The sequence below is a fragment of the Arachis stenosperma genome, chromosome 8 (assembly GCF_014773155.1).
Source record: "Arachis stenosperma cultivar V10309 chromosome 8, arast.V10309.gnm1.PFL2, whole genome shotgun sequence".
In the NCBI taxonomy this organism is placed as follows: Eukaryota; Viridiplantae; Streptophyta; class Magnoliopsida; order Fabales; family Fabaceae; genus Arachis; species Arachis stenosperma.
In genome coordinates, this window is record NC_080384.1 from 5,928,947 (window position 1) to 6,001,035 (window position 72,089).

Consider the following 72,089-nt stretch of genomic DNA (forward strand, 5'->3'; position numbering starts at 1 on the left):
TAAGAAAAAAGGGTAAGAGCCAGAGTGTAAAAAAGTTATGTCCATGTCTAAAATCTGTGTCTTAGCTCAAAGGAGGGACACTGAAGATATGCATTTTGTGTGCACTTGTGTGCCACTGTGCCATCGAATGTGTGTCTTATCAAACAAATGGGTGTCGTCCATGTCTCTAGTGGACATGGACACTAACCATTGCCTTAGCTAATGTATCACACGAACTCTACTACTATACTATACTATACACCACTGAATTTCGGTAAGGTAATTGACAACCTAAGGTTCTGGAAGAAATACCTCTTAAATTTTGATTTAAAGATATATGCTTTTGAAACACAAATCTTTTCCTTCTTCGGCAAACCAGAATTTAAATTTAAATCAAAAGAGAACCAGTTCTGAAAGCCAGTTAACAGATGTAATTGCTCTTAGCATGCCATCCCTTTTCACATTTTGTGTTTCAATAATTTTTTATTTTATTTTATTTTATTTTGCTTCTATTGTTTGCAGGTAGAGAATGCGGGATCAAACCCTATCTCCGAGATCTTGTTGTCCTTTCCTGAAAATCAGGCAAAGCACCTGGCATACTTGACAGCAACACTTAATGAAGGAAAGGGGAAAGGGAAAGCATCTTCTGGTGCTGGTTTACCCACTGAAGTTGTTATCCCTAAAGATGTGCCTGATTCCTTGACATTTTATTCCGTATCTTTACCCAAGGGGCTTGGGAAGGGAGAGAGTTTGCTGTTGGATGTCTTGGCTGTTTTTACCCATGCGTTGGAACCATTTCCTGAGAAAATTAGTCAAGCTGATATCCAGCTTTTACTGTTTCAAGATACTGCACACTTTCTTTCTCCTTATAAAGTAATGGTCCAGTCAGTCGCTGTTAAATTGCCCGAAGCAAGAGTCGAGTCCTACACAAAACTTGAGGGCACAAAACTGTCTGGATCTGAGTTGAAATATGGCCCGTTCCATAATATTCCACCATTTTCATACTTGCCAATAATTATTCACTTTGAGAATAATCAACCCTTTGCAGTTGCTGAAGAGTTAGTGCGAGAGATCGAGATTTCCCATTGGGGAAATGTACAGGTCACAGAGCATTACAATCTCTTTCATGGTGGTGCCAAGAGTAAAGGAGAATTTTCTAGGTTACCTTGTTGCTGCGATTATGAATTCCTCTGTCGTTATTTTGTTAGAGTGACATGTAATAGTAGCTTGTTTCCATTGCAGACTTGACTATCAGGCCAGGCCATATGTAAGAGGTGCATCAGCCTTTAGGCGTCTTGTTGCAAGGCTGCCGCCACGAGCTCATTCAGTTTACTACAGGGATGAAATTGGAAACATTTCCACTTCTAGTTTATGGGGTGACTCAAAGAAGGTGGATGTCCTCCAATTGTCCTATTTTTGCTCTGAAATACTTTTGCTAATATTTGCTAAGAATTATACTTCTCTGGAAAGCAGACAGAACTGGAGATTGAACCTAGGTACCCTTTGTTTGGTGGATGGAGAACTGCTTTTACGATTGGATATGGTTTGCCATTGCGGGACTTCCTATTCGAATCGGATGGAAAACGTTTCCTTAATTTTTCTTTTGGTTCCCCTATAAATGAGCTAGTGATTGACACTCTCATTGTGAAGGTTAGCTCAATTATTTTATCTTGATAATGAAGATATGAATGTGATTTTTAACTAATTGGTACCTGAGTGGTTAACAACTTCAGTAGTTGTTCTTAAACTGGAAATACTTTACTAGTAATTCATCTTTTGTGATCCTCCCTACATTTCGTTATGTTCGGTTATTTTCCTCATCATATTGTGCTTACAACTACATCTGCCTGTTGCTTGCAATTGCAGGTTGTTCTACCAGAAGGGTCCAAAGATATTTCTGCATCTGTTCCATTTCCGGTGAAACAATGGCAGGAGGTATTGCCTAGATAGTTTAGATTTACCTTTTCTGCCAAACCATCACTATTTTCTTTACCATCAGTTTTAGCTCCCTTATCTGGGTTTTATAGCCATTCCATGTAATTGTTGCAGACAAAGTTTTCCCACTTGGATCTTGTTGGTAGACCTGTTGTTGTGCTGGAAAAGAACAATGTTGTGCCTGAGCATAATGAGCATTTTCAGGTATTACCCTTCTATCTTTTGACGAAGCTTATGTAAAGATTGTATCAAGCAGGCCACCAAGAATAAATTAGTGTGCTAATGTTTTAACAATCTTGCCCACAAGGATAATTGTTACCAATAGTGTGATATTTAGCACAATAGTGTGCTAGTGTTTTTAACAATCTTGGTGAAAGGTTCTGAGCATCTATTTGTTTGAAAGGAAAATCAATAAAAAAAAAAGTGTGAGAATTAAGACTAGGATCCCAAATCTCATAGACCATTTTGAATTTGGAGATGTATTTATGTGTTAAGTTTTTTGCTACCTTTTACACTTGGTTGTTGCAACTTGTAAGTCTAGGCTGCCAGAAATTGAAACAGAATAGATTGCTAGGATACAAGAAAAACAGATTATGAATTGGATTGGTTGATATATATTCTTTTGGTATATAGCAATGACGTAGAAGTACATCTTACTAATTGTCATTGCTGATGTTGCAGGTCTATTATAAATTTAACAGTCTCTCCATGCTCAGGGAGCCTCTGATGTTGATCTTTGGGTTTTTCTTTCTCTTTGTTGCCTGCATTGTCTACATGCATGCGGATTTGTCAATCTCCAAATCATCTGCATCTTATTTGGCCAAGGTCCAGTGGGAAGAGGTAATCAACGCATGTTTTGTATAGAATCTAACATTTACAATTGATTAGTACTTAGACTATTGACTCGTGTGTCACCACCACTCAGGTGCAAGCAACTGTTCAGCAGATCCATAATATCATTAGCCATTGCTTAACAGCACATGACAAGCTAGAAGCATCATTGCGTGATCTTTCTAGGACAGGAGATGTTCAAGCTTGTAAAGCAACTAGAAAATCAGTTGATAGCTTGTTGAAAGGGGTTTCTAAAGACTTGAAGCCTCTGGTGACATTCTTGCAATCTTCTCCACAAGCAGCTCATATACTGCCCAAGGTTATGCAAGAATTAAATACTTTCTTCTGGTCTATATTCTTTTCCTCTTGATTTTATACTGTATTTCTATAACATATGCTGTTGTTTTCAGGTGGAAGAACTGATTGCTAAGGAGAGAGATTTGCAGGAGAGACTCATGGCAAAACACACAACAGTTGTAGACTGCTACGAGAAGAAGTTAGGAGGAAGGGAAATTGAGAATCGGATTGCTTCAAATCAGCAGAAAATTACCTCTTTGAGGCAGGAGGTTGATGACCTCATGGATTTTATCGATGAGATATGATGATTGTTGAATATGCTGCTCCGGACGACATGAAATGAGACCATTTTGACATTGTTTTACTTGTTTGGTTCGAATTTTGCGGTGGTCTAATCGTTGCCAAGAGAGGATTTTGCTAGTTTTGTATTGACTTTATTTATATATTGTAGCAGCAGTTAAGGTTTATGGTCCTGTACACTTTTATATCCCTGTTATCTTACCAATACCTACTGGATGGTGGATACTACTAGTACTTAACTCTTTTTCATCGAGCCCGTATTACACGACCAACGGAATTGAAATTATGAAATAGAGGCTTTTCTTAGATACTTGTATAAAATATGGTTTGTTTTTTTTACAAATTGTAACAAAATGATCAAAATTTGATTGGCTACAATTTATATTAAGAGTTCCATAATGTTGATAAAATATTGAAAACATATTATGTGCAATTTGATTATTAAATGTTTTATAGAAAAACACATGAAATAATTCAACCATATATTTTTTCATGGAATTAGAAAATATATCAAACGCCATCTAGCCAAACCCATCTACCATATGCTTATGTTGCCCAAGAGAGTGGACAGCAAATGGGCCCATAGATAAGAACTAGGAAAAGAAAGCCTCATACAGTTACACCAAAAAAAATGAAGCATCATCAACTGAAAAAAAACGTAGCATGTTTTAGGGTTTTATGGAATAAACAATCTAAAGTCCTGCTGAAGATAGTAGGGGATAATCGAGTGAGGGGAAAAAAGAATGGAGACATCTCTGAGATATGGAGGAGATTCGAAAGCTCTAAGAATCCATGCGAAGGAGAAAGTCCCAATCGACTCGAACACTTTCTTCCAGGTAACAGCGTTGTTTTGGCCATCAAATGCTATGCTGTAATTGAAGAAATATTTCTCCTTATAGTTGGGGTTTGTGTACGTGGCATTGTTCTGGCAGGTTCATGGAGAGCTTGATACGAGAGTCGGGCAAGCCAGTTCTCTGAGTGCCCAAATTAGACATTTCTACCCCTCGGTCAGTTCCGTTTTACTCCCAAGCCCTAATCATATTTTCAAATTAAATTCATTAATTCTTGTTATGTGATACTGTAATGTAGTTATCAGCAACACTTGGTGTTGGATTGCGCTATGATAAGCATGAGAAGCTACGCTACACTGTGCGTGCAAAGAAGACATTCCCTGTCACCGTTGATAAGCTCTTTGACTTTAAAATTAAGGGACGATGTGACGTTGACCAGAACTTTAAAGAGGTACCGGAATTAGTTATTGACTCTTTAGTGTTGTTTCCTTTGATTTAATACCGGAAGCTGCTACTTTGGTTTTCGCAGAGGAAGTCTAGTGGAGCTGCTGAATTCTCATGGAACATATTTAATTTTCAGAAGGACCAAGATGTTAGACTTAGACTTGGTTATGAAGTCTTTGAACAGGTTTCTCTTGACTCTTGCACATCACCTAATAGCTAATGCCATATGCATAGTTCCATGTCCTTCAATTTAATAGATTCTATTATATGCATCTCAATTTAGTGGAAGCGTAGAGATAGTTGAGATGTAAGGGGATTGCTAAACACAACTAGTGCAGTTCAAATGCCGAAGTGATGAGTGGAAATTGTTGGATGGAATTGTTGTATCCTTATTTCAAGTTATTTTCATTCTAAAAGAATAAGTAAGATCAGTGTGGATATGTTGTGGTAACCATTCCGAAGCTGTGGAACCAGTAAATTAGCATGAAGTTGCAATTAGTAATTTATTCCCCCCAATACTATTTGCTCGGTCATTTCATACTCTCTACATGTTGTCCTTTTCGTTAATGGTAACACTGTATGTTTGAACCTTGTTTCAGGTTCCTTATGTGCAGCTTAGGGAGAATAATTGGACCTTCAATGCAGACTACAAAGGTAGATGGAGTGTGAGATTTGATTTATGAGATTAGTAGAGAGCTTTTCTGAAGACTTTATTGTTGTATGTGTGATTTTTTCTGAAGAGCTACATAGCTGATACTTCATTGGAAATCAATTGATATCAAATTATCAATCATTTGGAGCTGTAATTGATTCTCACCTCAAACTCATACCCAAGCAACACCCAAAGAATGATATTATAATAAAAAATGGCACAATCCGTAGCTTTTATATCTGCTCAGAATTTTCTAATGAAGAATTATATTTCGGCACTAGTTTATTTTCATCCAACAAAAAGGAATAATTATAAATAGAAATGAGTATTAGATCAAAGTAGTTTCAAAAAAGCAATATTAGTTATTTAATTATGTATTAATTTTAGAGTAATATACCAAATCAGTTTTCAAAAAAATTTTTAGTCAGACAATTTAATTCTAAATAAATTTTAATCATTAAATCAGTTTTTAACTTTTTATTTTGTTAGATATATCAATTCTCATGTTAAATTCTAATAAAAAAATTAATTGAATCAGTCTTGATTTTTTATATTTAATAAAAGTATATCAGTTCTTAAAAAGAATTTAAAATTCTAAAATCGATCTTTTTGTCTAGACAGACAATATTAGTTCGTCTAATGAAATAAAATTATTATTATTATTATTTGTTAGTGTATTCATTTTTTTGTTTTTTGATTGTTAGATAGATTGAAATGGTGTAATAGGATAAATTAGCGCTAGTTTCTCAACACTTGTTCAGCATAGTGTCCGTTTAGCCATCAGTTGTGGCCTTTGTGGGATTCCTGAAGTAACTTTGCTCAACCAAAGATAAAAATGGGAGAATTAGGCTTATTTGGTTATTGGTTAATTATCGTTTTAGGTTGGTCAAAACCGAGTTTAGTGACAGTAATTAGTTTGGACTTTGGACTTTCGAGTAAGACTGATCAAGGACAGGACTAGCCTTTATCGACTTTAAATATTTATTATTATTTGCAATAATGCTCCGCATTCAAGTAATTTTCCTAACCAAGTCTAACTATGTTATTTTTTCTCACACGCCGTGCCACCTTTTTTCTTTCATGTTTTTTTAATAGATTTTAACGTAAATCTCTTCAACGTAAAGCTTCCTCTTCAACTTCCTTCTTCGTTCTTCTTCAATATAAAGTTTCTTCATTCTTTTTTTATTTCTCTTATTTCTCTTTAGATTTTCATTCATTTTTGTTGTGTTTCTTCTCTGATTTCTTCTCTTTCTCTTTAGATTTCGATATGCATTTAAATAGCGTATTATTCTTTTGAATTGAATATTGTATTATCAAAACAATAAATTATTCAAGTTCAAATCAATTGAATGAGAGTGATTTTGATTATTCTTCTGAATCGAATCAAGTGGACAAGGTTTGGATCGGTCTTCATTTTATCTAGTTTCATTCTTCAACAATTTTGAATTGAATGGAATGGAATGCAATTGAATAAAGTAATAAAATCAGTATTCAATTTTCAGTTCATTTTGTATTATATAATGGTTTTATTTTGATAATATTTTTGGTTCATTCTAGAATGCAGGAGTTTCTGAATTTGAATATATATAGTGGACACTTTTCAGTTCATTTGTTATTACACAATAGTCTTATTATGATATCATTTCAGTTCATTCTTCAAAAATTTTGAATTGAATTGAATGGAATCCAATTGAATAAAGTGATAATGAATAATTTTGTCTTTCTTTGCTAAAATATGTGTTGTTCATGAATTTGAATTTAGATAGAATGCATGAGTTTTTGAATTTATAGAATGCATATGTTTCGGTTCATTGGTTATTACACAATGGTATTATAACAATATTTCTGTTCATTTTACAGTCCAGGTGTATTGTCGATGAACAATTCATCCCAGAGGTTGAGATGACTTCCAAGACACTCGAAGAAGTTGGAAAATTCTACAAAGATTATTCCAAATTTGCTGGTTTTTGTATGAAAATAAGGAACACCATTCAGAAGGGAGATGAAATTAAGAATTAACTAATTACATGTAGTAGAGAGAAAAAAAATAGAAATCCAAGATATCTCCAACACTGAAGGCAAACCCTCAGTTGGAATAAACTGTCCAGCCAAGGTTTATGTACATATATTGAAGGATGTTGGTCTTTGGATTATTTCTAAAGTTGTTATAAATCATTCACATCCTTGCTGTCCAGATCGAGTAGAGATACTTAAACAACATAGGGAGCTAAGCATGTTTGTGCGTCGTACCATTGATAATAACGAGGAAGCCAGAATAAGACCGAGTAAAATATATCAATCATTTATAGCAGCAGTAGGTGGTCATAGTGAACTAAGTTTTATTGAAAAAGATGTGAGGAATTACATTACAAAGGAAATACAAAATGTTTCCAAAGCCAAAAAATTTGGAAAGTACTTATTAAGAATGAAAGAGAAGAATCAAAAAAATTTTTTTTGAGCTTAACCTTGAAATTTATCACTCTATCAAAAATGCATTTTGGGCTGATGCAAGAAGCAGGGCTGCGTACGAGTATTTTGAAGATATTGTTTCATTTGATACGACTTACAACACAAATTGGTGTTTGGTTCATTGTGATATAATATTCGGTTCATACGCATAACCAGTTTTGGTTCATAACTTTTGGTGTCCATTTGCAGCTACAATCTGGCTTTTGGTTCTTTTGTGCGTTTGAATCACCACGATCAGTCGACACTTCTCGGATGTGCTTTGATGAAAAATGAGGATACTCAGTTATTTAAATGGTTATTCAAATGTTAGCTTCGTTACATGGGAGGAAAGGCACCAAAGGGGATTCTTATCGATCAATGCACATCGATGCAAAAGGCTATTGAGAGCTGTATCCCAACAACAATTCATCGGTGGTGGATTTGGCATATCATGAAGAAGATCCCAAGTAAATTAAATGGCTACAAGAAACACAAAGAAATCGAACAAGAGATGAGTCATGTTGTTTGGAACTCGTTTACAAAAGATGCATTTGACAGGAATTGGAATGATTTTTTCACAAAGTATGGTGTTTGAGGCAATAAGTGGCTTTCAGGTAACCAAGGTTTCATTCGAATTAATTGATGTTGTTATTTTTCGGTGAAAACGGGTATAACTTTCAGTTCATTTTGTGTCTGATTTCGGTTCATTTGTAGAGCTATTTGAAGATCGTCATTTATGGATTCTAGTTTATCTTAATCACCACTTTTGGACCGGGATGAGAAGCACACAAAGGAGCGAGAGCATGCATACTTTATTTAACATGTTTATTACACGCAATAGCTCCTTGATTCAATTTATAAAGCAATATGATAATTGCCAAGAAAGCAGAGAGCAAAGAGAGAGAGAGAATTTGATACTACATATTTTCATACTGTCATACCGTGTGCAACAAAATCAACAATAGAGGCTCAATTTCAGCATGTGTATACTCATGAGAAGTTCAGAAAAATTCAAGCACAATTTAGAGGAAAGGTGAATTGCATCACAAGATCAACACAGTCAGTTCTAGGTTATACGGCATTTGAAGTTGTAAAACAGGTTTCTAACTTAAGGTTCAACAAGTTTGTTGTTACATACAATGCGATATCATGCGAAGTAAAATGTTAGTGCTTATTGTTTGAGTCAAGGAGTATATTGTGCCGTCATTCTTTGAGTGCCTTAAGCTTTGAGCGAGTATATAAAGTGGCACCGAAATATATATTGGAGCCAAGAAACAATAGACTTGATGATTTGGTGTTTCACTTGTACAATATTTGTGAATTTACGTTAGAATCTGAGGAGTTGACTGAAATTCTGCACCAGGCTTTTGATAATGTCATGGTTGAGATACAAGAATATCAAGCGAAAAGTAAAAGCAAATGTTCGTTATCTCATGAAGACCTACGTTGAATGATGTTAACGACCTTCAAAGCCCCCATGTGTTAGAACAAGCGGACGTCCCAAGAATAGACTAGGATCAAATATGAAAAAAAAAGATCGCAAATGCAACAAAGAAAAAGAAAAAGCCTGCTCTAAATGAGGTAACATTGATTTGTTTTTTATTAGGAAAAAATGCGTTTGTGCATTTTGCTAATATATGATTTATTTCTTTTTGCAGTTGAACCTTTTAGATGGTGGATCAATGATTTAGTCAATCTCTAGCCTTTATCATGCACATGATATATGTTGAGTTAAGAAATTAACTAAATTAATTGATGATGATAAATATTATTTTATTGGACTAATTATCCAATTAGTGTTGACTATTTCTAATTAAGTGTTGCAAGCTAAAACTAATTGTTGCTGCAGCAAATTATGGAACAAATTGAACCTGCTGGTGGGTTGACAAAACAAGGAAGCCCAAAGAAAACAAAGCAAGGAATTCAAATGGGCTGAACTTGAAAAGAACCAACCCAAGTCCAATTTCATCTCTCAAGCAAATCCCTCCAAATTGCTTTCACCAAAAGCAACGTTCACCTTTTTCCTCTTCGGTCAGAACTCAGAGAAAGAGAGAGAAAGCTTAGTTCCTAAGCTGTGCACCAAAGAAGAAAAGAAAGAGAAAGGTTAAGCAAAAGGTTGAGGTCTAATCACCAAAATCAACCCTCTTAGGCTAAGGCAGAGGTCAAAGTAACTTATTTCCTCTTGCATGCATATTGCTTTCTTCTCCTCTTTTCCAACTCTCTGCCACTCCAATTTGGAATAAATGGATAAAGTAATCTCTGTTAAGCTCTGCTGCAAATCTATGGTCAAATTTGTGTCTTGGGGACCAAGTAGTATTTCAATGGATCAGATCTGGTTTACCATTGAAAGACTATTTCCTTTTGCTTCCCTGAGGCTTTCGGTCAAGCAAGAGAAAGTCAGACTCAAACTTCTAATTTGGGGATTAACTGGAAAAAGTGATATGGTAAGTTGGTAGCACACAGCTCGAGAGTTGACCTAGGAGAGAGCAACTCAGCAACATGCAAGGAGATACAAAAGAAGATTTTTTTTATCATTTTGAAGCAAAGGAGAGATAACCAGTGTTTGTGAGGTTCATGTTCTAAGGAGTTCTCTGAAGAAGTTCATCAACTTGGACAATGCTTCCTAGTCAAAGGAGTATTCTGCCAGAATGCGAAACTAAATGAAAGGCAAGTAAATCTGGTTTATCACATAGCAAAGAGGCTATTGAATCATTAATCTCCTTCATGTTTTACAGATTGTAATTTTCTTTTCAATGTTTATCTTTCTGTAATTTCTTGAGGTAAAAGGCTAAATGAGAGAGTCATTGAAAAAGCCTATGAGTGGAAAGTGACAGAGAGAAACACTTGAGTGAAAAGCCTAGAGTGATTTTAGATTTCTTTAGGTTGATTCTGTGTCTTATATCTTGTACCAATGAGGTACCCCTTTCTTAGTTGGGTGAGTACTAAGAGTGAAGAGTTAGGTATTAGCATAACCAAGTCAAATTAGGTTAGAACTTGAGAGTAAAAGAATTGTGTCAATTCTGTTGAATTGATGTATGTAATACTTTAATTATAGTAGAAATTCCACCACTGTTGTGGTGGAGACTGGATGTAGGTTGCATTACACAAGGCAACTGAACCAGAATACATGATGGTGTTAGCTTCTCTCTTCCCTGCTCTGTTCTATTTTCTGATATTCATAAGACAAAAAGAAATTGTCTCATAAATTTTTCGCTGCTGAGTTCAAACAGATTCAGATTGAAAGTTTGTTTTAAAACGGTTATTTCATTAAAGTAAAAGAAGGTCATAGATTCAACCCCTCATTCTCTATACTTTCTACAACCTTCAATATGAATTATAGATAGAAATTTTGGTGTTTATTAAAATGAATTTTGCTAATATAATATTTTTCCTTTGATAAAAATGAGGATTAATTTCTGATTTCTGTTATTTTTTTATTGAATAGTCACATTTTGATTTTTCAAACTAGTTGCTGTAATTTTGTTGTGGTAAATAGTTTTAGGTGTTTATTAGAATACATTTCAATTCATGTATGACTAAATTTCGGTTCATTTGAGTCTTAGTCATATAATGAGAGTTAATTTCTAATTTATGTTATGTTTTATTGAATAGTCACTTTTTAGTTTTTCAAATTAGCTTATGCAATTGTGTTGTGGCAAACAATTTAGGTGTTTCTGCAATTGAATAGTCATATAATGAGGTTCATTTCTTGGTTCATTTTGTGCATAAATTTCGTTTCATTTGTATTTTTTCGCTCTTGAGGTTTGATACATATATTCAACCTATTTAGTGTATTCAGTGTGAATCTAGATTCATTCAAATTAATGTGATTTCAATATAGCCCAGACATTTTCAACAAATAAATCAAAAGAAATTTAAGAAAAAATTTTCAAATATATACATTACCATCTACAACGAGTGAAAGAAGTGTTTGCCTCTTTACAATTCCTTACAAATTAGTGTTAAGTACAGATTGAACCTGTTTATTTTCTATATCCTCATATGAGAATTTACAAAAAGAACTTGAGAGGGCAGCAGATGGCTTTGAGATTCTTATAGCTTCAGATGCCTCAATGACTTTGTCTATCAATTTAATTACCTTGTCCAAGAGAATGATTGGACCATATTTCTGCCTGAAAGCATCTACTTCTTCCTATAATTCAATTGAAAGAAATTGCTTAATTTGAACCCAAATAAAATAAGAAATGAATCGAAATTTATCAATTTAAAAATTACTTACCTATTTTCAGTTTTTACATTTGTATTTTCCATTTTTTATTTTTTCGGGGTCAATTACTTCCATCCATTTCACGATATATATTCCACAATCATAAACTAAGAAAGAAATAAGAAAGTAAAATTTGATTAATAAGAGAGACACAGAAAAACACAGTAAAACATATTAATAATAGTACTATAGTAAAAAAAGATTTATATGATATTCATTGACCGCTGATCGTAATATACGGTGCTTCAACGCCTTCTTGTTGTCCACCAAAGGTTTTGCCCAAGTATAGACCTTCATCTGGGATACTATTAAGCTCTGAAAAGGATACAAAAAGTGCACTTCAATTTAGTAATAATTGAATGAAACCAAGCCCACAAACAATGCTCAATCAAGCACAAGGAGTAATTGATAATGGCTATAAATAAGAGATAACTTACAACAAAAATATGCATTATGTAAATAACTTACAACAAATTTGTTCAAAGCTATTCTTTCCTCAGGTATATCTATTTTCTTGATGGGCTCAAGCACATGGAAGACATTCTTCATCACATCAGCAATCCACAACCACCAATGGCCTCCATGGCAAACTGGTGCAAATAGCTGAAGTTTGAAAAAAGATAGAATATTTAGTCTAAATGATAGCAAACTACAAAATTATTAAAGAAGTCTTAGAAATCACAACTTACAAATAGATGTGATGCCAGTTTTCTTTTGTCAAGAATAGGCAGGTAGTCCTTAAATTCATTGATTCTGTAGGCCGCCTTAGTGTTTGGATCAATGTATTCATGGTTGTACTTCCTGTAACACCTTAACTTTTAGCACCTCATGATCGTACTAAAAGTCCGAGCGCTACTTACCTCTAAACCTTTTTATTATATACTATCTTTATTTAATATTGAGCCTTCGTGAATATGAATTAAAATTTTAATTAAGAAAACGAAAGGAGACTTTATTTTAAATCACTTAATGACAAAAGTATATATATTCACATAGCTTTATATACGTATACTTATTCAAAGATCGTCAAATGCAAGTCCTACCCCTCTAGAAAACAAAACAGTAAACAACGAGGAAAAAATAAAATATAAGAAATTAACTCATAAACTCAATCTTCTATGCTCCTGTAGCTCCGCACTAAACCTTTGCACCTGTAGCTGAAAGGGGGTGGAAATAGAGAGTAAGAATTGAGGAGTTTTTAGTAGGGTCGGGGAGTATAGTTATGTTCATTATTCAAATCTAAAAATCATATTTTCCTTATTTAAAATTTTGCACAAAACAACACTCTGTACATTCCACCGCTTACTAAAAAATCATTTTAATCAAAACTTACCGCTGATCCTACCAATCACGACCTCCGGCCCAACTCAAATCAACTCGGCCTCTGGTCCAAATTAAATCAACATCAAAACTCAGTTACAAAACAGAATCAATCACAAGCACAAACAATGCAAGACAACACAATCAGAGAGCAATTACAGCAAGTACAACAAATAACAATTAGACAAAAATCATCAGATAGGCAAACCAAAATACTTAAGCATACCCAGACAAAGCAAACAAATACAGTATGATGCATGTCTGTCCTACTAGCCATAAGCTCACATGTCGGTTACTTTGCCAGAACTTGACACATCCGGTAGCTAATCCAGATATTGTTCTCTTGAAAACCGGTGAGTAGTACACCACCACAAATTTCATTTGGCGAGCGGTACACCACCACGAACCTACCATTGCGAGCGGTACACCACCACGAATCTCGCAAGATCTTCAATTAGAAAAATAACACACACATGGATGGTAAATATCCACGTTCCCCCACAAAAACATTCACAACCCGTGGGCGGTAAACAACCACGATTCCCACGTCCATTGCGATACTGGACAAACGGTACACTACTACGATCCTTGCCAGGTTATAGCTCAAATTCCAAATCACAATCTTTTTTAAATCTTGACTTGAAACAAGTGGGACTAAACCACAACCCTTGCATACTGTCCAGGTCTTTTCAGATATCAAAATTTCTCTTTAAAAAAAATTCAAATCTATTTCTCTTTCATTAAACTCATTTTCTTGGTAAATCAAATTCAAACATAATACTTTTCTCGATAAAACTCAAAACATAATCATTTCTTTAATAATTCAAAATTAGATAATATAATTTTTAAAGCTTTTAAAAATCTACTTTTACTCCCAAAATAATCAAAAACACCCCAAGTGACTGTTCATACATAACCAAATCAAAATCTCAAGCAAACACCAATAATTCAACATAAACTCATTCAAACTCAAACAATAATTAGTCAAACCAACGTTCCCTTATCAAATTCATATTTAATTATTATAAAATTACCAAAACCTATTTCCATACGAAATCAAAATAATAGAAGCTCCGGAGAAACTTTCTGATTGAGCTGTTGAAGAGGAAAACATCAGAAATCGTCTATGCCTCCTGGAACTCCAATTGGGCAAATTCAAGGGAAAGGGGAGCTACGTCACCATCAGCTTCCACCAAACAAAAGTAACACAAGCATATAGAGGCGGAAGATACGAATATTTTTATCAGATTAAATTTTTTATTGGAATTACGGATCACAAAAAATTGAAGCCGGAAGTTCGAAGATTCCACGGTCTCTCTCTTCCTCACCCACGGTCTCTCTCTCACTCGGTTTCTCTCTTTCTTTCTCAAATTCCATTCGGTTAAATAAATGGACGAAGCCTAAGTAAGTTTTATATATATAAGCCACGTTTTGGCTTTCTTTCTGTTGCTTTCACATTGGCTTCGGCCAAGTAAATGATTCTCTTTTCTATATTCCCTTATCAAACTTATTAATTAATTAATTAATTAATTAATAATAATATTAATAATTCTTTTATTTTTTTCAAAATATCTTATTATATTAAAAATTATTTAAAAATCCTAATAGATTTAAACTTAAAGTATCATAAAATTTAATTTAATTATTTTTTGAAAAATAATTTTCTATAAATAAAATAATAAATCATGAATAAATCATTATTCAATTTTTTAAAAACTGAGGGTGTTATACTTTTCCATCATTAAATTCTGCAAAATGAATTGAAATAAACTAATAAATGAACCAAATTACTTAAGGAATAACAATTTGGTCAATACTTATCAGCAGCATCAAGTGAACCTCAGTTAAATCACAAATGAATCAAAATTAGTTTAGATTTGAACAATTAGTCATAAAGACTCAATCAGCAATAAAAACACATCGAATTATTTCTAAATTCAAATGAACCGAAATTACTTCAGATTTGAACAAGCAGTCATAAAGGCTCAATCATCAACAAGAACACATTGAATTTATTTTTGGATTCAAATGAACCTCAATTAAATTAAGAAATAAACCGAAATTACTTTAGATTTGAACAAGCAGTTATAAAGACTCACTTATCAACAAAAACACATCGAATTCATTTCTGGATTCAAATGAACCTCAATTAAACTAAGAAATGAACCAAGATTACATAAGGAATGAAAAGTTTGGCTTACCATAATATCTCGGCACATAGTATATTTCGTCTTCAAATCTGCGATATTTTATCTTGTTGTGAAGCATACACATTGCGGAGATCACCTATTGGATGAAAATTTATTAGACATGTGGAGACAAAACTTCTTAGAAAAATTATTAATGTTAATGTAATAGCCGAAGATTTTACTATATTTTCTACGTCTTGTTTGGGTTTTAGAGACAAAAAGTGAGATCTACCCCCTCTAAATGAGCTTTGTGTAACACCCTAATTAGCCTAAACTTTACCTCGCATCGTAAAGCAAAGGTTAATCGGAGATTACGATAGTTCTAAGCTTATACATATATATAGATAGAAAGAATAGAATAATCTAGAAGCCCGATGAAGGATATAGCTCAAAAACAGGATTTTAAAGCGCAAAGCGTACTAACGAAGCTACTAGCTTAAGGCACAAGAAACAGATAAGATATAATACAAGATAAGTATATAATATCATAGAAAACTAGTCACGCCTCGCGGAGTTTAAGCCGGCTAGTCACATACAGGTATACAGAACCATACAGTGAAAACAACTTATACAATTTTTGTTCTCTCATATACATGCCTCTAGGCAAAACAAAATACAAAAGTGAAAGATGTATAAACAAAATAAACAAAAGACTCCAAATTAATCCAAGATCCTCCGCTTTTGTGACCATCCAGCAACTCACTGAGGTGGGTTGCGACCTGCATCTGAAAAACACAACAGAAATATGGTATAAGAACCGGAGGTTCTCAGTATGGTAACAGTGCCCAGTGATGTAGGATATAAGACCCCAGGACGCCAAAGGCAATCCTAAGCTCCATATCCCTCACAAGATTCAAGCTTAAAGCATTCTAAAATAGATAGCATAATGTACCAACATTGACTTAAATAAACTAGGTAATCTATCTTAGGGGATTTCTACTCTAACCAAACACCGCTGTCTCAAAGCCTTCACCAACCGATCCTCCATGCGATCCCATCGCCACCGCCTTCCAAACTTCCTCAATCCCAGTAGAAAACACAGGTAATATACAATGCAAGTAAAGCACAAGTAGAAGTATATAAGGCAATTAATTCATATAGCAAGTAAGCATGTTATTCAATTAGGCAAGCCATTACAAGTAAACAAAGCATACAAACAGATAGAAGATGCATATGATGAATGCCTGCCCTACTGGCTGTGACATCACATTGTCGGTTCAACTGCCAATCCGACACATCTCCATGGAGATGTTTCCCTTCAGAATCATGGTATTGGAACCCCCGAGATATAGTACTCGGATCACTATCCAGGGTTTTGCACCTGTATGCTCTATTGATACGAAGGGATGTGAGCGGGATACTATTGCCACCGACCTCACATCTAAGCGCAAGCGGGATTAACCACCGCCCTTACGCTGCCGCCGCTATCTCGACAGGCGGGATTAACCACCATCCCTGCCGGGCGCATAACGTCTCATAATCTCAGTACAAATAAGTAATTTAGTGGTTTTTTCAGAAAACATTTTCAATATACATGGATCCATCATCTCAACCACTGTAATTTCACATCTCAGTTTCGAACTCAATAGTTCCTCAATCCTCATCTCATACATCAACCATTCATCACATAACGTCAAATCATCCTCAGTACGCCAGAAACCTAGGCCTTTGTTTTCTAATAATCAAAACCAAGCCCAAAAGTCTTAAAATGGTGTTATAGAAGCTTACAACCTTATTAGGAAGGTAAAATGGTTGAAAACAAGTAAACTTTGAGAAACAGGACGTGTGCGGCTGCACAGGGGTCTGTGCGTGCGCACGCCCAGGAATTTTAAAATGTGTGCATACGCACAGGGGTGTGTGTACACACAGTTGGCAAAACTTACAAAATCTGTTCACTCGCACAACCTGTGCCAGCGCTCCTAACAGAATGGCCTTTCCAACGTGTGCGTCCACACAGACCTGTGCATTCGCATAGGTTGAAATTTTTCCTTAGATATGTGCACGCACAAGCTGTGCTAGCGCGGCAAACAGAATGCACTTCCCTGGCTGTGCGTGCGCACAGGTCAAAATTTCCGCAGGGTGTGTGCCCGCACAAGGGTGTGCGTCCGCACATATCAGAAATCCTAAAATTCTGCAACTTTGCAGAATTTCAGATTTTTAACACCAACTTTGAATGATCATAACTTCCTCTACAAAATTCCAAATTTTGCAAACTTTATATCGATTTAAAGAGTTTTCAAAGATCTTTATTTCTAAACAAAGTTCAATCAATTTCGAGAACCAAAGCAAAAGTTATAATCAAACAAAGTTCACCAAAAATCCAATTTTACCAAACTTTACCATTTACACAATTTCTTACCATACACATTCCAAATCAGACCAAACCATTTAAAAACCTCATCTTTCATCAAAATTAACCTGTTATGCCATAATACACCAACATCACCACATTTTCCTTTACATTTCATCATCTTCAACATCAACACCAATATATCGCACTCTTACAACCATAATGCTAACTCATCAAATTCAACATCACTTACATCATCATTATTCCTTTTCAAGTTACCCAATTAATCATCATTACCATATTACCATCATCCATCATAATCAAACACAACCATCATTAATTCCTCATAAATCACCACATACCATCATTTAACAACTCAACAACCATTTAAATTCAACCCTATCATATGGGTCACTAGCCTAAGTGTTCATGAATATTATATACTACATAGAAGAAACCGAAACCATACCTTGGCCGATTCCCTATATGAACCAAATCTCCAAATTAGCATAAACAAGCTTCCAACCATAATCCAAGCTTTCAATTCCACTCCAATAAGCACAATTAAGTTCCAATAGCTCCCAAAGCCACAAAAATCAAACTATATACATATAAATCACCTCAAATCAACCTAAGGTTTCAATTAAACATAAATTCACAAGGGTTTAATGGCTCTTACCTTTTTCAATAGATTTGGATGTCAAAACCCAAGGCTAAGCAAGGATTAGAGCAAACCTAAACATCCAAAATCATAAAACTCATTTAACCCAAAGCCCTAGTAAAGCCGAATTTTTGAAGAGAGAAACTGAGAGGGATTCGAGCTTTCCTTACCAATTTCTTATATGGGTTTTGTAGAGCTCTTCACAAGGAACGCGTAGCTGCTGACGACATGCAAATCGGAGCACCGTAGCTCGAGATATCGCAAGTTGAAGTGGAGAGTGAATAATGTTTTCTCTTCTCCTCTCCCTCTTTTCTTTTCTGATGTGTGTGTGTGTGTGTGTCTGTGTGTCTAATGGAGTTGTGGCTGGTTTGGTTCACTTAATGAGCCTTTTATATGTTGGGCTTGGGTTTAACTTGGGTCCAGTCCAACCCGTTAGCGTTTTTAGCCCGTTTGGCCCAACTTCGGGCCAAACCTTTAAAATTAACGCCTGGTTGTCAACTTCTAATATTTTTCTAAGGTTTTTGATGTTTTTCACTTTTCTCATGCGGTACCAGGCAGACTTGAACCAGTTCAACCGGTTCAACTGTCGGTTCGTGGTTTTTCACGATTTTTCGCAGAAAACACATTTTCTGACTCGAAAAGACCCACTGAGTCCAAAAATGATATCTAAAAACCTCAAATTCTCACTCTAAATTTTTGGAATCTAATTTGGGCAATTAATCACTTAATTAACTAGTTGATTAGTTGCGGTTCTTACACTTTGTGGTCCAACTTGAATACGGTTTCAAACTCATTGGTTGTCCCTTCTTTGTTAACCTTTATTTGCATCATCCACTGATAATATTTCTCTCTCAGCTCCTCTGTTATTTATTTTTCTTTCACTGGAGTCTTGTACCCTTTAGGAGTGCTTAAACTTGGCTCGGCACTAGTTTTCTTAGCATATTATAATGCTACTGTCACCCCAGCATCCATCACCACCTTTACCAACTTTTCAAGTTGTGTTACTGTTGGTTGAGAGTTCGGTGGACTTATGCCAAGGCTAAACGAAGGTACATCATCTTTTCAGTGTCGAGGACGGGAGAACTGCAAGATGACGGAGGAAAGTTTTTGAAATAATGAAAAAGCATTATTATATATTATCAAAACTAATAAAAAGGATTTTAAGTAAAACTTACACATTAAGAAGAGTTTCTTACTCCGAATGCCTTGCCAAAGTTTCTTCAGGGGCTTGCTCTTGGGGTTCTGGAGGGCAGCTGAATTTCACAGGAAAGTGTTCAATAATAAACAGAAATTATTATTATATAGCATCAAAACTAATAGAAAAGATTTTAAGTAAAACTTACACATTAAAAGGAGCTTCTTGCTCCGATTGCCTTGCCGAAATTTCTTCGGAGGCTTGTTGTTGGGGTTCCAGAAGACAACCGGATTACAGAGGAATGTGTTTAATAATGAACCAAAATTATTATTATTATATAGCATCAAAACTAACAAATTAGATTTTAACTAAAACTTACACATTAAGAGGAGCTTCTGGCTCTGATTTTCTTTCCAAAGTTTCTACCAGACTTGTTGTTAAGTTTGGGGCTGGTAGCTGGATTACATAGTAATGTGTTTCAAAATGAACCAAAATTATTATTATATAGTATAAAAACTAATAAAAAGTATTTTAATTAGAACTTACTCATTAATAGAAGTTTCTTCTGTTTGATTTTTTGAAGTGATAGAGGTAAATGTTTTTTGTTGTTTTAGCTCTTCCACAAGAGAACTTGGAAGAAATATTGCAATGGGAACACTAATGAAGGTAAACAAGAAAGGAGTTAATGTTGAATGATTAGAATTGAAAAGTAAATTAAAAATATGCATTAAGTGAATTTACACATTGATTAGAATAGGAAAGTAAATTGGAAAACTCACATATTAAGAGGTTGAGATTGACTTTCTTCTCGAACCATAAGAATTTATTCTTGAGGATCAGGTGTCGGGCTACTGGTAATTAAACAAAAATTTTGTGTTAATAATTAAACAAAAATTATTACCTAAATGTAAAATACCAACGTAAGTATTTCAACTTACATAGTTCGAGATTGTAAACTCTTTTTCTTTTTTTTTTCATGCCATTTTTTTTCTTCTAAAAAAATGTAACTGGAGATTTAGGGATGTTTTTTCTAATAAAAAAAATGAAATTAAAATCATCAACCAAGATATTATAATTAAAAGCGAAAGAAGTGAATAAATATTAAGAGGAATTATTTGGTATTGCTCGGTGCGTTTACAAATCGTTTCAAGCTCGTCTGTGTTTGAAATACAGGTTCACTTTTGCTGCCCAAATTTACAGTCGACAGTCTAAGGAAAAAATAAATAAATATTATTCAGTAAAACCAAAGAAATTACATGAGGTTTTAAGAAAATTTAGCAGAGAAAGAAAAAGAACTTTGTATAAGAAACTTAATCTTACGTCTGCGATAAATCATATCGCACGTCCATCGAGTCATGGTTATCCGGAGCAACATTTGTTTTTGCAACACCATCATATTTTCTCTTTATTCTTTTTTCTTTTTGTTTTCTTTTTTTACGAGTCTCCTTTTTTTCTTCACTTCTAACAATTCATACAAAAAAATTTGATTTAAAATCAAGATGAACCTTAATTAAAAAATAAATGAACTAAATTTTTAAATGATTTGAACATACAATCCATGTTCGAAAACAAGCAGAGAAACAAGTAATCAAGTGAAGTTCAGTTAATTCACAATTCGACCAAAATCCTTGCGAAATCTTTGTTCTTATTTTTGTGTGTTTTTTGTTGATGAATTCAAACGTACCACCAGATTCTGCAGTAATTTTCGTAGAGAATTTGAAATTTTTTTTAGAGATTTTGAGAGAGATTTGAAACTCTTTTGTTGCAGTTTTGAGTTTGAAGAAAGAATGGTTTTTCATATTAGAGCGCGAAGAGAAGCGATAAGGGTTGGGGTTTTCGGTGCGTGTAATCACTCTCTTTTATGAGAGTGGATTTTTTTGGTGTTGGATCTGTTTAGTTGGACTTGGATGCAATAAGGTTTGGATGTGTAGCCCAACTATATTATTTGCTAGTTAAATTAATGGAAGAATGGACAAACGTACACATGAATTTTCACATGGTGGATATATATATATACTCTAATTTTTTAATGAGTCATCTTTACACATCAATATTAAGTACCGTTGTCATTTCTATTTTTTCGTCATCTAAATAACTTTTCTAGCGATAGTGACTGTCAGGTGACTCTGTTGCATTGTATGACGTGACTTTTTTGATGACGACACATTGAAAACTAAATGATAAATTATTGAATTTGATAAATTTGAATAAAAAAATTTTACAAGTAATTTAGAATATTCATTCTTTTCCTTCCTTTTCTAAAAAGTGGATGTAGATTAAGGAATGTAATTCAGAAATAGCTATTAGGACTATGTTTCAAGTAAATTTTGAGAAAAAATGGAAGAGAATAAAGATTTTAAATCACTTGCAAAATTTTTTATTATTAATAAATTTAATAATTTATTATTTAATTTTTACTGGATCATCAAAAAAGTTATATCACACTATATATGAGTCATTTGGCAGCTATTATTACTAAAAAAGTTAATCAAACAATAAAAAAATAAAAATAATAACAAAACTTGATATTAATATATACAGATAACGCTTTTTAATTTTTATATGGAGGGCAATGATGTGTTGGACCCGATTATGGAGGAGGAGAGAGCTTTACGTTTGTGTGGTGTCAAGCAAGAGAGAAATCAGACCATGAGTTTTCGGGAGCCCCTTCTCGGACAGTCCGAATTGTGCATGAGGCACGGACCGTGCAATTTGCATTTCCCCATCCACGTGTTGTCCGCAGGTGACTCCCCTAACGGTGCACAACTTTTCCAACAATAACCTACACTAGCATTCGTTTTCACTTTTATTCCATTCCTCCAAAGAAGAGCTACTGCTTCTTCTTTTTTATTCCTTCTGGTTCTTACTTTGCATGGTGAAAGTAATTTCAAAATGTCAAAAAAAAAAAAAAAAGAAATGTAGAGATGTAGGTCGTCCTAAATTTCATATCATACATTATTTCAGTTATTTAAAATATGTAAGTTATTTTTAAAATTTTTTTAATATTGTTGTGAGAACATTGAATGTTTGTTATTGGTGTAGCCGTGATGACTAATAATATTTTTTTAGAATTTTTTTAGTATTTTTTAATTAAAATTGCTATTATTAGGAAGTTGGTTATTATTTTTATTGTTGCTAAAATTGAATTTAGGAGTGTAAATAGTTGTTATTATTATTATCTGATTATGTTATCTTTTTTTTTGAATTTTTTTAGTTTTTTATAATTATAATTATCATGGTTAGGAAGTTAATTGTTATTATTCTTACATAATTATAATTATGTAAATGATTTTTTTTTACTAGATTATGTAGTTTTTTTTTTGGAAATTTTTTTAGTTTTTTATAATTATAATTATTATTGTTAGGAAGTTAATTGTTATTATTATTGTTAGAAATTAAAGTTAGGAATGTAAATGATTTTTTTATTTTGACCTGATTATGTTATAAAACCTAACTCGAACCATGCGACTTCATTTAATTCTTTATATAAAATTCATATATAACACAATATCCATGGTCCAACTTCCTTTTATTCTTTATATAAAAATTCATATATATATATATATATATATATATATATATATATATATATATATATATATATAATACCCATGGTCCGATTTGTAAGTTGTGAAATTTAAATTCCAGTTTTGGAAAAATCGAACTCTTTGAGTTCTTTGCATATTTTTCCAAAACAAATAAATCGGACCATACGATTTCTACTTCTCTGACAGTGACATAAAGCTGTCCCACTCTTTCGTCTAGCACGCTCAAGTTCCATATCGAAACACATCATGCTGCTTAGTTCTATAACGAAAAAATTGAACCTACAGATAACTTATCAAAAAATTAAATGATATATTTATGAAAAAGTATAGATAACTAATAACATTATTGAACAATATGTGAACAATATGAATTAATAAGGTTAAAAGAGTAAATTTAATGAGTAATTTTAAATTAAAGTGTAATGTACTTATATTTAATTAGTGATTATTTATATTGTTCAAAATGATCATTATTCTCTTAGCACTTCCCTATATTTATTTACCTATAAAAATTTATATTTACTTTTGTCCATTCTTCCTAAATTAGTTAAGAGATTAATTTTGTCAAAGAAAGCATGCGAAAGATAGAAGTTAGAAATGAAATGCCAGCTGCAGTGATAATAAAGGAGAAAAAGAAGTGGGACCAGTAGTTGTTACTTATAAGAGTTATAGTGCTAATCCCACGCAAACGCAAACCCAAACCCAAACCGAGACACAAATCAATCTCTCACTCTCTCTCTTTGAGAATTGAGATAGAAACCAAAACACCAAGCACATGACTCGTCCCTTGAGAATTTTAGGCGAGCGCAACTCGTCAACCACCGACAACGCCCCCTCCGTCGTCGACTCCGACTTCGTCGTCATCCTCGCCGCCCTCATCTGCGCTCTCATCTGCGTTCTCGGACTGGTCGCTGTAGCTCGCTGCGCTTGTCTCCGCCGCCTCCGCCTCTCATCCTCCTCCGCCGCCGCTACTCCCTCGCTTCCCGCAGCTGCCAACAAAGGTGTCAAGAAGAAGGTACTCAGCTCTCTCCCCAAGGTCACCGCCACAGTCGAGTCGGCTGGCAAGTTCTCCGACTGCGCGATCTGCCTGGCGGAGTTCACAGCCGGAGATGAGATCCGAGTGCTGCCTCAGTGTGGCCATGGCTTCCACGTGTCGTGTATCGACGCGTGGCTGAGGTCGCATTCATCGTGTCCATCGTGCCGTCAGATTCTGGTGGTTCCGAGATGCAACAAGTGCGGTGGTTTTCCAGCACCCGCGAGCTCGAGCACCACCGCCACCGCCTCTCAGCCACCGGAATCGGATTCCACATTCAAGGTAAGCGGCGATCATGCCAATAGGTTTTTACCTTAGCTTCATCCTTTTCTCCAATTTCTTTTTCCTAATCATGTTCATATTTATGTGTATTCTATCTATAAAATTTAGTAATTCAATTCCGTGTGTAATAGGCTAATAGCACTGTAGGATTAATTACTTAGGATTGTAAATAGCATCATCAGCTGAATTATTATTGCATTTGTATTTTGTGCTTTCGCATGTAAGAAAGTAGCACTGCTTATTTGCATAGGGTAGATCAACCCGCTTGAATTTGGTTACTGTAATTTATGATTTGATTGAAAGGGAGAAACGAAATCGTATAATTGTTTGTTACTTAGACAAGGGATATATATATATATATATATGTCGGCAATACTATTATCAAAATAGGAAAAGTGTGGTAAACAAATGGACGGCATGATCATATTTCTGAATTGAATGCATCTGGATCGGGAATCTTCCGAGCTCTGCAGTTGCCAGGAGGGAAAAGGAGTGGAGAAAAGAATTTTGGGACCCTCTCCAAAGCTTTATTTTTGTGCTTTCCAGGATCCTACCCTAGACAAAGTCACTCCCACTAACATGATGTTGACACTTTAATAATGTAATGCAATGTCAAATAGCCTCCTGCAAAATGCACTGTCATTATTGGATTTACACAATTATGTTGGTTTATACATGGAGAGACCCTTTTTCTCCCTTGGTGTTGGTAACACATGCACACAAGTATCATGAAACCACTAATAATAAAACCTTGTTGATAAAGGGAGTGTCTTATTGATGCGTTTGGGATTCTTGTGATGCATTCATTGCCTTGCCATATACGACACTTTGAAGGAGTCAAGTAGTCAACAAAGGCACAAACACAGCTCAATTCGCAATGTGATGTCCTGGTTGTTGTAGAAGACCTCTCTGAAATGAATGACCACAAAGTCAATTCCAAACAAGAACATTCTCAAGTGGTATTTCAGTGCTAAATCCACCACCACTACACCAAATACACTTTTAAGTTGACTCTACAAGTGAACAATTGAAAATTCTTATTTAGTCACGTTGTGATGTTTCGAACCAGTGTACAAGACATTGTCCGGTTTCTCCACCATGATGAAACCTATAAAGTTTACCCGCTCTTGACACGTCTAAATTTATAAAAACAAAATTTATAATAATAATAAAATAAAATCGCCATCATACTTTAATTTAATTATTTTCGGGCCACTACATGGGGATCGTGAGATTAAAGATGTGAAAGTTACACTCAGGATCAATCCCACTACAATACATTGCTTTTGTCTTTTTCCCATCCCTGAACATGATCTAGGACATAAAGTCCTTCCAGTATGATTTGCAACAAGATCTAAAAAATATTTTCCTTTATTTCTTTATCACGTGTAGGATTTCTTATGATTTGATTACTGCACAAATTCGTCTAGACCAACCATGAAGGCAACAATGAAGCCTTTTGTAGTGATGTTATTTCTCTTGTTATTGAATTTATAAAGGTACAACTGTATTATGAATTATATTAGTGCAGATAACCTATTTCGAACCTGTTTTCATAAAAATCACAAATATTATAATGTATGACTACAAAAAAGGTAGAGCCATATATGGCAATAGATGGGTGTATAATTTAATAACTAAATGAAGCAAATTTGTCCTAACCAAAATCCAGTGATGTTAAAGAGAAGTTGAATTCCCACTTGTAGTCAATAATTAAATAATTGGGACAGGAAATGGAGCTTAATATTCTAAGATGCTAGATATCATTAAATATGCTCCTTGACTTTTGGCTAAAAGTGATTCCAATTTCCATTGCAAGGTTTTATTTCTTGTCCTTACCTAACTATAGAGATGGTGTTCCATTTCCATTACTAATAACCATACATTTTGCTGCTTTTATTTTATTATCACTACCTTGTTAATTTCTAATCAAAGCCATGTTTTGTTTCCGTTTTCTTCAAATTCATTGGATATAAAATAAGATTTTGTTTCGGGATGTATGTTAAGATCTATGATGCACGGATATCGACACATACACGGTACATAACATGATACGAGACACGTCGATACACGAATTTTAAAATCTTATAAGACATGCGAATACGCTTATATATAAAATATAAAGTATTTTTTAGATAAATTATAATGATATTTTGATATTTTATTGATATTAAAATATAAATTAATTTTTTAATTATTTTTAATATTTTATTTTAATTATATAAAATATTTAAAAAAAATTATTTTAATAAATAATAATATATACTATTTCTAAATTTATTTCAACAATAACGTTAAGAATAAAGCTATATACGCTGGCACGTGATTATATTTAAGTGTGTCTGAAAAATAATTTTTTATTTTTTTATTAAGACAGAGTTGAACATATCAGACACACGTGTTGAACGAATATCGCATCCTACATGTGTCTGATACGCGGACACAAAATTCAGTAAAGTGCCCATGCTTCACAGACTAAAATTATTATTAGTAAAATTTTTATTATTTTAATAAATATGTAACAAAATTATTAGAAACTTAAATTTATATATTTTGTATAAAAAAGTTTTTTAATCGACAACTTTAGTATATTAACTTACTCCTATAAAACATCTGAAATATACGGGTATCATAACAAAACAAGAATCCCACCTTCATAAGCATAAAGTAAGTGCTCCATTCTTTTTGCCAAATAAATAATAATAATAAGAGTTGCGACTTTATGCTAATTTTATGGAAGAGAAAGAGGGGGAGGGGGAGGGGGGAAAGCATTCCACATTCCTACTCTCATGTTATGCCACCTTAGAGAACCCTGCCTTTGTATCATGTCTTATACGTCAAGCTAAATAAGTAAACTTCACGTTATAGAGAGTTCTCCCACCCAATATAGCCTAGTTTCTTTAGGTTGGATTTTGTCCTGGACTTGGGGTGGTTGTAGCAGCTAGCTTCCCAAGTAGCTTGTTGGTTAGAAGCTTGTACTTTAACTCAAGTGAGCTTGGTTCAAAGCTGGCAGCCTGGCACTACTGAGTATTGGGACCTGGGGGGTGGCTGTAGCACATTGATAGAGTAAAGTGTGAAACTGGTCTTCCCTCGAATAACAATGTGATTCTTGATAAAAAAAAATAATAATCCACTTCAGTCCAGACATTATTTCTAGGGATAAGTACTTTTTTCATCCCCAATGTCTGGGGTCAAAATCAATTTCGTCCCCAACCTTTTTTTATTAAAATCATCCTCAACGTTACAAAACGTTATAAAATCATCCTTTTGTCCATAAACAATATTTTTTGGACAATTTTATCATTTTACAAAAATAAAAAAATATTAAAACTAGTATTAAAAAACAAAAGAAACCCTCTCCATCCCTGGCGTATCTCTCACTCTCTTTCGGTCTTTCTCTTCTCTCCCTTTCCGCCACCCCACCACCACTGCTCCCACCTCCTTCTCCATCTTCTTCTCCCTCTCCATCACCACCTCTCTCTCTCTTCACCACCACCACCACCACTTCCACCACTATACCACTTACTACCTTTAACTCTAACACCAATCCTGCTAACTCTTCATACATTAAAATCAGCATCTGAATGGTTGAACAATATAACCCAATCGGTTGAACAAAATCAACACTCCCGCACCAACATCAATTAAATGCTCAAATTTGAAGATTAATACTTTAAATAAAGAATAGAAAATAGAAATTAACAAAATTATTTCACCTGAAGCCGAAACAATTGGGTATCCAATTACAAAACATAGCACGATGAATATGCTATTCACGTTTACATAAGCTGTACAACCTTAGCCAAACTATTGGGAAAAACGCTTGTGAACATTCTAACTACACAACTATCTTGATATACCACTAATTATGTATCAGCTACAAGCAATCGATAGAAACACATCACATCACACACAACCCAAACTTTCTCAGAGACACAATGAGCCAAAAAGTAGAAATTCTCAAATCACCAACTTTATATGGTAGTGGGGGGAAATTACCTCTGCATCAGCATATGCTGATTGCCTCCTGATGCTGCATCGAGGATACTTGATAACCATTTTGAACAGTACTATCTCAGCTTCAACTGTTTTCAAGATTGATTTCAGTTAAGGAACAGAGAAACAAAACCCCCACAAAATCAGCACTAAAAATAATTTTAAAACAATTTTAACTATTAATTTTACGGAGGGCTTTGGCTCCTCTTTCTAACGATTCCGGGTCGAAGCCGGACTTGTTAGGTACATCAGGGGGGAGGCGGCTACGTCTTAGAATCGGAAGCAGGGTCGGACGGCGAAGGCAAATTGAAAGGTGAAGAAGAGAAGAACGGGAAGCGAAAAGAAAAATCGGCATGGGCGGCGCGATCGGAAAGCGAGGACATGGAAGCCACCGCGGCGCAAGTGGTTAACCTAGCAGCTGCCATGGCTTCAGAATAGATCTTGAGGATCTTGGATCTTGGTGACGGTGGAGTTGTTGGTGGCGCGGGAGTGGTTGGGCCATCATGAGAACAAGGCGGCGGTTGAGTTGTTGATGGCGTGGGAGTGGTTGGGTTGAGAACAAGGCGGTTGCAGAAATAAGGGGAGAGAGAGAGAGAGAGAGAGGTGAGACATGATAGAGTTAGTGGTGAGGGTAGTGTGAAGAGGGTAACATTTTTTCTTTGTTTTTATTTTTGTAAAAGGGCAAAATTGTCCAAAAAATGTTGTTTAAGGACAAAAGGATGATTTTATAACGTTTTGTAAAGTTGAGGATGATTTTAATAAGAAAAAAAGATTGGGAACGAAATCGATTTTGACCCCAGACGTTGGGGACGAAAAAAGTACTTATCCCTTCTTTCTAGAGAGCATGATCAAGGATAGAAACTTTTATGAGGACATACTACAAGAATAATTAGTTTTAGCGACAAATTTTTAGCAATAATAATACAATGACTGCTATTTTTTATTTAAGTTATGTTTTTGTGGCTATTATATATTTGTCATTAATATTATATATTATAATGGCAATTATTTTTATTGTCATTAAAAATATAAGTAAAACTACTTTTAATAAAAAAAATTTAGTGACCATAATACTATGACTGGTATTATTTTTATTAAAATATAAAAAAATTACTTTTAATGAAAAAAATTTAGTGGTCATTGTACTATGGCTGGTATTATTTTTATAACAATTAGAACAAAAACCATGCTCACTCCCCTTTCTCTTACTCTCTGAGAAACCTAACCCTAAACCCAGCCAGCATCACCATCCCTCAGTGCTGAACTCTTCTCCTCTGGTAGAGGGTGCTGTCGCCGTCGGCAAGGATAGACTGCGGGTGCCGTTGCACTCTTCTTATCGTCGAACTCTTCTTATCATTCCTCTTCTCGTCGCCGTCGCATGAAGAAAGCGTTGACCCCGTGGCGTCGCTGTCGCGAAGGTTACTTGGTCAGTCAGTCGTCGTCGTCGTCGTCATCTCTCTCTCTCTCTCTCTCTCTCTCTCTCTCTCTCTCTCTCTCTCTCTCTCTCTCTCTCTCTCTCTCTCTCTCTCTCTCTCTCTCTGCGCACGCGCGCGTGCATGCGTGTGAGTGTCAAACACCCAAATATAGTTAGGTGCGTGTGTGTGCGTGTCAGACACCCAAATATAGTTAGATTGTATGAGGTGTGTGTGTGTGCACGTGCGTGTCAGACACCCAAATATAGTTAGGTTGTATGAGGTGTGTATGTGTGTATGTGAGACACCCAAATATAGTTAGGTTGCATGAGGTGTATGTGTGTGCGTGCGTGCGCGTGCAGAGTGTGTGTGTGTGTGTGTGTGTGTGTGTGTGTGTGTGTCCAAATATAGTTAGGTTGTATGAGGTGTATATGTGTGTATGTGAGACACCCAAATATAGTTAGGTTGCATGAGGTGTATGTGTGTGCGTGCAGTGTGTGTGTGTGTGTGTGTGTGTGTGTGTGTGTGTGTGTGTGTGTGTGTGTGTGTGTGCAGTGTGTGTGTATGTGTGTGTGTGTGTGTGTGTGTGTGTGTGTGTGTGTGTCAGACACCCAAATATAGTTAGGTTGCATGAGGTGTGTGTGTGTGTACTCTTCTAGCTCTTATTTCTTTTGTTTACTGTTGGAAGAAAAATTTAGTTGATAATGGAGGAGATGCGAATGATCGTTGCGAAACAATGAAAAAGGTGAGAAATAAGATCGGCAAGTATGAGGTTGGTAGAACCATCGGCGAAGGTACATTAGGTTGTCAGACACCCAAATATAGTTAGGTTGCATGAGGTATGCGAATATTGACTGAAGTTATGACTTATTAGTTAAGAGAAGAAAAGATGAGGATGGAGCTTAGAATGTTTAGTTTGAGGTTTAGTAGTATTATTAAATGACTGAAAATGTTTATTTCAACTTTCTTACAAGTGGATGCCACTGCTACTATTGGCTATCTTTGTTTTTCTTAATGTTCAAAATTTTAATGCTGAGACCTTAGATTTTTAACATGAGAACAAGGATCTTTGTTGTATGAGGAATTTGAATTGCAGATTTGCAAAGTCTACTTATGTGCTAATGCTTTTATTTAATATCATGTGTATAGGTTTTTGTTGTGGTTGCCGTTTCATTGGTTAATGGATTTCTAACTAAATTCTTCTCATCTCAGAAGGTGACTAAGATAAGGGTGGATGTCCAGACTTTCAGGCATAGAGATGGTGAGTTTTTCTATAAAATCGGGAAAAGATACAAGCAGATAATTAGAAAGTGTCCCCCAGATATGTTTTCAGACTGGATCAAGCTGCAGATTTTCTATGATGGCCTCTCTGAGATGGAAAAAATATCTCTGGATAATTCCACAAGAGGTTATTTGCATATGAAGAAGATACCTGAAGAGGCTAATGAGCTTATTAAGATGGTTGCTAACAACCAATATCTATACTCTTCTGAGAGAAATCCAGTGAATCCTATGAAGAAAGGAGTTATGGAGGTGGACACCATGGATACCATTCTAGCTCAAAACAAGATTATGTCACATCAGATCAGTATGGTTACTCAACACTTGAGTGAGATGCAAGTTTAAGCTATTAAAAATCAAGATACATCTTATGACATGAGTGGAGACTTCAACCAAGAGGAGAACTATGGTTATGCTCAACCCATTCTTAAGCAAGTTAATTATATGGAAAATTCCTCCAGAAATCCCAATAATGATCCCTATTCGAATATATTCAATCAGAGATGGAGGAATCACCCTAATTTTGGGTGGAGAGAGTGATAAACCCCAATTTTAGGGTTTATCTTGTGTTGAATTTAGAGAATTTTATCAACTTATCCCACATTTATTCAATGAAATAGCATGGTTTTGTGAATGTCTCCTAATTTATGCTGAAGAGTGAAAACATACTTTTTAGACCTTTAAATTGATATATTTAAATCACTTTAATTCCACTTGATACGTTGATGTATTTGTTTAGCGATTTCAGGCTTAAAAGGTAAAGATTGGATTGAAGGAATGAAGAAAAAGCATGTAAAAGTGAAGAATTTGTGAAGAAATAAAGTTTTAAAAATCTGCCTAGTTCTGTGTACGCTTGACCCACGCATACGCGTGACCAGAGATTTGTCAAGCGATGCGTACGCGTGACAATTGTCACGTGATCTCATAAAGAAACACGCTTGGGGAAATTTCTGAACTCACTCTGGCCTAGATCCAACTCATTTCTGAAGCTATTAGAGGCCAAATTCAAGAAGGATGAAGGAGAGAGCAAATAGGTTAGGTTAGAAACATGTTTTAGGGTGGTTTTCTAGAGAGAGAAGCTCCATCCTCTCTCTAAAATTAGGATAGATTTAGGTCAATTTCTCTTAGATTTAGGGTTTAATTCTTATTTTCATTTAATTTCTTTTACCTTTCCTTATTCTTTTGCCTCAAGTTTCTTAGTTTGCCTTGTTAATTTTTCATTTATGTCACTTTTATATTTATGAACTCTTGTTAATTTGGATTTTCTTTAATACAATTTTGATGTTTTTTATGTTTCTTTGATGCTTGTTGAGTTATTGTTGTTATTTTCTTGCATTTAGTAGTAGTAGATTTTATTATTTTTGCAATTTAATATGCTTTTCATTTTTATATACACCAAGTGTTTGATAAAATACTTAGGTTAGTTTTAGAGTAGATGTTTGAGTATTCTTGACTTGGAAAGAGAAATTAGGCAATCTTGAGTCATTGATACCCAATTTAGATTGGTGATCTAGAGTTGTTAGTTTAATCTTGTTTTCATTGACATTACTTATGGATTGGGATTAACTAGACATATTTGACTTTCTCCCAATATTGTAGATAACGTAATAGGCTTAGCTCTTGATAATTATTGTGTTATGATTAATGACTAGGATGGAAAAGCTTGATTCTCAATCTTTACCATGAATGCCTTTTTAGTATTTGTTATCTTTAGTTGTTTGATTTATTTTCTTGTCATTTAAATTTCTTGCCATTTAATTTCAAGTCTTATCATCAATCCACCTCGTGAAACTCATAACCAATAATTAAGTATTCGATTACAATTCATAGGGAGAACGACCCGGGAGTAATACTCTCGGTTATTTTTATGGGTTGAACATGTGACAACCAAAATTAAACTTTGATTGAGGTTGTTTGTTGGTTTAGATCTATACTTCGACGAGATTATTTTTGTGTGAAAATTCTAAACCGACGGTAACCTTCTTTCAAGATTTTGCCGCCGTTACCGGAGAATCGCAATGTGTGCTTGTTATTGGTTATTGTACATATGTTAATATTGTGAATAGTTTGCTCTTTGTTTGTTAGCTTGTTTGAGTCACTAGTTAGGTTCTTGTTTCTTTGCTTCTTAATAGTTTTTTTTTTATTTATCCTTTTTACTATGAATTCTTATCCTTTTGCTTATGAGTTTGGTTACAATTATGTTGTAAGAAATGGAAGCTTCAATGAGGGATCACATTATGGGAATGGAATCCAAGTTGGGGAGGAGCCACATGCTTATATTCAACCTTCATGGCAACAACCTCCTTCGGTCTCTTATGGTTACAATCCACCCATAAAGTACACAATTATGACTAAACTCCTCAACATTGTTGTCAACCTTACTCACAAGCTATACCATACCACCAATTATGACTAAACTCCATACAGCATGCGTACGCAACCCAGTACACACGACGCGAGCATTCCATTCAGATTAAAACACTCGCGTACGCGAGTAGGGTGCCGCGTACTCGGACACGTTCTTTTTCAACGTGTGCGTATGCACGGCAAGGGTGTGCGTATGCACAGACCTTATTTTACAGAAAAATGGTTTTTCTTCATTAGGATTCTCTAGCTTTTTAAACTTTTTTTCATTACTGTTTAAGGCTAATATCTAGCATTTATGTCTAAAGACAATAGAGAAAAGTCAGTGACTTAAATTGGTGAAATTCTGTATGAGTTTAGAAGACGGAGACTTAGGTTTCTGAAGTTGTAAGTGAGCAGTTAGAGTACTATATTGATGATGATGATGAGAACTTAAAAGTTGATGATAAACTTGTGAAATCAAGGATGAAATGATGGTTATGACGAGTCGGGGACTCGGAGATGACTGAAAAATTTATTGAATACTAAGAGTGATCACTAAAACCTATTGATGTATACTGATATTGTTGAGACGCTATGCGCCTGGCAAGGACAGTTAGTTAATCCCGCTTGTCGAGGTCGCGGCGCCGGTGTAAGGTCGGTGGTTAATCCCGCTAACATTGAGATGTGAGGGTTGGGGTAGTATCCCGCTCGCATAACCTTCTCTGCTGCATAAGTGTGCAGGGCCTATATCCCTGGCGTGGCAGAAAGGCTACATCTGGGAGGATGTGTCGAGTTGGCATTTATAGACCGACAAGTGATATCACGAGCCAATAGGAAAGGCATTCATCATATGCATCTTCTACATGTTTATTTGCTTTGCTTAATTTCCGTTATGCCTAAATGAACCACATGTTTACTTGCTAATTGTTCTAATTGTTGTAGATATACTTTATTGTGCTTTACTTGTCTGCATTACTTGTATTTTCTGCTAGGATTGAGGAGGTTCGGTAGGTGGTGGCGATGGAATCGCATGGAGGTTAAGCTAGTGAAGGCTGTGGGATAGCGGTGCTATGTTAATTAGAAATCCCTTAAGTTAGAATACCCTATTTACTGTTTAAGTTATTTATTTTGTTTTAAGCTTGAATATTCTGCATCGATGTGAAGTTCTAGGGTTGCATCTAGCGTCCCAAAATCTTATATCTTACATTATTGGGCACTATTACCATACTGAGAACCTCCGGTTCTCATATCATATTTTGTTATTTTTCAGATGCAGGTCGTAACCCATTTTGGTGAGTTGTGGGATGGTGACAGAGAGGAGGATCTTTTGATATCTCTTTGTATCTTGATTATTTGTTGTAGTACTCTCTTTCACCTTTTTATTTTAGACTTTATCGCCTTAGAGGCTTGATTTGAAAAATAAGTTGTATAAGCTGTTTTAAACTTATAAAACTATTTTGTATTTCAGTTTGACTAGCCAGCCTAAACTCTGCAGGTTATGACTAGTCATCTTTTTTGTATATATATATATATTACCTTGTGTATGCTGGAGCTATCTACATGGTTTTATATATATTATGTCTTGTTTTGTCCGTGCTTATGCGTTTAGTTATCGTGTGTGAACGTTTCGCGTTTCGTAATTCTGTTTTATGTTTGAGCTTTATTCCTTCATCGGGCTTCCAGTTATATAAATTCTTGGATATATATTATATATTATAAGCTTTAAAACTGTCGTGACACTTTGTTATCCCTTACTTTACGGCTAGAGGTAAGGCTTAGAGTAACGGGGTGTTACAATCAACAAACTAAACAGAAATCAAACATAAATCATGGCTCTGTCGCGGGCATCGAAAAAGGGATCAAAACTCATCCCGCTCTATCCCCAACTCAATTTCCAAATACGAATTAAAAATTTTTTTCCAACAAAAATCAACATACATAATCAACATATATAACAACTAGGGGTGCACATGGGCGGGTGAAGTCGGGGTTGATGGGACCCAGACCCGACCCGAAATATACACCGGGTCTATTTATTAGATCCGAATCCGATCCTAGATCCGATGAAACCAATACACTTTCGGGCCACAATTATACCGGGTAAAAACTGGGCCGTTAACATTACATTACGTTGATACCTTCTTGTAAGCTAGCATGTAAAAATATCAAAATTTCCAAGACTCCAACCATTATTTAACATGGTAAAATTCACTTAGAAAAATAAAACAAGAACCAACCCTTCTTTAAAATTAAAGCATAACCACAATCAATACTAATATTGTCTAATAATACCAAATATTTAAATCAATACAAATAACACAATATTATGCATTAGTCTAAAGTCTTATGCATTCTAAATATAAAACATTAACTTATAATCTTATAATGACTAATAACACAAAATATTAAGGTTTACAATACTTAAATTCCACATAAGAATAGTCATGATCCATCACTAATAACACAAAATATTAATTGTGTATGATGACCGGGCCACCGGGCCGACTTCGGGTGACCCGAGCTATGGCCCGGACCCAACCCGAAATAATGACCGGGTCTATTTTTGAGACCCTTACCCGGCCCTAAACCCAATGAAATCACACCAAATTAGCCCCTAAAGTGTTCGGAATCGGGTCGGACCTTCGGGCTGGGCCGGGTCTGTGCACCCCTACTAACAACAATATATTACAAAAAATTGAACAATCAACAATCTAATAGAAATCAAATAGAAATCAACATAGATTATCAACATCATTAATCAATTAATTCTAACTAAAATACTAAATTATTGAAAATTTAAAACTTAATAACTTAAAAAAAATAAAAATACATACCTCGCTAATGCACCGCCGGTAGAAAAGAGGGAGACTGGAGAAGAAATTAATGCGACGACGACGACTGGATACACAACGAAGGCGACAAGCAGTAGCAGTAGCAGGTGGCGACGGACACATAAGAGCCAACGACGTTTGAAACTTCGAATGTTCGACTTCGATGGAGGTGGCGCTAGCTGTGGTGGGTGGTGCGGTTGCGAGACTGCGAGCACGGTGAGGTGGCATTAGTTGAACAGGCCTCTCTCACTCTCTCTCACACACAGTCTCAGACTCTCAACTCTCAAGTGGTCTCTCTTATGACCGAAAGGGAATGGATTTAGAAAACAGAGAAAGGGGATGGAGGCTTCGAGGTGCTAGGGTTTCTTTTAGCTCAAATTAGTTTTTTTTTAATCGAAACGATGTTTCTCGTGAAAAAAAAAAAATTTTAATTCGATTCGAGTTAAATTAAATCTGCCGGTTCACCGATTTTAGTCAAATCCAGCCAGTTTAAACTAGGTCTTGTCGGTTCTCTTCTTTATCCAGTCCGATCGGATGAATCGGACCAGTTCTAATAACACTGCTTAAGGTAATCTGGATAATTAGTAAAAAAATAATTAAGTTTGAGACGCATCCAACCAAAAAAATGCCCGTACCATTATGTTGTGTTTAATGGGCCGGTTAGAATTAGATTTAGATCAATGCAGGCCCAAGTTGTATGATAGAGATTTGAGTATTTGTGCAAAAGATGAACCCGACGTGAATCGAACACGCAACCTTCTGATCTGGAGTCAGACGCGCTACCATTGCGCCACGGATCCTTTCCTGCCTCATTGTTTAGGTGGATTTTATCACTGCTTTAGACATGCATCTATTTTTAAGAGGAAGAAAGAAAGTAACAATAATAAATTAATAATCATAATCAGCGAGGCAGTTGCTTTACGAGTTTACTTTACCTAGTGGCTGGAGCTTCACGAAGAGGTAGTAATGTAATGGAATGGAACTTTGATATTGAAGCAGAAATTGGCCGCCATTGATTTATTCACTGAGCTCAGAGAGGTTAGAGCACATCACATCACATATCATGCCTTCAATTTGGACACTGCAGTTTCGGACTCTTTCGGTTCCGGTAAGTTCTCTTCTAAACCCTACTTCATTTCCCTGCTATTTCGTTTTATTGAGTTGTAATGAATTGTTCACACATTGTATGTAGCCCTCCATCGTCATCTGTAGCAGCAGCAACAACAGTCATGGCAGTGGCGGTGGCAATGGTGTTCGTATAATTAGGAACGGAATCTCCAAATGGTGCTCCCTAATCACCACTCGCACCAACCAGCTCAGACAAGACTCCGTTAATTCCGTTGCAAAATTCCACAATCACCTATTTACTTCCATCCTCAATCCTCCGCCTCCTCCTCTTTCCTTTCTGGTAAGCTTTCCTTCCCCGTTCATAACTTCAATTTATTATTAATATTTTGAAAGATTGAAAAAAAAATGCAAATTTGGACCACCAGGTTAATGGAGACGGTGGAATGAAGTATCCGATTTGGATGTGCGTTGTGGCTCTTGTTTTGTTTGTGGGAGTGAGAGCATTTGCAGAGAGAGTATTCTCCCAAAGAAACCACCGCCCTGGCTCCGTAGCTGATCTTGTCAGGCGTGGCCAACTCAGATCCGATAGAAGAGGCATGTATGATGTCTATCCTTATCACTTTTTTCAATTTTTAATAATTGATTAATTATCTAGCTTCTTACTCTGGATTATGAAATTAGATTAGTTAATAGGTTGTAGTGAGACTGAATATATTGTCCTCGTGTCAAGAATCATAAGCTTTTTAGGTGAATGCTCAAAATTGATCAACCCTAGGGATTTGATAATGTGTCGTAATGGCAAGATTTCAATTCCTATTCTTCCAGCCATAGTCTATTCTTTATTACAATGTTTATAATCAACTCTTACAAAAGCTTAAGCTATTAGGTAAAGCAACATGAATACATCTAACATTATATAGCACACGGTTTGTCTGATTATGCCGATAATTTCTTTTGCCTATATTATTGACATTTTTTACATGCATATTTTCAGTTCTAGGCCTCTTAAGTATGAAGACCCGTTCAATAATCCAATGGTCAAGGTTGGTAAAAGCAACTCGACTGTTGAAATGTGTGGCAAGGTTTATCGTTTAGCACCTGTTACACTCACCGAAGAGCAACAAGCCATCCACCAGAGAAGGAGATCACGTGCATACCAGTGGAAGCGACCAACCATGTTCCTTAGGGAAGGAGACACTGTTCCTCCAGATGCTGATCCTGATACAATCAGGTGGATTCCTGCAAATCATCCCTTTGCAACCACAGCCACTGATCTTGACGAGGAGCTAGCCCAAAACAATGTGTATCAAAAGCATGGAGTTCCTTTCCGTATTCAGGCTGAGCATGAGGCGCTGCAAAGAAAGCTTGAAGCTCTACAAAATGTAAGCCTTATGGTACTCGGTAGCATTTTGGAACTTTAATCACCTTATTGAATATAGAGTAAATGAACAAAAGTACCCATCAAAGAGTTTGGCGTGGACAAAAGTACGTATGAAAGTATACTCGAAATATTGTTTTCGATGGACAAAAGTATCATGCCATTAATGGGTTTGGAAGGTCTGGGGTGTACTTTTGTCCATCAAAATCAATCTTTCGGATATACTTTGATGTTTATGAACTTTGGTATGTATTTTTGTCCACTCCAAATTCTTTCATGTGTACTTTTGTCCATTTACTCTTGAATATATTAATATAATCTCATAAATCTTCAGCTAGCGTAGCCAACTCTTCAATGTTCTTATCCTGTCATATACCCAAATATGAAGCTGAGCAAAAATAGATACTCTTTAATCTTTAGATATTTAGTTTGATCTAATCACAATTAGTTCTGGGCAAATACACCATGTACAAGAATACGCAAGCCAAATGGTCAAACCAAGTTTAGTTTATTTAGCAGCATGAATGAACATGTTAATTTTTGGTGTTTTGAATATGACACTGAAGTTGGCTTTTGGTTGACTCTATATTTTCGAACTCATGTGCACTACATAAAATCTATGTTCATGAATTTTGCAGGAGCAAAAACTAAAGAAAGCAGTAATAGATCCCGCCACTGCTAGAGAATTTGAGAGGCCATTCAACTCCCTTGCAGAGAAGAGCTCTGTAAACAATCAAGTGCCTGATTCCAAGCCCTCCAAATCAGATATTGGCTTAAATAGTTTGGAAGGTAAATCGTCTTCCCAAGAAGATTAGAATCTTTAAATGATGGACACAGCTTCTGCTTACATTGTTTTACCAGTTAAATTTTCTCTCTGGCGGGCTATGAATCTCCATGACAACATATATGGGAAGTGGCCAAAATTTTTGCACTATTCAATATTCATCGAGGTACTTTGGGACTGTGAATTTGTAAAGATGAGCACTGTAAATATTAATTTAATTGCTGCACATTGTCGAGCTGTGCTGTTGCTCTGTTTCACCTTTTACGTCAGATAATTGTGAGAGACTAAGGGGGAAAGACCATTTTTACAGTGTTGTCGTCGTATATCTTGATGCGTACACACCCGAGAGGAAAAACTAGAAAGAATGAGAACATGTGTAACATCGAGTGTTTTTAATGCGAATTCTCGTGCCGAGTGACTTGGCTTTGCATTAAAATTGTCGCTGTTTGTAACATATTTAAGAATAACGAATTAACTCGATTAAGCATGAGAATTCCTGGGAAGTTGGGAATAAATGCACTTACTCCATTGTTGACACGGAATTAGCGTTAGTGGAAGCAGACCGCATATGTTGTAAAATGGGTGATGTTCAATCAAAGAACATTTAAACATAATAAAAATAAAATAAAGCTACTTTGATTTAAAACCAAAAAGAAAAAGGTAGGAATTGGAAATTGTATTCATTTTTTCACTTTAAATGATTTTTATCCAAAAGATCAAAGGTACTTTATAATTTATATAACACAGATTTCGTTAATACTCGAGAAAATTAAAGATTTTAATGTATTCAATTTAATACATTCAAAACTACCAAGTTTTATTTTTGTAAAAAAAAAAAAGATATTATTGGCAGATTCTTTTATAAAGTTCCTGACTTCCTTTAGAACAGTCCGATCAAAACCCATGAAGGAATAATATTGAAAAAGATGCCAACAGAGCAAGCCATGGCAATTTAACTAAGGAGTCTTAATTACCAAAAAAAAAAAAAAAACAAAACAAAAGGAAACTAATGAGTCTCCTACCTTTTAATACTCGGGATCAGCATTACGCACTTGGACACAGTGCACCTCTCGAATAAATTTATTATAAACACAGACTTGAAATCAAAAGCTTTATCACTATAAAATGCAAAATTTTAGTATACGAGAGAAGAAAAAATACATCCATATGCTTGATAACCAGAACATATTCTCCTCCAATTAAAAACTTAATGACAAGCAAAATCTATAAACATGAGAGATTTTGGCTTTAGCCACAAACATAGCAGATGTATACAACGAATCCCGTCACTCATTCTTGGCAGCAACAGCCTGCTTAGAACCAACAGCAAAGAATTCCGTGATGACTTCAAGGGGCATTCCCTTTGTTTCAGGGACCTTCAAAAACACAAATATCCACGAGATCAAACACACAACCGCATAAATGCCAAAGATTCCACTGAGTCCTATAGTACTGAGCATCACGGGCAGCGTGTATGTCACTATGATATCTCCGATCCAGAACACCAAAGCGCAGATGGCAATGCAGAGCCCACGCACCCTTGTCGGAAAGATCTCTGAGCAAAGGATGTTTGGAACCGGTCCATAAGCCATCACAAAGCAACAGAAGTAAACAACAACGCATACAGTTGAAATTGCTGCATGGACAACACTGCCAAAATTTACGACGCTCCCAATGACCAAAATGATGAGTGACACTATCAGCACTGGAATTGTAGTGAGCAGCAGCTGCCTGCAATATTAGGGTTTGTGTAATGAGAACAAATCAAGTTGAACAAAACAAGATACTAAACAGCTTTTTCAAAGACATTGACATTAATTTAGAGAAAATATACCTTCTGCCAGAAACATCCATGAGCCTCATCGCTATGGCTATACATGGAAGCATCAACAAGGTTGTTAAAGCACTGATAAGGAAAGATGCAGACTCTGAGCCGATGCCCAAATCGGCAAGGAGAACTTCAACGCCGGCCTCTGAAAGGATTTGAGGAGTGTAATATAGAACACCATTTATACCAGAAAACTGCACATCCAATATAGAAGTTGGTGTTAGTTATTGATAACAGACAGACCACCATGTTAATGCTGAAAGCTGGAATAGCAAACTAGAAATCCAGACAGGAAGAATAAGGTCAAACAACAACAGTATATATTTCTGTTACTAATACAAGAAAGCATATTTCTAAATCACTCCTCAAACAGTCTGATTAGGTAAGAATGCTGATCTTAAAGTTTCCACTACTATTTTATCACAGCACATCCCGAAATCTTGAATGTCAACATCTTTCGAAAAATTATGTTTTATGTTTTCTTTTTGTAAATTATTAAGCCAAAACCAAGCAGTCCACAAGCGATTGTACATTCAAGTGCTAGAGCCTAGAATGAAATACCATGTAAAGAAAGCATTATCTAATTAACCGTGCAAAGGCAGAAGATAACTATAAAAGGTAACCACATATTACCTGCTGAAGTAGTTGTATTCCAATTCCAACAACCAATGCATGCTTAACGCCTGGTTCGAGAAGAGCTTTCCAAATTGGCCCCTTTGAAGCGGTCTCAGATGGGTGAACCATTGCAGGGCCAACTGGCTGCCCACCAATAAGCTCCTTGGAGTAAAGAGCAGGCTGGCTTACCAATGCAGCAGCCTGGACAAAGTCACCTTCGCCAGGAATCGACACAACAGATCCTTTACTTGGGACTGGACCAGCCTCCTGGTGCAAGTAAATCCTTTTAAACCCTCCTTCCTTTTTCCCATCCTCACCTTTCTCATTCCATTTCCATGCTAGTTGCCAGCCACCGCCAATACCAGTGCTACCAACTGGTTCACCTTGCATGAGACTACTGTGACGTCTCATGCTGCTCAGTATACTGCCATGGGAAGGAGGAGGTGGCATTTCCTTTTCGATGCTTGTTGTTTGACGCGAGATCAAGGGACTTTGCAGATTGTCATCAGAGTCTCCACCCGCTTCTGATGCGTACTCCTCGCCTTCTCTTTGTAGGCTCTCCTCGTCCCACTGTTCATTTTTGGCATGAGGATCAGCTGTGCTGAACATGCTTCCAAAATGTGGAAATAGGGTGCTGCGCATGCTTCCTTGTTCAGGGAGCTTCTCATGAACGCTGCCAAATAGGGTCACAACAGGGTCCATGAGAGGCATGCTTTGGTTGACAATGCTTCCATGGCGTGACACAAGACCTAGAGAACTCTGTCCAGTAACAGGTTTTGCTAACCACGAGAGGCCAGCTTGGGATCCGTATAATCGGACTTTGTCTTTCTCTGCTGTTTGTATTTGACCTTCTCCATCCTCATCTGCAGGGCCTATTATATACTCTTCTATAGTTGTATCACCTCCAACCCCAAGACCTTCAACCAGCAATGCCATCTCACCTGTATAAATTAACAAATTCACAAAATGATTGATCGTAACAGATGAAAAAGGTAAGAGAATATGCAATGAAATGAATTACACGCAATAAAGCAGTTACAAGATACAATGAGAGCAATTTATGACAATTAAGAAGGTTGTATTGTAATGAAAAAACTGGAACATCCATGTATTACTAACCCAGAGTGTTTCAGGATAACAATAATCACACTTTTCATGTCATAGTCAAGTAAGCAAGCATATATATGATACAACTATCCCCCAATCATTTCAACATACAGCTTGAGATTTCAATGGATTAAGTCCATAGTAAATTTCATCCATTATCTCCTATAACAGTTAACATTTGTCCAATTCCTACATAAACTTAACAAGATGGTTTAAAATTGTTATTGCTAGGTGTATCGAGGCATCAATTGCTGCCTCATCAGCTGTATTTTCCTTTGATTTTTTGCAATACAATCATTGCTACAATTGTTGCAAGGCTATCACAATTCAAATCCATCAAGATCTCTGCAGAATCATAATTCAAAATGGGTTTAAGACAGGGTTACCGGCCACATCTTCCCTGCCACGCAATCTTTGGAGAACCTTTTTAGCCTCAAGCATCTTCCCTTTGCTGACGAGCCACCGGGGAGACTCCGGCAAGAAAAAGATTGTCAACAGGAAATAAAAAAGAGAAGGAATGGAAAGAATCCCAAGCATTACTCTCCAGTTAGGAGAGGCACTGAATGAGAACCAGAAAACCAGACAATAGGACAGAAACATGCCCCCAGAACCACTGAATTGGGGAAGTGTATTCAAGGATCCCCTAATCTCAGATGGGGCAGTCTCAGATATATAAACAGGAACAAGAGTAACAGCAAGACCAATCCCAAACCCATCAAGTAACCTTGCCAGGCACAACACATACACATTAGGGGACCATAGCATCACCAAACTACCCAAAAAATAGAGCAATGATGAGATTATCAACATGGGCCTGCGCCCAAGCCAATCCGAGATGGGACCGGAGCACGTCGTGATCACCGTGGCTCCGATGAGGGACATGGCCACCACAAGCCCTTCCACAGTTGTTTGCAAAGCAAGGTCTTTCTTAATGTAAACAACGGCACCTAAAACATAATAAAAGGGAACAATAACATAGTATCAGCCGAAATTGAAGATTGATTATGTCAGATCAGGCAAAAGGGGCATGCTAATGAAGTGAATCTGAGTGTGTTACCAGCAATAGTAGCATTATCCCATCCTTGAAGAAAATTGCCTATGGAAGCGGCAATAGCCACCAGTACTGCACCTTTCATCTTTCTCTGGAATTCAAATTGCGAACTTCAAAGGGAAGAACCTGCTTAAGTAAGGAAGGAACAAAAATCATGGGATAGAAAAAAGGAAAAACAATAAACAAAAATTGGGCAAAAAAAAAATTAGAGAAGAGCAATGAATAGAGGTACAGGTAGTTGAGACTACGAGAGGGGTGAGGTTGATTGAGTATCTATCTAGCTATCAATTATTCAATTGAATTGAATCCAATTTTGGTGAAAGTAACATAAAACCAATCATCTCCTTCAACTTGACACTAACCAATTAAATTACCTGAATAAACAGATCTCTAATCAAACGCAGTGTCCCACTACACCAACAGATAGAGAGAGATAGATAGAAAGATGGAAAGGGAAAAAAGAGGTTTTATTTGTTTGAATCGGAAGAGACAGTGTTAAAGACTCTAGCTTTGTATGGTGTTGAGTTCACAGTTCTCTCACCTGCCTGACTGAGAGAGAGAGAAGAGAAAAGAGAGAGAAACGGAATCACGTCAAGGGTAGTCACCACTTCTTGTACTCACTCTATTGTTGCTTTCTATATTTTAATATTTTTATCTTATTTTATATTTTTATACATAATGTTCTTGTTTAATTATATAGCAACATATTTTCATTATTGTAAAATGAAGGATCATATGCCAATTTTGGCTGCAATAATCCGTTTAAATAAGTTTTAAATTCAAATTTTATCTAATAATTTATTAATAAATAACAAACTCTTAAATAAATCTCACAATAAAATAATATTTGATCTACCAGAATTGATACCGTACCAAAAAAAAAAAAAGTGAACGATGGTAGAATTAAGAATATTAAAATAGAGAGTTAAAAAAAAAAGGGAGTGAAATGGGGATGGGTGGGTTGATGGAATCTGTGTGCATGGGGACAAAGAGAGTTCCAGCAAGAGCCAGATCATATCACTAGAAAAACTAGAATTGAAAATGAAATACCAAAAAACAAACATAAACATGGGATCCATCATCACCTCAACTTTCTCTTGCATCATTATTTTACAGTTAGAAAGGAAAACAGCAATTATCATAATCATGTTATGCTACATCTTTTTATTTTCTTTTTTTGTTTTGTTTCCACTTTCTACCTCACATGAATTAATTGTGATTCCTGAAATTCATATTTCATTTCGCGAAATAATTGTATGTACATATGGCAAAATTGGCAATGGCACGAGAGTTTTACTAGCGCCACTGATTCTCATTTCATATACCTTTCTAAAACTACCTTTCCAGTTTCCACACTCCAAAATCACCATTCAACCAAGCAATTCCAAGCACACACACTCTCTCTCTTAAATAAAAAAACAAAAACTCTTTCCACCATTCATCATTGGTATGGCATATTCCAACGGACAAACTCGGCTCTTTTTTTCTTTATTTTTTTTTATTTTGTTGCAATTAGTTCTTGGCATGTTCTTTCCAATCAAGTAGGAAGAACCGGGCATAGAAGACGGGATCTGGTCGACATTTTAAAAATGGAGGGTTAGGTAAATAATGACTATCGTCAACAATATAAATAAATTAAATAAAAATATACTATATTTTTAAATTATCTATCTACATCTTAATATTAAAATAACCGTCTGTACACCTAATGAAATGAATATCCAATATATCTATTGTTCATATTATTTAGTATTTTCATTGTCTACTTATATTTTTCTTTTCAACATATTAAAATCTTCAAATATCTCATATGTAACTTATTCACATTATTGTAGAAAAATTACCCGAATAAGTAGGAATTTTTATATATCATATACAAAATAAATGTTTTATTTTTTGGACTAAAATAGGACGTTTAAAACATTATGAACCAAATTAAGATTTGTCTGTATTAGTCAAAATAAAACAAAATTGAAATATCGAGACAGGAGTTCATTTCATATCTTCGAAGATAATGAAGTTCATTAGAGAAGAATTATCGACAAGAGAGACAGGTTCAATCGACATTCAAAGCGCGAGAACCGTTACTCAAGAATACATGCACATGGAAAATATGTTAGAATTTGATTAGTTAAAAAGCCTTATAAACAGTCAAAGAATGGAAGGAACCAAAGTTGAAATTCAGTTTCAGAAAATACTTTTGCATACTTACATCTCAGTAAATTTTTTAGTTTGCCAAAAACCTTTTTTCTAAAATTCTTTCCATGTTTTTTATTTTTCTTTTACATTTTTTGTAATCTTTTCTTTTTCGCTAATTTATCTTTTCAGCAAAGTTTTTCTTTCCATTTTCTTTAAAGATTTTGTATTCTATATTTGAATTCAAAATCCTTCGATCTTATTGAAGGCAGTTTATTGCTTTCTTTAAATTAAAGGTCATTTTCTTCTTTTTCAGTCATTTTTTTATTTTTTTTTACATTTCAGATTTTTTTTGTCATTTTACTCAAGTAAAAGGATCTTTGATATACTTTCGAAAATTGATACCCATATGAGAAGTAAGTTTTGCTCCCAAATCACTAGATATCAAACTTTTTCAGATTTTCGAAAAATCTGCATAATAGGCCAAAAATGTTGGAGACCAAAATAATATTTTACTCTTCAAAAATTTTAAATTAGTAACTTTTTCTAAAAATTTTCAATTTAAATTTTAAATTGTTATGATTGAAATCGTATTGAGTTAAATTAATCCAATTTTCTTTAAGTAATTGCAATTTGTATAATATTGATTTGAATTTATTTTTTATTCTAAGAATCCAACTCAAACTGTTATGATTTAGATTGAATTTGTTTATATCTCATTCAAATTTTAAATTTAAAAAATTTCTTAATTTAAATCATAGAAATTTTATAATTCAAAAATTTTAAATTGTTAAATTTTTTCTAAAACATTTTAATTTAAATCATATATCATCCAAAGTTAGTTTGTTCCATGACCATTTTCGAATTAATGTTTGAAATAAAGGAGATTTATATTAAAATTTGGATGAGATATAAAAATTAGATTTTTTTTTAAAAAATTAATGATTAAAAATTTTTTAATGATAAATTTTTTTAAATTAAAAATTTTGATATATATAAACCAAATTAATTCAAATCCTAATAGTTTGAGTTGAATTATTGAATTAAAATATAAATTTAATTTTTTGGGTAAAAAACCCTAATAAGTCAAGGCAAAAATCGTGTAACGTAAATACGCCAATTCGAAAATCGTTTCAATAATAAGCCAAACGCTATCTTAATGTAATTCGAACCAGGATGGTTCGAACTACAAACGTTAGTATACGAGGGAATAGAAAAATATTTAAATTTTATACAAGAAGACAAAAAATATTTACTTGAATAAAATTAGATTTAAGTTGAGAAAATAAAAATAAAATTGATATGATCTAAATTATAATAAATTATATTAGTTTTATCTTTTAAATTGAGTTAAATTTTATTGCAAATATTTTTTTTAGTTGTCCACTATACCTTTCTAATTTATATCATAAATTTGTTCTGTGATATAAGGTAAAAATATAATTTTTTCTAAAAGTTCATATATTGATAAATATTTGATTTATTTTATTTATATATAAAAAAATCAACAATGTAAGATAATCATTTTTTTTAATAAAATTCTACATTTAAACAAAATATTTAACTAAATCTAATCAAGTTGTTATAATAACTTTTCAAATTGCGTACCTCCTTCTCCTTGTCCTTCTTTGTTTCCTCCTCCTTCTTCTTCTTCTTCTTCTTCTTCTTCTTCCAAATTCGCACACACTGATTTTTCTTCTTTCTTTCTTCTTCTCCTACTCCTTCTCCTTCTTCTTCTTCTAAATTCATGTACGCAAGTTCTTCTTCTTCTCCAATGTTGCGTATTCTTTTTCTTTTCCTTTTTTGTTATCGTCATCACAAATAATACCAATATTTTATAAATATCTTTATTAGTTTTGATTTTTTCTGATGCCAACATTAAATAATTTTAATTTATTTCTTAATTTATTTCGGTTTATATGTGTGTTAATTGAGGTTCACTTGATGCTGTTGATAAATATTGACCAAATTTTTTATTTCTTAAATAATTTCGGTTCATTTCTTAGTTTAATTGAGGTTCGTTGGAATCTAAAAATAAATTTGATGTATTTTTGTTGACGATTAATTTTTTTATTGTTTGTTCAAATCTAAATTAATTTCGGTTTAGTTGTGTGCTAATTGAGGTTCACTTGATACTGCTGATAAATATTGACCAAAATTTTTATTCCTTAAGTAATTTCGGTTTATTTCTCAGTTTAATTGAGGTTCATTTGGATCCAAAATGAATTTGATGTGTTTTTGTTGATAATTGAATTATTTTTACTACAGGGGCGAGTTAGATGAAATATTAGAGAGAGGCCAAAAATATTTACACAAGAAAATAAGACTAAAATAAAATTTTAAGAGGGACTAAATTGAAATTCACATATAATTTACATGTAAAAAATTAAAATTAGGGGGTCATTGCCTCCCCTTTCTCTCTATGTAGCTCTGTCCCTGTTTGACTGCTTGTTCAAATTTGAACTAATTGAATGAAATTGTGTGGAATCTAATGCAATTGAATAAAGTGATAATGAATAATTTCATTCTTCTTTGCTAAAAAAATTGGTCAATACTTATCAACACCATCAAGTGAACCTCAATTAACATAAACACGTTGAATTCATTTATGAATCCAAATGAACCTCAAATGAACTAAGAAATGAACCGAAATTACTTAAGAAAAAAAATTTGGTCAATACTTATCAGCAGCATAGGTGAACCTCAATTAACACACAAATGAACCGAAATTAGTTTAATTTTGAATAAACAGTCAAAAAGACTCTATCATCAATAAAAACACATACAATTTATTTCTGGATTCAAATGGACCTCAATTAAACTAAAAAATAAACTAAAATTACTTAAGGAATAAAAATTTTGGTCAATACTTATCAGCAGTATCAAATGAACCTCAATTAATTCACAACTAAAAAATGAATTGAAATTATTTAATGATGATACAAAAAAAAAAATCAAAACCAATAAAGATATTAGCAAAATATTGGTGTTCTTGGTGATAATGATAACAAAAGAGAAAAAAAATATACATGTACAAATTTAAAAAGAGGAGAAAAAGAAGGAGATGACAAAGACAAAAAAAAAATATTTTACATTATTGAAATGCCCGTATGTACATGATAGTGTGATAAAAATTATTTTTGTGATGAAAATCATTTTTGTGAGCAAAATTATTTTAGACTAATTTAATTAAATTTAATTATAAAAAATATTTAAATGTATAGCTAAACCATTTTTTCCCCGCTTATATTTGGAATGTTTAGATGTAACTTAAAATGATTTTCACCCGTATGATTCCTGCATTCTCTTTCTTATCTTATACCTACTAATGAATTAATATTTATACAAGAAGACAAAAAGCGATTACTTGCATAAAAAATATATTTATATAAAGATAATAGCTAAAATATGAAATATATGTTAAAATAAATAATTTAATTATCATGTAAATATATATATATATATATATATATATATATATATATATATATATATATATATATATATATTTGAAACATCATGAGTGTCATTTTAATCTTCGACACATCAACACAAATTAATTCTAAAAATACAATTGTAAATTAAATTAATTCTTTCGTCTTAGATGATAATCGTCACATTAAATATCACGTCACATACTAACATGATATATTAATACCATTTATTATTCTATGTGAGAATTATTATTTGAATATATTGTAATAAATAATTAAGATTAAAATTAATGTGATTAAAAATTTAAGATTTATAAAAAAATAAGAAAAAGATTTGTTTAAAGAACAACTCTAATAGAATAGTTTTAAAATTTTTGATATTTATAAGAAGTGAACTTATTTAGAATTAAAATTTGTATTAAAATTAATAAATAAAATAAAATTAATATCACTTTAGAAAAACGGTATTATTTTGATGGACACTACAAGAAAAATACTGATTATAATCGGATTTAATGTCGTAAAGTAGTAGTAGATGTACCGGTGATAAAGGCGTCAAATTCGTCAGGTTAAATTATTATTGACGGATTTATATTTCTGACGGTAAATTCGCCAGTAATAATTGAAGGAAAAACAAAAAAATAGGAGCATAATTTACGATCAGATTTACCGTCGGACGAAAAAATTTGACAGTAATTCGTTGCCAACAAAATTTATATCGTCGAATTTTATTTTTTTTTGTCTGTAAATCTGATGATACTCAACGTTTTTTTTTAAAAAAAATCAATAAAATTTTATTAATTGTATAATTAGTTTGCTGAAATAATTAAAAATAATACAAAATTTAAATTGAATTAAGACTAAAAATTAGAATGATAAATTTTATATTGAATTTTAAATTACTATTTATGATATATGGTCTTACAAATGTTGAAATAGCATTTTGTGAGATTTAAATTGAAATTAAAATAAAAACTAACACCAGAGTTGCTTTTAGTACAAACTTAATTCACTTTTTAAAATTTTAAGCATCAAATTAATTTATGCGTAAATTTTTAGAGACTAATATAATTCTAAATAAATTTATGACATATCAAACGATACGTGATATATTATGTGCTACTAATTAAAATAATACGTCAATCAAGTATTTTGTAATACATGATATGGTAATTTTTGTTAGCATGTCACATAACATTTATTAATATGTTATCATTTAATTAACAGAAAAATTAATTTAACTTATTTTCAGAATAAATTTAAAATGTCTAACTTTTCAAGTACTAGATTGATCAACTCGTAATCTTTTAAAAATTATTTTAACTATCAATAATGTTTAGGAAAAAAAATAGCCCAAATTTACCTTATTCGTAATTAATAAATACTCAATTTGGTAAGTTTGTATTTTTTTTATCTTTCTAATATTACCATTTAACTATTAACCCAAGGTTTAAAATTTTGTGTCATGGCATACTTTCATCAAATCAACAAATTTAAAGAAATACTATTTTTATCAATATATATTGTTTAACTTATTTTTAATGTATATTTTATATTTTAACATATATTTATATTAGTAACTAATTTTGATGTATAATTAACATGATTAAATTTATTTAATTGATTTTCTTTTTCTTCTTAAACTGACGACAAATACAAGATCCTTTTTGACAAAACTATTATGGTATTTACTGTTCGCAAAGATATCCAGTTGTGCACTCTTTAGTCTTTACATGTTTTTGATTTGGCCAAAATTATTGATGATCATCCTATTGGTGTATGATGCACAATGACGTTCGTTATGTCTCATATTGCAGGCTAAGGTGTTACATGATTTCAGGTAATTCATTTTACAAAAGAAAAAGAATGATGAATATGAAATATTTATGTATGTGGGTCCGGGATAATGAGGAAAAGTGGCGGTAGAATATTGTAGAGGGAGAGGACTGAAATCTACCCTTCATAGAACGCAAGCTGGAAGATGGGAAATAGAGTATCTTCGATTTCGGATCCTCCAATGATTTCATTTTCTATCCTATATATAGTTGCCAAATAAGGTATATGGATGCTTCTGCCTTCTAATGCTTATTTTTATGGACAACCATGGTAGGTCCTTTCAACATGTGCCATGTGTTTTCTGCCGCAACATTACCGCTATTACTTCATCTTGCTCACAACCCCCCTCTCCCCCCTTCTCCCTCTTACTCTTCTTTCCCTTTTTTTTTTCCACATAACATAAACAAACCTCCTATTTACTTTATCACTTTCAAGAGCTGCAATTTCACCCAAAAAAAAACTACCATTTTGTACTTATAAAAAATCAGAATACATAGATCTATCTATAAATAAACAAAATTAGTTTTTGAGGATAATTTATCCTTATTAGTTAATATTGTACTTTCCCACCACGAATAAATTGAATTGTATTGTATTTTAAAAAGGAATATGCGTGTTGTAAAACTCTTTAAAAACATACTCTGTATATATATACTTTACTAAAAAATATTTATCTTATATGAATTGAAAACAAATTATATTTTTCATTCTTTCGAATTTAATAAAGTGTTTTTAATTATTGGATTATTTTATTGTGTGTTTGTGAGTTTCTAAGAGAAAGCAAGAAATTGCTCCTTTTGTTTTGTGGAAGGGAAGGAAAGAGCAGGGTATTGAGAAAGTGAGAGATACAGTTTGTTTTTCTTATAAGGAATGGTTGAGTTTCAATCACAGAGATATAAAATACAAAAAATAACGAGGTTAGCATCTGAGCATTGTATTATAAAATTCTCCATATAAATCAAACATGTATAAAATACTTATACTGTAGTAAAGTTGACCTTATTAAGTAATAATTAGGAACTTTACTTGGGCTGAAAGGGAAAAACCTCAACACAAGCCCATTAAAACATTAAATTGGGATCTACTATTTGCGTTTGTTATTTACTTTTATAAAAATTTCGGTGTGGATTACTTTAGCCAGATGCAAAGTTGCAAACCATGACTAGCTTACATGAAATCCCACGTAAATGCCAGCAAGTAATTGGAAAACTGAAAACAATTCTGTATATTCATGTGTGGAACATGTTTGAAATACACACACGTTAGATAGGATCTAATTCTGCCTTTATATGCAGCTTAGTTTTAGAGAAATACTGTATATAATTTTTGTATATTTTTTATAATTTTATTTTTAGCATTATAATTATCGATAAAAATTTAAAAAAATAAAAAAATTATCTTTCATATCATAAAATGTGTAAAAGAAAATATACATAAAAAAATAGTACATAGTACATACATTATTTTTTATTTTTATATGTGTATATATGAAAGTTGAAACGATGAAATAATCGTTTATTGTTTTGGTAACTACTATTCACTGTGCAGAGCTAGCGAGCTTCCTAATTTGCTACATCACGTTTTGGATTCTCTAATTTGAGCTATTTTGTTGTCATGGCACATGGGACCCCGGTTGTTCCTTTCTTTTTCCCGGGATCTGAATCTGAATCTGATGTTAAGAGAGAAATAGGTGCTATTTTGCATTGCAAAGATTGTTGCCTAGTTCACGTGCGTAAAATAGTACAAGATGTTGGGCTGCATCGAGTTAGTGGAGTTAAATCCTAAAATCTCCCGGAATTGGCGTCATAATTACACTAAGGGTCCATCTACTGTACAGATGTACTTTTGTACAGATTTACAGATTTTTGTCTTTTATTGATTTAAAAGCGTGTCACTAAAAGTATTGCTTAAAGAGAAAGTGTTACCCTTAATCGTTAACTTGGTTCTGATACCAATTTTTAAATGTAATTTCTATTTTCAAAATTTTTATTAACTCTTCATATTTTGCTTCGAATAAGTTTATAATTTGTATAGATTTGGTTGGTGGTACTTTATAGTTTACAATTTCATAAAAAGTATTGACAATTTCTACTATTACTAATTCTGATTTCATTTTTATAGTTTTTCAATCTTGTTTTAATTTATAATATTCTTTTTTTCATGGATTATTGTATATAAAATCTTTTATCTGTTTGTCTTTTTCTTTAATATAATTTTTCAAATCTTCAAAAACCTCTTTTATTTCTACACTTTCTGTTGTTTCTAAATATCTTTTTAATTTTTCAACTTCATTTTCCATTTTTTCTTTCAACAGCTTTAATTCTTTTAAGTCATAATATGGTTTTCTAGGCATTTATAAATTTTTTAAGTTTAGTTCCAACTTGTTTATATTTATTCTTATTTCTATCCTTTTTATTATAAGGTCATTAATTTCGAACTGAAGATTATTTAATTCCCTTTTATACCCCTTTATTTTACTTTTTAATTTTTTTGCCCTTTTTCTTTTTATTTTGTTTTCTGGTCTTTCAATCTTTGTATACTTCATTATTTATCTTAGAATTTCTGCAAATTCTATCATCGATTCATCACTATTTTCTAGAGATTCTATTAATTTTTCTAACTCTTCAACTTCTCCTTTCAATTTGTCATAGATTATTTTTAGAGCTTTAAATGCTCTTTGATTTATTTCAGAAAACTGTAAATAATTCAACCGATTTTCTCTTTCAAAGAGCTCTTGTTTCTTGTCTTGATAAGTTACATATATTTTTTCTTTATTTATTGTCATAACTTAGTGTTTAGGGTTTCATTTAATTTTTCGACCTTTTCTGTTAATTCTTTTATTTCAGAATTTTCTTCTTTGATTTTTAACTTAGATAAACTTAATGGGCTATTAATTTTGGATTCTCTTATTTGAAAATTTGATGAAACTAATTTTCCTGATGGTTCTTTTAGTAAAAGAACTGGGTTTTCAATAGCTTTATATTTTGGTATTTCTGTCTTTACAATTTTCTGAAATAATTCATCGACATAAATTCTTTCTCTATTTTTAAATATTATACTATGATGGCTATTTGTTAAAGCATAATTTATTGCGTATGTAATTGAAAATGGTTCATCGTCTTGTTCCATTATATTCTTTCTGTGAAATTTATAAGCCAAACTTATAGATCTTCCAAAATTTTCAATTGATAAAGGTATAGCATATCCAAGATGGGCATTGAATTTAACATTTACGTTTGCCAAGTTTCCATGAACAATTTCAATTATTTGATCTATTGGGTCATCAGTAATTCTTTTGTCACAGATTGCTAAGCTTATTGGTGAATTAATTCCTTTCATATATGTAGATTTGATTAAGACTTGTATAGTACTAATATGAATCCATCCAATTTTAGATCTTTTTTGTTGATCCTTAATTTTCTCAATCTGTTTACTCAATTCTTCATCATTTATCAAAACTATTTCAAGTTCTCCATTGACGGATTTTATCTTTATAGGGGCTTCAAGTTGAATTTTTCCATAGTATATTATATTTTTTCTATTAAAAACTTCTTTTAAAAGATTTTGTTTATTAAAATTTTCATTTGATTTGAGATTTAATTCTATTTTTAGAACAGCCTGTTTTTCATTATCTAGTAAGGCAGATAATCTATAATAATCAGATTCTTCCGTTAATTCTAAACTTTCTAAATAATTCATAACTATAAGATTAGGATAAAGGCGTACCTTTCTGGAGAAAAACTTCCTTTATTTAAAATATTTACATAAGATGTTTTTATCTCCAGAGGGGAGATTGTAGATACTAACTCCAGAGGGGAGTTTAGAATTGGTTTTTCCTAAGGGAATTCTTCTTCAGACTATAGAATCGCCTTGGCAACTTCCTCCTTACTCTCCTAGCATATGAGTACTCTTAGCCTCCTGCTTTCTATTGTCTGATGCTTCTACAATTGCCTAAGCAACCTATTTATAATGGTTGGGTCTGATGGACAATTCCCATCCTTACCCTTCTTATGACGTCATTGCTTACGTCATTGTTTATTATCTTGCACCAACTACATTGTTGGTGCTCTATGACCTAAGCGCTTACGTCACTATGCAATAATGTTGAGAGATGCTTCAGATGTGCTGTCCTCCTCTTTCATTATGTGACCTTCAGATGCGTTGTCTTCTTCCTTTATCATGTGGGTTGATTCCGTTTCATTATTGCTTTCTTCAGATAACTCTGAGACACATAGCTGGCACTTGTGGTCTTCTCTGTCTTTTATCAAATAGCAGAGATTTCTCTTTATCCCTTCGGGGAGCTTTTCTAAGAGTCCAGATAAGTTGTAGAATGCTGATTCAAATTCCACTAAGAGTCTCATCTCTCTTTCTTCAATTTCATTCCTTTTACTGGACACAAGCAAAGTATTTCTGCTTTTATAATTGATTCTTGTGTGAGATTTCCTTGTTATCTTTTGAGTTCTTTCGAAGACCCTTGCTAGTGTGCTGGCTAGTCTTCCTTCATGACTGTAGATTGTTAAATCTTGAACTTGATCAATTGGTTGAAAATTTCCTGGGAAGACGGACATGAAGATTACTTGATGTGCTGGAACCAAGCATTCTTCTTCTTCATTAAAAATAGGTTGACTATTCGTAAAATTTTAGAGATATATCCCTTGGATTTATGTTGTCAATCATATTTTTAAATCTCTTTACTGCATCAATGAATCCTGCAGGAAACTCACTAATAATTTTTAAATCATTAAAAATTAAAATTGTATCAATTAATCCATACTGGAAAAACTGATAGGTGTCAGATGGGGAAGCATCTGGAAATATAACCAGCTTTGTTAGCTGTTCTTTGGCAATAGGATAATATCCCAAGATTGCCCTTTTTTCTTCAGTCCAATTCAGGACTATGTTAAGGGTTTCTCTGAGATTTGATCTACAGACCCTTTTCTTCTCCTTGATTTCAGCCCTTGTAGGAATGTTTCTTATTATTCCTGTTCTCTGGGTTTGAATTGGAGCTTTATCTGCTCTTTTTAGGGTTTGCTCTGGATGAAGAGTTTCATATTCCCTGAAAGATTCCTTTGCTTCTTCCAGTGTTAAAAACCCTCCTTTATGAATTATCCTTGATTGATGTGTAAATGTTGCTGCTTTTTCTCAGGCATCATATACTCCTTTCATGGGGCCATTATAAATTACATAATATTTTTTATCTTGGGTGGATTTTTTGATAATTTCAGCAATAGTTTTATTTTCTAGAATTTTTTCTTCACCTGATTTGTCCACCACGCTTAGCTGGCTGAACTCTGATGGTTTTGGTTGTTGTGTTGATTTCATTGCTTCGATGGCCTTCTTGAGGGATTGGATCTGTGTCCTTATTTGCTGACAATGCTTGCATTTTTCGAGTTCTTGTTCGTATTTCTGGATTTCTTGATCTAATGCGTTGTAGACGAACTCCATTCTCTTGTTAATGTATCTGCAATAACATTTTTGTCACCCTTAATATATTCAATTTTTATTGGATATTGTAACAAAAATAATTGCCATCTTACCAATCGTCCATGATTATAATCAACTTTTAAATTATATCGTATGAAACCTGTTAGGTAACTTGAATCTGTCCTTAATGTAAAATCTCTGGGTAGTAAATCAATTTTCCATTTCTTAAGAGATTTAATTGCTGCTAGAGTTTCCTTTTCATGAGTGGTATATCTCTGTTCTGTTGGAGTAAAAGTCTCTGAAATATACCTGCAAAGTAATTCCTTTACGGAATATTTAGAATCTAGTGATTCTTTTTCTTGTTCCAAACTTTTTATAGCTTTCTTAGCTTTTAGACATCCTGACCAGGTTATGTCTGAAGCATCTGTTTCTACTATTAAGTAATCATTTTCTTCTGAAATATAAAGTTCTGGAAGTTTTTCACAAAGTTCTTTAATTCTTTGAATTTGCATACTATCTTTTTCATCCCATTTCCATTCTTTTTTAGTACTTATTTTTGGAAATAAGCTTTTAGTGTATTCTGTTATATTCTTTAAAAATCCTTGATCGGAAATATAATTTATACACCCTAAAAATCTTTGTAATTGTTTTCTATCTTCTATTTTATTAGGAAATAAATTTACCTTTTCTAGAACATTTGGTTGAAGTTTTAGCTTACCTTGAGTAGATAGAATTAATCCAAGAAACTCTATTTCTTGTTTTGCTATTCTTGCTTTCTTTTTGCTAAGAACTAATCCTTTCTGTTTACATCTTTCTAAAACTATTAATAATTTTTGAAGATGATCTTCTTTATCCTGTTTTGTAAAATTAATATATCATCAATGTATACTAAAACAAATTCATTTAATTCTTTTAGATTTTCTTCCATAAATCTTTGATAAATACCTGGGGCTTGCTTTAATCCGAATGGTAATACATTCCATTCATAAAGCAACATACTTGTTGATTCTTTTGTTGGGCAAGTAAAAGCAGTTAATTTCTTTGTTTCTTCGTCTAAACGAAGTTGCCAATATCCTGATTTTGCATCAAGAGATGAAAACCAAGTTGCTCCCTTGATTTTTTCTAAAATAGAATCTTTTCTTGGAAGTTTATGAGCATCACCAATAGTTGCTTCATTCATTTTCTTATAGTTTATTACCATTCTTCGTTTTCTCCTTTTAATTTCATTATTGTTTTCTACGTAAAAAGCGGAAGCCGCATGAGGACTTTTACTTAATCTTATAATTCCTTTTTCTAAAAGATCTTTACATTCTAATGAGAACTCTTCTCTATCTCTTGCGGAATAAGGAATTTTATTTGGAACATTTATCTCTTTTGTGGGATCTTTTAATTTAATACTTACTAATTCGTTATTTGTATTTTTAATATCTAAAGGATTTTCAGCACAAATTTCATCCAAAAGTTCTTCTATCTTTATTTCAAGATTATTTTTTGGAATATTTATCTGAAAGTATAAATTTAAATAACATGTTTCTAATATAGAAAATATTTTAAATTTTAAGATCTTATCTATAGTAGTAGTTGGTATTTTTATACGTTTTGATTTTTGATTTATTGAAGAATCGTGTGGGGCTTTTAAAACTATATATGTTAATTCTTGAATGAATGGATGATATAACTTTAAAAAGTTATTTCCTATGATAAAATCAATTCCAGAATCTAACATATATATAGATGGAACAATGAACCTATAATTTTGAATAAAAATTTTAACCATCTCTGCTTTTTGGTCAATTTTATGTATTGATTTGTCAGCTATTCTAGCTCTTAATGGTTTCTTTAATTTTTTCCAATCAAGTTTTATATTTGAACTAGCAAAGCATTGTGTTGCCCCAGAATCTATGAAAGCATTTATAAACTTTTCTGTTATTTTTATAGTAATAAATGTAGCATTATTACTCAGTCTCTGAGTCTGTTTCTGAGACATATTCAAAAATATAGTCTAAGTTATCATCAGATTCTTCTAATGGTTCCATGAAACAAGACTTAGCAATTTCTATTTGTTTAGTAAGATCCTTTTTATCCTTCTTTTTCGGGCATTCATTTGCGTAGTGTCCTTCTTCTTGGCAATACCAACATTTACAATTTTCTTTTTTATTCGGGCAATAGTTATTTCTTTGTCTTTTGTTTTTATTGTTGTTTTCTTTTCTAAAATATCTCTTTTTTCTCCAGTTTGGATAGTATTTTCTTTTTCTAAATTGATATTTTCTTTTTCTTTGAAAATTTTTATTGGGACCATATTTTTGAGGTATATTTTCATTATCCTGACAGCAAATTCTGATTATATTTGCAAATCTTTTTTGAGTTGCTTCTTGCATACAACGTTCTTTTATTTTCTCTCTTATTGCAGAGGTTGCTCCACCAAAATTATTTTCAATTGTTTCTCTATTTATTTCTTTTATAAATCTTCCCATTATAAATTCATTAGCAGGATATGGAAGTTTTGTTATGTACATACTAAGATAATGATTTTTATCTTCTTCTTTTAATTTGTAATAATGTATCCTATATTCACATATATAAGATTCCACATTACATAAATCATATATCTGAATATTAGCTAAATGGTTTTTTGCTTCTTGATATTCTTTATTATAGACTTCTTGTCTATGATCTATAATATTTTTTCCAAAAAATTCTTTATATAGAATCATCATCATATATAATATCTTATCATAAGCTGTTATTTTTGTTTCTAATTCTTCTATTATTTGGTTTTCTATTGATGTCATATAATCTCTTATAGTTCTTTAGTATGAAACCCTATGTAATTCCAAATGTCTCTTCCAGATAATTCACTAAGTTTTGGATTAGTAAAGGCTTCTAATAAGAAGGAATTCAACCAGTTTTCGAAAATTTCTTTTTCATTCTTTTTGCAGTCTAAATCGAGCATTCTTTCTCCTTCCATTTCCTGGATTTTAGGAACGTATTTTGATGGTATTTTTGTATATTTTGAATCTTTATTTATAAACCCTTTTTTAAAAGCATAATTATCAAAACATGTTTCCTATTTAAATTGAGATTGATTATCCTTAGATGTTCCAGCTTCATTTTTTACTTGTATTGGAATTGCTGGTTCTTCGTCACTTGAATAATCTAAAATGTATTCTTCCTTTTCTATATTTTCAGAATTAACTAACTCTTCTTCTATTTGAAAACCATGTTCCATAATATTATTTTCTTGAGCCATTTTTAATTGTTTAAAAAGCATTGTAACTTCTTCTAATTTTTCTTCAATATTCATAATTTTAATGGTGGTTTTACTTTTAGATCTGTTATGTTGATTATATTTTGAAGTTTTTCTTCTTTAGGATTCTCTTTTTCCTTATCCCTTTGAAATTTTATACATACTAATATTTCTTCGAGCATATCTACTATAGAATTTAATTGTGGGTTGAACGTATGATAAAGATGTGGAGAATCATTTCCATGGTAACATTTTTTAGAAATTCCGTGTGAAAAATAAGTTTTTTCAGGTTTTTGAAGTCCTTCAATAAAACTTATAGTAAAATAAAGATTTTGAGAAAAATTATTTTGTATTGATTTTAAGAATTCGGTGTCATTACAATTAACATTAGTTAAAATCATTAATTTTTGATCTATTAATTTTGATAACTTAATTATTTCTTCTCTTAAATCTTCTAATTTACTTTTTTCCATTAGGTGACGCTTTTGTGAAAAGTTACGGTTCTGAGTGAAAAGTGTAGCTTTAGGATGTGTGGTTTAAATCATTAAATCTGTAAATCTGTACAAATTTAGATCTGTACCATATAATTTTCTTTATACTAATTATGTAAATTGATAAAAATGTATCATTTTAGTTTTTCGTTCATTTTCTTTTAATAGTGTCATGACATGATTTGATAATATGGACTGTTAGTGTAACATGGTATGTTGATGTAGACGATTGTGATATGTGTCACAATGTTATTTGGCCACATATTAAATTGTGTCACTTGTTGCAACAATATTCGTTCACGTGTCATTCATTATGTCATTATAAATTTACTAAATTAGCCTTTCATTTTGTATTAAATGACTCATTTTAATCTTAATGAATATAGTGCACAAAACTAATTCCTTTACCAGTTTTTTCTTATTTTTTAAAAAATTCAAAATTCTTAATATCTTTTTATGCATTAATTTTAATTTTATTCTTTTACATATAATTTAAATACAAATGTTTTTATAAATTCTTTTAAGATTTTAGTTTTAATTACATATTTTTTCTATAATAATTTAACATTGTTAAATTTTGCAATATATGAATATATTATTATAAAAAAAAATATATGATTGATTGAACACATTTCTTTCATCCAAAAACATGAATTTTTAACAAGAAATCAAGAATCAAAATATATTCTTTTTTCAGTTCTTATGAAATACAGGTTGTTGTGTGTAAATAGGTTAGACTAAAGACACTTTAAGTAGTATCTTTACAACCATCTCCCACCTTTTTCATCTAGTCTAGGCGAAAGAGATCGAAGATGGTAGTGAGGGTGCTTGAAATGCCTTTACGTCAACTCCAATACGGCGGTTAGGAGTACTTACAAGAGAAAAATATTTTATAAAAATACTTGTATTTAAACATGTGAAAAAGTAGAATTAAAATTAATGCATTTAAAGATATTGAGATTTTTGAATTTATAAAAAAAAAGAGAAAAAACTAATGAAAGGACTAGTTTGGTCCACGACATTCAATTTTAAAAACTAAAATGAGTGACTTAATGCAAAGTGAGGAACTAATTTGGTGCATTTACAATGATGACATAGCAGATGACACGTACGTAGACGAATATTGTTTTGACACATGGCCAAATAACATTGTGACATATGGTACAACCGTCTATGTCAATATGTCACATGTCACTGGTCAACATATTATCGTACTATTACACGTGCCAAAATTATGGAGTGATTCATGCCACTAACAGTCTATATCATCAAATCATGTCATCACGCTGTTAACGAAAAATGAGTCAGGGACTAACGTGATGCATTTTTATTAATTTCAATAACGTAGTCGGTGCAATTAAAATCTTAAGAACGATTTTGGTGCACGACGCCAATTTTAGAGATCATTTTAAGATTTTAAAATACAAAAATAAAAAATATTTATTAATAAATGATAACATAAAAATGTACCCAAAAAAAATTGTCTCAATATTTAAAAATAAAATATTTTATTTATACACTAAAAATTAATTATTAAATTAATTATTATATTTATATATATATATTTTTTATTTAATTTATTTTTAATATATAAGTAATTAATTTGATTGTCCATTTGTTATTTACATATTCTGTCAAAAGACATCAACATATATGAAAGGGGATATTTGTGATAAGTGTACCATAAAAGCCCACACCGAGAGAACCATTATTGAAGGGAGGGATTTTGGTTCTTATAAATAAAATCATTGTTATTCTTTGAAATTCATTCTAAATTGTATACTTTTTTACACGTAATTGTAGAGAGGATAGCTATAAGTAGTGTCGATAAAAAACAGGAATGAACGTAGCTTTTTCGAATAAAAATAAAAAAAAATATTGAGTTACTAAGTGTATAAAATTATCATATACTATATAATTTATTTTTTGTTTGAAAAATATATTTAATATTTAGTTTTATTTAAATGTTTTAGCTCTAGTTTTTACTAAAATTTTAATTAATCCAAAGAATGAGATTTAGATTAAGAGCCTTTATATTATTTTGTTTACATTATTTAAAATTAGATTAGGAGACTTTATATTATTTTGTTTACATTATTTGGTAAGAAATATAAAGTTGAAGTTCTTTATACGAATATATTGCATATTCTTGGAAGAGATCCAACTTTTTAATAGGTCAAACTCACAAAATTATTGACTATAATACGATGTTAATTTATCTTTTGCTATAATTGACACACAATTACAAAAGTCTATGAAAAATTTAACAATAATACGGTGGAATTACTTGTTTTAAGGTCAACTTTAGATCCTAAAAATAATTATAAATCTTTTAATGTCGACAAAAAGTGTGTGAATTAATGGAATGCTTTTGTCTAGATAATTTTAGTAACCAAGAAAATTTTCATATTAAAATGCAAACTCAACATTATGAACTTAATGTTCCTAATCATATGTAATTTGTGTACAATTTTTGAGTCATGTCAAGAGTTAACGAAAATAAAAAAGTTTTTAATGTATCTTTTGATTGATTGCTTGATTTGTTTAGTATTAACTCTCCCTATTTCAATTGTTATAATTAAGAGATCTTTTTTACTTATGAATATTGTGAAGAATAAACTCAAACAAAACGGAAGATGAACTTCTTGCTAGTTATTTTTTTATTAACATTGAGAAGAAAAGTGCCGAAAGATTTGACACAAATTTTATTATTGATGAATTTTATGATATAAAGAATTAACGTGTACCACTTCGCTAATAAAAAATACACACATATTTTTTATATTTTAAAATATATTATCTATCAGTATATTTTTGTAATGTATCTTATATTATATATTTTATTTGCATAAACCTTACTTTAATATTCTTTAGGGTAAAACACATAAACAAAACAAATGAAGCTAATATTACACCAATGTTCTAAATGCAAACACATTACATGGATGACTCGTCGTTTTGGCAATGTATTAATGTAAATCGAAGCTACGTAATTTGATTTACTACATGTTTACATAAATCGAAATATATTGATTCGATTTAGTTAGTGAAGGTGAAAATCGAAGTATATTGATTCGATTTACTAAGGACGGATGTTCAATACCTAAATTGACACTAATTTTTTTTATTTACTGCGTTTTACGAATTTAAGTAAATCGACTCTAGTAATTCAATTTACTGATATACTGATACAAAGATATAAATAGAATTCATCTAGTTCAATTTATTAAGAAATATAAGCTATATAAATACAATCAGAACGTTTAGCTAGTGAAGATAGTTTTTTTTGTTCTTGTACACTACAGAGGAACAATTAAAAAAAAACGAGAGAGAATAAAATTTACTAATAAGGATCCCTTGAGTGTCTTTATCAAACATTCTACGAGTTTTGTTGAATTTCAGAATACTATAATCCAAACACTGGAACTGTATGGTGTGAAACAAGTGGAGAAGTTATTTTATAAAATTCTGATTTCTGTTGTACAAGATGGTGTGAAGTACGACTCCTTTGTGATAGACAATGACAAAAGTTTGCAAGTTTTGTTTTACTGTCGCCGTCAGTTTTTCGAGATGAGGACCTATGAACTATTAACTAAGTTTGGAGATGTGGTATGTAGTTCAGGAGGATCGAACCAGAATCCTCAATACTTAGCAATGCTAAGACCTTCTAGTTTAATGTCTGTTGCTGCCTCTTTATTTGTGCTTGTCATTGCACGTGAGGCAGTTTTGGTGGCATCTCTGTCCTTCGCAGCCGATCTAAACCGCGATGGTGATGGACAAATAAGTGATAATTGAACTTTCAGTCAGCTTGCTATTGTGGATGCCGATACTCCCGTCATGTAACATTCTATCACTCTAAACCTTACCTCTAGCCGTAAAGCAAAGGGTGACAAAGCACTATGACAGTTCTAAAGCTCATACAATAGTATATAATCAAGGAATATATTAAACTAGAAGCTTGATGAAGGAATTAAAGCTCAAAGACTCAAAAAATAGAGATACAAAAGCGTGAAGCATTCTCAAACGATAACCAAAAGCGTAAAGGTAAGAAAAAGGATCACAAGGTATATATATATATATATATATATATATATATATATATATATATATATATATATATATATGTACAATAACAAAAGAAAAACTAGTCATAGCCCGTGGAGTTTGGGCTGACTAGTCCAAACAGATACAACAGAGATTTTGAAAGTAAAACGGATACATCTTGTCTCTTAAGGTTAAGCCTCTACGGTAACAAGTACATTATACATAAGTAAGAGAATAACTATATCAAAATAAACAAAATATAAAAGAGAATCATCCTCCGCTCTATCACCATCTGCAAACTCACCGAGGTAGGTTGAGTCCTGCATCTGAAAAATAATAACAACATATGGTATGAGAACCGGAGGTTCTCAACATGGTAATAATGCCCAATAGATAAGATATAAGGTTCCGGGACGCCAAAAGCAATCCTAGAACTTTCCACAAGCATAAGATTCAAACTTAGAAACATTTAAATATAAATCATAAAAGGGTTATCTAGTCTTAAGGATTTTTTAACTAATAGAAACACCGCTGTCCCACAGCCTTCGCTAACCTATCCTCCATGCGATTCCATCGCAACTGCCTACCAAACCTCATCAATTCCAGCAGAAAACACTAGTAGATGCAAGCAAGTAAAACTTAGGTAATATACATTTACATCAAGTAATTCAAGAAGCAAATAAGTATGTCATACATTTAGGCACTAGATGCAATTAGGCAAAGCAAGCAAATATATAGAAGATGCACATGATGAATGTCTGTCCTATTGGCTGTGATATCACTTGTTGGTTCAACTGCCAACCCAACACATCCCCTTAGGATGTTGTCTTTCTGTCACAAATAATTGGTACCCCAAGGATATACTGCCTGGCCCACTATCTAGGGATATAGTGCCCAACCCACTCTTGCGACTCGAAAGGATGCGAGCGGGATACTCTGTCTCAGACCTCACATCTCAACGTAAGCGGGATTAACCACCGTCCTTACGCCGGTGCCGCAGTCTCAACAAGCGAGATTAACCATTGTCCTTGCCAGACGCATAACGACTCATCAATCTCAGTATATCAATAGCATATAATCAATCTCAGTGATCACTTTCAATATCCAACAAGTTCATCATTCCTTTCCAAGTTCCAAACTCATCATAACCATCATCAGTTCTCAGTTTCTCAAATTCATCATCAATCTAGTGCTCCATCAATTCACAAAACTAATCCATCTATGTTACATCACAAGCCTAAGTCTCCGTCTTCTAAACTCATAACAGAAAATATATAATTTAAGTTACCTAACCCATCCTCACTAGCCTCAAGGCCTGATCACTAGTTACAAGTCTTAAATAGTAATTAAAGAAGTTTATAAAGTTAGAGGAACTATTAAACTTTCAGAAAAAATAAATTTTCAGCAAAACATGGTCATACATATGCATGGGTTAATAAAAAGCAAGGTTGCATATGAGAGACCCTGCCAGCATACACGAGAGTCCCAAAATAGAAAGAATTCTGTGCGTCGCGTGTTATAAGTCCCGTAGGCATGCCAGTAAAAATGCCATTCTTGCGTACGCATGCCAGTGTCACGTACACGAGAGTACTTGGCAGTGGCCACTTCTCGCGTCGCGTGCACTGTCTGCGTACGCATGCTCGCAAAAATCCTTAAAATGTTGTTTATTGCAGAATTCAGATTTTGGTACCAAACTTCAAACATGCACAACTTTTTCGGTTTAAAACATTTTTCATTCATTCTTCAAACGTCTTAAACCTCTTGGACCTAACGTTCATTTAAATTGAGTTTTATCAAAATTAAGGATCTGGAGCACAAGTTAGGACTCATTGAAGTTGGTTAAAAACAAGGTTTTATCAAAACTTGCAAAGTTCTCTAGTTTTCCAAAACTCCAAACCAAACCAAATTCAAAAACACTCTAACCAATAGCAAAACCTACAATTCAATATCAACATTCATATATATATGATCCATTACTTCCCAACCACTTTCTAAACCATTTTCACACCTAAATATTATTCAATTCACCAATCCATCAATCCAAATTCAACAACATCGTCTCATTTTAAGTACCATGCTTACAATCATTATCAATCATCAATCATCATATTAAAATCACCATAATCATATTCCAACATATACAACTCATTCAATCTTTATCACAATTCATATGCCACATACACAAGTTAATCAACCATTTATTTAATTCAATCCTATCTTATAGTCTACTAGCCTAAGTTTCACGCAACATTACATATTAACTAAAAAAAATTGAAACTATATATTAGCCGATATCTGCATAACTCAAAACATCAAAATTGACCTCCAACAAGCTCAACGAAGCTCAACCACCAAAAGTTCAATTCCAGTACCACCAACTTCACACCAATCACAAGAATTCAGCTATACACATTCAATTTACCATAATTAGTAACTAAGGCTCACAATTACACCAAATCACAAGGATTCCAAAGTGGCTTACCTTATCCGACGGTATTAGCGGCAAAATCCAACAATAATCCGATGCTAGATCACCCCTAAACAACCAAAATAAAAAATCTACTTAATGACAAAATCCAAAATCACAAAATTGTTAGAACAGAGGAATGGGGCATAGATTTTGAGTTCTTACCAACTTTGTTTAGATGAAATCTAAGAGCTCAGCAAGAGTTTCACGTGACCACAAACGGCACGAAAAACAAAGCTCCCTAGCCCAAGTTATGATCTCGTGAAGGGGAAGATGAATAGTAATCTCTTCTTCTTCAATCTGAGCAACTCTCCCTCTTTTGTGTGTGTGTGTGTGTGTGTGTGTGTTATGAAGCTGAATGGCTTCATTAAGGTACATTTATATGTTGGGCTTGGACCCAACTTAGGTCCGGTCCAACCGCTTAACATTTTTAGTTCGTTTGGCCCAACTTTGGGCCAAAACCTTTAGAATTAGCGCCCAATTTTTAAATTCTAAATGTTTTCTAAGTTTTTCTGCAGTTTTTTATTATTCTTACATAGAATTAGGCAAACTTAAGTCGGTATTGTCAGTTAAATTACCAGTATGCATTTTTACACAATTCTTCGTAGAAAATACGTTTTTTCACTCTGAAAAATTTATTGAATCCAAATTTCACCTTCAATTTTCTAACATTTCTAAATTTTTGAACCTATTATAGGCTATTAATTTATTATTTTACTTTAAATAAACGATTAATAATTTTCGGCTCTTACATTCTCCCCACCAAATTAAAAATTTTGTCCCCAAAATTTAGGAATTACCTGAGAATAACTCGTCATAATCCTTCCAAATCTCTGACTGCAATTCCTAAGTAGGCTCTGCCATTCCAGCTCTTTTCTAGGCTACCTTCACCAAAAAACTTCTTTTCCACGCAGTTTCTTCACACTAGTGTCATCAATCCTCATTAGCGGGACTTGAAAAGTTAAGTTCTCTTTCAACTCAACTAACTCGGGCTCTAACACATGACTTGCATCCGATGTGTACTTACGGAGTTATGACACATGGAATACATCATTCAGGTTAGGTAAGTGTAGTGGTAAAGCTACTTGACAAGCCACTGGCCTGACACACCTCAATTTTTAAATGGTCCAATGTATCTCAGGTTTAACTTCGTCGTCTTAATTGCTCTACCAATCCAGTTGTTAAAGTCACCTTCAGAAATACGTGCTCACCCTCTTCCAATTCTAACGGCTTTCTCTTCTGGTCCGCATAACTCTTCTGTCAGTTTTGCATAGTTAGAATTTTAGCTCAAATTTGCTTGATATTCGCAGTGGTTCCTGCTACCAAATCTAGATAAAAACAGTTGATTCACCGGTCTCATACTAACACAGTAAAGACTGGCACTTCCGTCCATACAAAGTCTCATACAGAGCCATTCTAATGTTCGCATGAAAGCTGTTGTTGTACCCAAACTTCACAATGGCATGTAACGGTCCCAATTTCTCGGTTGATGTAACACACAAGCCCTTAGCATATCTTCCAATGTCTGAATATAGTCATTTCTGACTGTCCGTCAGTTTGTGGATGATACGCCGTGCTGAGACATAGTCTCGTACCAAAAGTTCTTTGAAAAGCTCCCTAAAACCTTAATGTAAAACGGTAATCTCGGTCTGACACTGTCGTCGTTGGCATGCCATGCAACCTTACTATCTCTTTAATGTATAGTCTCGCCAATTCCTTCAGTGAATAGTTCACTCGGATAGGCAGAAAGTGAGCGGATGTGGTTAAACGATCCACGATCACCCAAACCGCATCAAATTCTGACCTAGTCATCGACAAACCCATTACAAAGTCCATAGTCACTCATTCTCGCTTCCATTGAGGAATCTCAAGAGGTTGTAGCATTCTGATGGTTTCTGGTGCTCTATCTTCATCTTTTGACACATCAGACACTTGGACACAGGTGAGGCTACATCACCCTTCATCCCAGGCTCCCAAAACATTTTCTTCAAATCATGATACATCTTCGTACATCCTAGATGAACAGAGAATCCGCTGTTATGTGCTTCTGCCAACAATTCTTGCCTCAAACTCCCAACATCTAGCACACAGATCTCCTCTTATATCTCCATATACCTTCACCGTCCTTAGTGAATTCTCCTTACTTCTCTTTTCCAATTGGTTGGAACGTTCTCCGAAGCTCCTGCTCATTTTACTGTCCCTTCTATATTTCGGTCTTGAACGTACTTGAGATGTGGAATTGGTTCAAACAAGCCCTTCCATCAATTTCTCCAATGTCTAACTTAAGCTCAACAAACTTATTCTCTAACTCCTCCTCTTTAATCCTCATCCATGCAACTATCAATGACTTTCTATTCAAGGCATCTACTACAAGATTAGCCTTTTCGGGGAGATAACTTAGTTCAAAATCGTAATCTTTCAGTAACTCCATCCACCTCCTTTGGCACATATTGAGCTCCTTCTGATCAAAGATGTACTTGAGACTCTTGTGATTAGAAAAGACTCAAAACTTTACTCCTTACAAATAATGCCTCCAGATCTTTAGCACAAACACAACCGCCGCCAATTCCAAGTCATGAGTTGGATAATTCACCTCATGTGGTCTTAGTTGATACGAAGCATAAGCTACCACATTCCGGTGTTGCATTAACACACAACCCAAGCCTTTCAGCGAGGCATCACAGTAAACTTCAAACGGTTCGTGTAGTTCGGGTAAAATCAAGATTGGTGCTGAAGTTAACTTTTCTTTCAATGTACGAAAGCTCTCTTCACATTCTGACGTCCACACAAATGGTGTATCCTTCCGAGTTCTCTTTGCCATTGGCAACGCAATTTGCAAAAATCCATGGATGAATCTTCGGAAATACCCGGCTAATCCCAAGAAGCTTCTAATTTTTGTCACTGACATCGGTCTTTCCCATTCCATCACCGCCTCTATCTTTGAAGGATCCATAAATATTCCTTTCTTACTCCCCACGTGTCCTAAAAACTTTACCTCCTCTTTTTGAAATTCACATTTTGACAACTTCGCAAACAACTTCCGCTCCTTCAAAATCTGCAATACAATCTTTAGATGCTCCTCATGTTCTTTCACCGTCTTTGAGTAAACCAGGATTTCATCTATGAATACCACCATAAACTTATCTAAAAGGGGATGAAACACTCTGTTCATGTAATCCATGAATATAACAAGTGCATTGGTCAACCTAAAGAATATCACTACGTATTCATAGTAACCATAATGTGTTATGAACGAAATATTTAAAATATCTTCCTCCTTCACCCCTATCTGATGGTAACCTAACCTCAAATCGATCTTTGAGAACACCACAGCTTCTTGCAATTAATCCATTAAATCATCGATCCTTGGCAGCGAGTACTTGTTATTAACCGTCATTTTGTTTAACTATCGGTAATCCACACAAAGTTGCATCCCTCTATCTTTTTTTTTTTCACCAATAAAATTGGTACTCCCCATGGAGACACACTCGGTCGAATGAACTTCTTGTTTAGAAGCTCTTCCAACTGAGTTTAAGTTCAGCCAACTCTATCGAAGTCATTCTGTACAGTGTAATTAAAATTAGACCTGCTCCCGGCACTAAGTCTATCGCAAATTCAATCTCCCTTTGAGGTGAAAATTCGGGAATATCTTCTGGAAACACTTTGGAAAACTCCCTAACTACTGGAATTTGGTCTAACTTTTGCTCATTGCCTGACGCATTTACAGGCAAGAGTATATAACCCTGACACTCTTTCTCACTACATTTCACCATTACAGAGTTCAGATAATAACTCTCAGCTACAATTGCTCCTCCTTCTCCTTCCAACATAAATGGAATCGATCGTTCAAAGTAATCCAACAGCACTCGATTCTTTGACAACCAATCAAATCCCAAAATCATCTCCAACTCAACCATCGGCAAACATATTAAGTCATGCACAAAGGGTTTATCCTCTATCCGGAAGGGGACTTGCCTACAACCTAACCAAGTCACAACTGTTTGAGACGGGGTATGCACATGCGAATCGAAAGTTAAGTATATGAGATTTTCAACTCCAGCTCGGTAGCCTTATCAAATGCAACAATGAATGTGAAGCGCCCATGTCATACAATGCTATCAATATTTTGTCACCAATTAAATATTTACCTCTCATCAGAGGATCCGATTTAGCAGCATCATTGGCATTCACAGCAAATACTCGGCCTTGTTATTGGTTCTGACCCGCATTATGGTTTCTCTTACAAGTACAATCCCTTGCCAGTGCCCAGGCAATCCACAAATAAAGCATCCACCTATACCCAGCTTGCATGAATTATAAGGATGAAAATGTCTGCAACAGTCATAAGTTAAATCCGGAGAAGTTTTACTTTGTTTACCTCTTCCTTTTGCCTGATGAAACTGGTGGTAGTTAGTTATCCTGAAGTTTCCTTGACCTTGTGGATATTGAGGGGCATGTCCACCCCTTTTGAAGTTATAAGATCTAGGCTAAAAATGCTTCCCACGACCTCGGTTATTGTTGCCTCCACGAGTATCCCTTGCCAAAGCCACCTTCTTAGCACAATCTTCAACAACCCTCGCCTTGTTTACTAGTTCAGAAAATCTCTGAATCTCCAATGGAGCCACAGTACTCATAATGTTCTCCCGAAGACTTCCTTGGTACTTAATGCACTTCCAACCCTCATAGGACTCAGGGGTTCCTTGACATATCCTTGAGAACCTACAAAGTTCCACAAACTTACTAGTATACTCGGTTACAAACATAGAACCCTGATTCCAGAAAATACTTCCTGTAAAAGGTTGTCTGAAATAACTCCCAAGGAATATCCGTATTCTGAAGTTGCAGTAGTTGAAACTCTCCTTGCCACCAGTATTGAGCTTCTTCCATCAGTTGATAGGCCGCAAACTCCACGAATTGAGTATCTGAGACATGCTGAGTCTGTAGTGCACA

The 72,089-nt window shown here is 33.5% G+C and overlaps 6 protein-coding genes and 1 non-coding gene across 9 annotated transcripts in view; 4 read left to right on the plus strand and 3 right to left on the minus strand.

Annotated features, from left to right (window-relative positions):
- Positions 1-3,648, plus strand: part of LOC130944819 (dolichyl-diphosphooligosaccharide--protein glycosyltransferase subunit 1A) — a 5,020-nt gene extending 1,372 nt beyond the window's left edge. The window contains exons 3-10 of the mRNA XM_057873364.1: positions 502-1,139; positions 1,222-1,369; positions 1,453-1,629; positions 1,846-1,914; positions 2,029-2,118; positions 2,596-2,754; positions 2,840-3,064; positions 3,156-3,648. Coding sequence (XP_057729347.1) covers positions 502-1,139; positions 1,222-1,369; positions 1,453-1,629; positions 1,846-1,914; positions 2,029-2,118; positions 2,596-2,754; positions 2,840-3,064; positions 3,156-3,347 — 1,698 coding nt within the window. The 3' untranslated portion in view covers positions 3,348-3,648. The remainder of the gene's footprint in view (positions 1-501; positions 1,140-1,221; positions 1,370-1,452; positions 1,630-1,845; positions 1,915-2,028; positions 2,119-2,595; positions 2,755-2,839; positions 3,065-3,155) is intronic.
- Positions 3,649-3,977: 329 nt separating this feature from the next.
- LOC130945208 (outer envelope pore protein 21, chloroplastic-like) lies at positions 3,978-5,478 on the plus strand. Its single transcript, XM_057873932.1, has 5 exons — positions 3,978-4,178; positions 4,275-4,349; positions 4,432-4,584; positions 4,663-4,761; positions 5,177-5,478. The coding sequence occupies exons 1-5, from the start codon at positions 4,086-4,088 to the stop codon at positions 5,258-5,260; spliced, it is 504 nt and encodes a 167-aa protein (XP_057729915.1). The 5' UTR covers positions 3,978-4,085; the 3' UTR covers positions 5,261-5,478.
- An 18,262-nt stretch (positions 5,479-23,740) lies between these two features.
- LOC130943467 (RING-H2 finger protein ATL80-like) lies at positions 23,741-24,567 on the plus strand. The gene has a single exon (XM_057871358.1). The coding sequence runs from the start codon at positions 23,824-23,826 to the stop codon at positions 24,397-24,399; it is 576 nt and encodes a 191-aa protein (XP_057727341.1). The 5' UTR covers positions 23,741-23,823; the 3' UTR covers positions 24,400-24,567.
- A 12,390-nt stretch (positions 24,568-36,957) lies between these two features.
- Positions 36,958-37,029, minus strand: TRNAW-CCA (transfer RNA tryptophan (anticodon CCA)). Its single transcript has one exon. It is a non-coding gene; the product is annotated as a tRNA-Trp (tRNA).
- A 98-nt stretch (positions 37,030-37,127) lies between these two features.
- Positions 37,128-39,723, plus strand: LOC130944951 (protein MULTIPLE CHLOROPLAST DIVISION SITE 1). Its single transcript, XM_057873557.1, has 5 exons — positions 37,128-37,337; positions 37,422-37,637; positions 37,723-37,895; positions 38,292-38,679; positions 39,314-39,723. The coding sequence occupies exons 1-5, from the start codon at positions 37,293-37,295 to the stop codon at positions 39,488-39,490; spliced, it is 999 nt and encodes a 332-aa protein (XP_057729540.1). The 5' UTR covers positions 37,128-37,292; the 3' UTR covers positions 39,491-39,723.
- Positions 39,724-40,556: 833 nt separating this feature from the next.
- Positions 40,557-44,668, minus strand: LOC130944310 (monosaccharide-sensing protein 2-like). 3 transcript variants are annotated; one of them, XM_057872580.1, is made up of 6 exons: positions 44,435-44,668; positions 44,067-44,186; positions 43,396-43,956; positions 41,921-42,843; positions 41,294-41,481; positions 40,557-41,190 (listed from the first exon to the last, which is right to left on the minus strand). In XM_057872580.1, exons 2-6 carry the CDS (start codon positions 44,143-44,145, stop codon positions 40,746-40,748), a joined length of 2,196 nt encoding a protein of 731 aa, XP_057728563.1. In that variant the 5' UTR covers positions 44,146-44,186; positions 44,435-44,668; the 3' UTR covers positions 40,557-40,745. The 3 variants fall into 3 exon arrangements, with proteins under 3 accessions (XP_057728563.1, XP_057728564.1, XP_057728565.1); XM_057872581.1 differs by having other exon boundaries at positions 44,067-44,189; XM_057872582.1 differs by having other exon boundaries at positions 44,602-44,620.
- A 26,958-nt stretch (positions 44,669-71,626) lies between these two features.
- LOC130945283 (uncharacterized) overlaps positions 71,627-72,089 on the minus strand; it is a 697-nt gene continuing 234 nt past the window's right edge. Inside the window, exons 2-3 of the mRNA XM_057874014.1 lie at positions 71,908-72,077; positions 71,627-71,858 (exon numbers count right to left, since the gene is read on the minus strand). Of these exons, the coding sequence (XP_057729997.1) occupies positions 71,627-71,858; positions 71,908-72,077 (402 nt within the window). The remainder of the gene's footprint in view (positions 71,859-71,907; positions 72,078-72,089) is intronic.

Bases quoted from the DNA above. Each gene is read 5' to 3' on its own strand.
- LOC130945208 (XM_057873932.1), top strand. From the start codon at position 4,086: ATGGAGACATCTCTGAGATATGGAGGAGATTCGAAAGCTCTAAGAATC. The intron at 4,179-4,274 runs GTAACAGCGTTG...TTGTTCTGGCAG, and splicing joins ACTCGAACACTTTCTTCCAG to GTTCATGGAGAGCTTGATAC. The intron at 4,350-4,431 runs GTCAGTTCCGTT...ACTGTAATGTAG, and splicing joins TTAGACATTTCTACCCCTCG to TTATCAGCAACACTTGGTGT.
- LOC130944310 (XM_057872580.1), bottom strand. From the start codon at position 44,145: ATGAAAGGTGCAGTACTGGTGGCTATTGCCGCTTCCATAGGCAATTTT. The intron at 43,957-44,066 runs GTAACACACTCA...ATTATGTTTTAG, and splicing joins GGATAATGCTACTATTGCTG to GTGCCGTTGTTTACATTAAG. The intron at 41,482-41,920 runs GTAATATGTGGT...TTGGATGTGCAG, and splicing joins GAATACAACTACTTCAGCAG to TTTTCTGGTATAAATGGTGT.
- LOC130944951 (XM_057873557.1), top strand. From the start codon at position 37,293: ATGCCTTCAATTTGGACACTGCAGTTTCGGACTCTTTCGGTTCCG. The intron at 37,338-37,421 runs GTAAGTTCTCTT...CATTGTATGTAG, and splicing joins TTCGGACTCTTTCGGTTCCG to CCCTCCATCGTCATCTGTAG. The intron at 37,638-37,722 runs GTAAGCTTTCCT...TTGGACCACCAG, and splicing joins CTCCTCCTCTTTCCTTTCTG to GTTAATGGAGACGGTGGAAT.
- LOC130943467 (XM_057871358.1), top strand. From the start codon at position 23,824: ATGACTCGTCCCTTGAGAATTTTAGGCGAGCGCAACTCGTCAACCACC.